General features: G+C 46.1%; 2 protein-coding genes across 4 annotated transcripts; one reads left to right on the forward strand and one right to left on the reverse strand.

The window, feature by feature from the left end:
- Window positions 1–10675: 10675 nt before the first annotated feature.
- Window positions 10676–48822, reverse strand: LOC132386629 (NACHT, LRR and PYD domains-containing protein 3-like). Of its 3 annotated transcripts, XM_059958923.1 has the most exons (11): window positions 48710–48822; window positions 34543–34824; window positions 27374–27667; window positions 24161–24257; window positions 21915–22075; window positions 18959–19130; window positions 18795–18860; window positions 13619–15356; window positions 12547–12633; window positions 12226–12393; window positions 10676–11405 (listed from the first exon to the last, which is right to left on the reverse strand). In XM_059958923.1, exons 4-11 carry the CDS (start codon window positions 24168–24170, stop codon window positions 11318–11320), a joined length of 2490 nt encoding a protein of 829 aa, XP_059814906.1. In that variant the 5' UTR covers window positions 24171–24257; window positions 27374–27667; window positions 34543–34824; window positions 48710–48822; the 3' UTR covers window positions 10676–11317. The 3 variants fall into 3 exon arrangements, with proteins under 3 accessions (XP_059814906.1, XP_059814907.1, XP_059814908.1); XM_059958924.1 differs by lacking the exon at window positions 27374–27667; XM_059958925.1 differs by lacking the exons at window positions 18959–19130; window positions 24161–24257; window positions 27374–27667; window positions 34543–34824; window positions 48710–48822 and having other exon boundaries at window positions 21915–22053.
- A 10098-nt stretch (window positions 48823–58920) lies between these two features.
- On the forward strand, window positions 58921–71531 carry LOC132386632 (gastrula zinc finger protein XlCGF26.1-like). Its single transcript, XM_059958928.1, has 2 exons — window positions 58921–58972; window positions 68410–71531. Exon 2 carries the CDS (start codon window positions 68815–68817, stop codon window positions 70708–70710), a length of 1896 nt encoding a protein of 631 aa, XP_059814911.1. The 5' UTR covers window positions 58921–58972; window positions 68410–68814; the 3' UTR covers window positions 70711–71531.
- Window positions 71532–72089: the final 558 nt, after the last annotated feature.

Genomic DNA, 72089 nt, shown 5'->3' on the forward strand with positions numbered 1-72089 from the left:
TTCCCAGTTAGTCTTTACAATGCCCCCTGAGACGGTGATGTGCCTCTCCTCTGAGATGTGGCAGACTTGGGGGATCTCCCCTCTCCCGCAGAGACAAATCTGCCAGAAATGCATACGGCTGGGTGATCTGAAAGACCGTGTGCTGAATCTGGAGCAACAGATGGATGACCTTCGACTCATAAGGGAGAATGTGGCAGTCATAGATGAGAGCTACAGGGAGGTAGTCACACCTAGGCTGCCGGAAGCAGGTCGTTGGGTGACAGTCTGAGGGGGGAAAGCGAAGGAGAGTAGACAGGTTGTGCAGAGCACCCCTGTAACCAATCCCCTGAATAATAAATTTACCGTCCTGGATACTGTTGGCGAGGACGACCTACCAGGTGTGAGCCACTGCGACAGGGCCTCTGGCAGTGAGTCTGACCCTGTGGTGCAGAAGGATGGGATGGAGAAGAGGAGAGATGTCGTTATTGGAGAGTCTATAGTCAGGGGGGCAGACAGGGGATTTTGTGGACGAGATAGGGACACCCGCGTGTTTTTTTTTTTTTTTTGCCTCCCGGGTGCCAGGGTCCTGGATGTCTCTGACCGGGTGCATGACATCCTGGTACGAGAGGGAAAGCAACCAGAAGTGGTGATACATGTTGGTACCAACGACGTAAGCAAGAAGAGGGATGAGGTTCTGAAGTGTGAGTTTCGGGAACTTGGCAGAAGGCTGAAGAGCAGGACCTCAAGGGTGGCTTTCACAGGATTGCTGCCAGTACTACGTGATAGTGATGGTAAGAATTGGAGGAGATAGCAGTTGAATGCGTGGCTGAGGAGTTGGTGCAGGGGGCAGGGTTTTAGATTTTTGGACCATTGGGATCTCTTCTGGGGAAGGTGGGACTTGTACAGATTGGATGGGTTGCAGCTGAACTCGAGGGGGAGCAATATCCTTACTGGTAGGTTTGCTAGCATGGTTTGGAAGGGTTTAAAATAATGTGCAAGGGGGATGGGTCCCGGAGCTCTAGAGCAGTGACAGATTTACATGGAGTAAAGCCAGATCTGACATATAGAGAGGTTTTGAGGAAAGAGAAGCAGAATAAAGGGTGTAAAGGTAGTAAGGTACAAGGGCTAAAGTGTGTGTACTTCAATGCAAGAAGCATCAGGAACAATGGTGATGAACTAAGAGGTTGGATGCATATATGGAATTATGATATACTGGCCATTACGAAGACTTGGCTGGCAGCAGGGCAGGAATAGATTCTCAATATTCCTGGATTTCAGTGCTTTAAAAGGGATAGAAATGGGTAGAAAGGGGAGGAGGTGTGGCATTACTGGTCAGGGATACCATTACAGCTACAGAAAGGGTGGGTAATGTAGCAGGATCCTCTTTTGAGTCAGTATGGGTGTACGTCAGGAACAGGAAGGGAGCAGTTACTCTTCTGCGGGTATTCTATAGGCCCCTTGGTAGCAGCAGAGATATCTAGGAGCTGATTGGGAGGCAGATTTTAGAAAGGTGAAAAATAACAGGGTTGTTATCATGGGTGACTTTAAATTCCATAACATTGCTTGGCACTTGATTAGTTCCAAGGGTTTAGATGGGGCAGAGTTTATGAATTGCGTCCAGGACGGATTCCTGTCACAGGAAGTTGACAGGCCGACTAGAGGGAATGCCATACTAGATCTAGTATTGTGTAACGAACCGGGTCAGGTCACAGATCTCTCAGTGGGTGAGAATCTGGGGGACAGTGAGAATCGCTTCCTGGCCTTTAGCATTATCATGGAAAAGGATAGAATCAGAGAGGACATGATTTTTTTTAATTGGGGAAGGACAACTTATGACGCTATAAGGGTAGAACTTGCGGGTGTGAATTGGGAAGATGTTTCTGCAGGGAAATGTACTATGGACATGTGGTCGATGTTCAAGGATCTCTTGCAGGATGTTAGGGATAAATTTGTCCCGGTGAGGAAGATAAAGAAAGGTAAGGTGAAGGAACTATGGGTGACATGTGTGGTGGAAAATCTTGTCAGGTGGAAGAAGGAGGCATGCATGAGGTTTAGAAAGCAAGGATCAGATGGGTCTATTGAGGAATATAGGGTAGCATGAAAGGAGCTTAAGAAGGGGCTGAGAATAGCAAGAACGGGGCATGAGAAAGCCTTGGCGAGCAGGGTAAAGGAAAACCCCAAGGCATTCTTCAATTATGTAAAAAACAAAATGATGACAGGAATCTTAGGTAGGGCCGATTATAAATAAATGTGGGAAGATGTGCCTGGAGGCTGTGGAAGTGTGCGAGGTCCTCAAGGAATACTTCTCTTCGGTATTCACCAATGAAATGGAACTTGATGACGGTGAGGACAATATGAGTGAGGCTGATGTTCTGGAGCAGATTGATATTAAGAGAAAGGAGTGTTGGAGTTGTTAAAATACATTAGGACAGATAAATCCCTGGGGCCTGACGGGATATTCCCCAGGCTGCTCCATGCGACGAGGGAAGAGATTGCTAAACCTCTGGTTAGGATTTTTATGCCCTTGTTGTCCACGGGAATGGTAACAGAGGATTGGAGGGAGTCAAATGTCCCCTTATTCAAATAAGGTATTAGGGATACTCCGGGTAATTATAGGCCTGTGACTCTTACGTCTGGGGTGGGAAAGCTGCTGGAAGAGATTCTTAGAGATAGGATCTATGGGCAATTAGAGAATCATAGTCTGATCAGGGACAGCCAAAATAGCTTTGTGAAGGGTAGGTCGTGATTAACAAGCTTGATAGACTTATTTGAGAAACTGACCAGCCATATGGATGAGGGTAGTGCAGTGGATGTAATCTACGTGGATTTTAGTAAGGCATTTGAGAAGGTTCCACACTGTAGACTTATTCAGAAAGTCTGAAGGCATGTTGCCCAGGGACGTATAGCCAGGTGGATTCAGATTTGGATTGCCTGCAGAAGGCAGAGGGTCATGGTGGAGGTAGTACATTCGGATTGTGGGGTTGTGACTAGCGGTGTCCCACAAGGATTTGTTCTGGGACCTCTATTTTTCGTGATTTTTATCAATTACCTGGATGTGGGAGTAGAAGAGTGGTTTGGCAGGTTTGAAGACGACACAAAGGTTGGTGGTGTTGTAGATAGTGTGGAGGATTGCCGAAAATTGCAGAGAGATATTGATAGGATGCAGAAGTGGGCTGAGCAGTGGCAGATGGAGTTCAACCCGGAAAAGTGTGAGGTGGTTCACTTTGGAAGTACAAACTCCAAGGCAGAGTACAAAGTAAATGGCAGGATACTTGGTAGTGTGGAGGAGCAGAGGGATCTGGGGGTACATGTCCATAGATCCCTGAGAGTTGCCTCACAGGCAGATCGGGTAGTTAAGAAAGCTTATGGGGTGTTAGGTTTATTAAGTCGAGGGATAGTGTTTAAGAGTCGCGATTTAATGATGCAGTTCTATAAAACTCTGGTTAGGCCACACTGGCAGTATTGTGTCCAGTTCTGGTCGCCTCACAATAGGAAGAATGTGGAAGCATTGGAAAGGGTACAGAGGAGATTTACCAGGATGCTGCCTGGTTTAGAGAGTATGGATTATGATCAGAGATTAAGGGAGCTAGGGCTTTACTCTTTGGAGAGGAGGATGAGAGGAGACATGATAGAGGTGTACAAGATATTAAGAGGAAAAGATAGAGTGTATAGCCAGCGATTTTCCCCCAGGGCACCACTGCACAGTACAAGAGGACATGGCTTTAAGGAAAGAGGAGGGAAGTTTAAGGGAGATATTAGAGGAAGAGCTTTTGCTCAGCGAGTGGTTGGCGCGTGGAATGCACTGCCTGAGTCAGTGGTGGAGACAGATACAATAGTGAAGTTAAGAGAGTACTAGACAGGTATATGGAGGAAGTTAAGGTGAGGGGTATATGGGTGGCAGGTTTTGCGGGTCGGCACAACATTGTGGGCCGAAGGGCCTATAATGTGCTGTACTATTCTATGTTTTATATGTTCTATGTTCTATGGAATTCTGTGAGCAGCTGAGGTTTCCTAACTAAGTATATTTATGATACAGTTAGATAGGTTTTTACACAGAAAGAAAATTAATGGTTCTGTGGAAAAGGCAGGTAGATGGAGCTGAGTTTACGGACAGATCAGCCATGATCTTATTGAATGGCGGGAAAGTCACGATGGGCCGGATGGCCTACTCCTGCTCCTATTTTTTATGTATTTTTATGTTAGGTTTGCCCCTGCCTCCTGTCATATGAATCTCAAGTTCCATTACTCAGTAGTATAAACGCATTATAAACGTGTTTATTTCTAATGACCATATCATGTGTGTCTCTCTTCTCTGAACTGCCTTGGTGATTTCCGTTGTGAGTGGACTGCTCTCCCGAGAAACACGGGCAACATTCGCAGCCTTTGGTCTCAATCGGCCACTGTGTATTCTGACAGGATCTTTTTTGTTCAGGTTTCCCAGCGCCTGCCGCCTATTCAGCATCGCATCACTAGTGGTTCGCTGTCTGTCATGACCAGCCAGAGCTCCAGACATCCCCTGGCGATCCCCAGTCAGCGGCCGCGTCAGTCTGATCCATTGACACCCCTCAATTTCTCAAGTTTTCTGAATAGAGGTTCCGCGCCGCTGGGAAGGACGGGCTCTGGTCACCCCTACAATAGATGGAGGGTCAACCACCGGGTACAAGGGATGGTTGCTCGTACCTAATGGGATGAATGGCTGGAGGGCCGCCACCATCAGCTATTATAGACATCAGCCAGTCGCTGTAATTTGTAAACTTGACCAAGTTGGACTAGGAAAACATAAAGTTACTTGCTGAGAATATCAACTCACCATCTGTGAATCTAACTGGTTACCCTATTTACACGTGATCAGTGAACAGTGCTGCAGGTGACCTGAGAACTGGCACACGAGAAATTTCCAATATAATATGCAAATCGCTATTTTGGAAGCACTTCGTTTTTAATTTTCCCCAAACAATACATTTACCCACGTTATATTTTAATTGCCATGAATTTTCGCACACATCGAGATTCACGAAATTGCACTGGATGATCCCAGTACCCTCATAATTCCCCACATCGCCCAATTTCACCTCGCCGGGAACGCCAGAAAAGAATAAAACGCCCGATCCCGACCTAATCGACAGAATCGATACTGACAGACGGGGTTCCATTCTGTGATTGCCTGCTACCCTAAAAAAGGAATAAATTATTCCCAACATCTGTATTTCTCGTCTGACTACAAATGCAAACTCGCACATCACTGTCTTTTCCAGGGGGGAATTTATCTGAGATAATATTTGTAATTTCATACTTTATAGGGAATTAGAGAATCGTTCCTGTTTTTGCTGATGGACTTGACAGTTCACAGAGATGGGGCAGAAAAGGAATAAAAGGGTGTGGGGAGGGGTGGAGAGAGGAGCATAGGGTGGGGAGAGGGGTCGAGAGAGGATAGGGTGGGGAGAGAGGTGAGAAGAGGAGAATAGGGTGGGGAGTGGGGTGGAGAGGAGGATAGGTTGGGGAGAGAGAGGTGGGGGAAGAGATGGAGAGAGAAGAGAGTACAGGGAGGGAGAGAGGGAACTGAGGGAGCGAGAGGGTGAGGGAGTGGGCAGTGGGACTCATCTCCTCACCTCTTTCTCCCCTCCCCTCCTCAATCTGTCCCCTCCTTCTCCCCCACCCTGCAGAAAATGGTGGTGATCCACGCCAACCAGCCTGTATCGCCAGACCTCGCCTCCGTCTTCTCCGGCAAAACTGCGCCCACTCCTACCTTTGACGGGCCCCAGTGACGACACGTCCCCCTACTCCACGGGTCAGCCTGACGGATTCGGGCCCTGCAACCAGAGGCTCGCCCCGAAAGAAGAATCAAGGCGGGGAAGGAGGGCAACGGTGCTCCTGCCCGTGGGAACCCACCAGTTCCAGCTCACTTATTACGAACCGCCCTCTCCTGACCTGTGCTCCAGTCACTCCCGAAACACTCCACTCTCCGTTCCCTCGCTCACCCCTCTGTCACCGCCCTGGCTGGCGGCCATTTTGTGATGGTTACCATTGACAATTACACTCCCAGCATCATAGAATGGGACACACCCTTTTCCTCATCTTCCACTCACTTCCCTCCCTGTTTATTCAATCTCAACTCCTCACCCCTCCTCTCCTTTCCCTCCCTACTCGCACTCTCCACTCTCCATTTAATCTTCTGCCGATAGCCATTTTCTGACAGCGTGTGACCCGCCTTCCTACATCCTGCACCACGAAGCGTGTCACTCCCTCACACTCAGCGTCTTGTCAACATCCCACCACCCGCAAAACCCTCCCCTCCCCCACTCGCTCTCCTCATCCCACCACACTCAGCGTCTTGTCACCATCCCACCACCCGCAAAACCCTCCCCTCCCCCACTCGGTCTCCTCATCCCACCACACAGCGTCTTGTCACCATCCCACCACCAGCAAAACCCTCCCCTCCCCCACTCGCTCTCCTCATCCCACCACACTCAGTCTTGTCACCATCCCACCACCCGCTAAACCCTCCCCTCCCCAACTCGCTCTCCTCATCCCACCACACTCAGTCTTGTCACCATCCCACCACCCGCAAAACCCTCCCCTCCCCCACTCGCTCTCCTCATCCCACCACACAGCGTCTTGTCACCATCCCACCGCCCGTAAAACCCTCCCCTCCCCCACTCGCTCTCCTCATCCCACCACACTCAGTCTTGTCACCATCCCACCACCCGCTAAACCCTCCCCTCCCCAACTCGCTCTCCTCATCCCACCACACTCAGTCTTGTCACCATCCCACCACCCGCAAAACCCTCCCCTCCCCCACTCGCTCTCCTCATCCCACCACACTCAGCGTCTTGTCACCATCCCACCACCCGCAAAACCCTCCCCTCCCCCACTCGCTCTCCTCATCCCTCCACACTCAGCGTCTTGTCACCATCCCACCACCCGCAAAACCCTCCCCTCCCCCACTCGCTCTCCTCATCCCACCACACAGCGTCTTGTCACCATCCCACCACCCGCTAAACCCTCCCCTCCCCAACTCGCTCTCCTCATCCCACCACACTCAGTCTTGTCACCATCCCACCACCCGCAAAACCCTCCCCTCCCCCACTCGCTCTCCTCATCCCACCACACTCAGCGTCTTGTCACCATCCCACCACCCGCAAAACCCTCCCCTCCCCCACTCGCTCTCCTCATCCCACCACACTCAGCGTCTTGTCACCATCCCACCACCCGCAAAACCCTCCCCTCCCCCACTCGCTCTCCTCATCCCACCACACTCAGCGTCTTGTCACCATCCCACCACCCGCAAAACCCTCCCCTCCCCCACTCGCTCTCCTCATCCCACCACACTCAGCGTCTTGTCACCATCCCACCACCCGCAAAACCCTCCCCTCCCCCACTCGCTCTCCTCATCCCACCACACAGCGTCTTCACACCATCCCACCACCCGCAAAACCCTCCCCTCCCCCACTCGCTCTCCTCATCCCACCACACTCAGCGTCTTGTCACCATCCCACCACCCGCTAAACCCTCCCCTCCCCAACTCGCTCTCCTCATCCCACCACACTCAGTCTTGTCACCATCCCACCACCCGCAAAACCCTCCCCTCCCCCACTCGCTCTCCTCATCCCACCACACTCAGCGTCTTGTCACCATCCCACCGCCCGCAAAACCCTCCCCTCCCCCACTCGCTCTCCTCATCCCACCACACTCAGCGTCTTGTCACCATCCCACCACCCGCAAAACCCTCCCCTCCCCCACTCGCTCTCCTCATCCCACCACAGCGTCTTGTCACCATCCCACCACCAGCAAAACCCTCCGCTCCCCCACTCGGTCTCCTCATCCCACCACACTCAGTCTTGTCACCATCCCACCACCCGCAAAACCCTCCCCTCCCCCACTCGCTCTCCTCATCCCACCACACTCAGCGTCTTGTCACCATCCCACCACCCGCAAAACCCTCCCCTCCCCCACTCGCTCTCCTCATCCCACCACACTCAGCGTCTTGTCACCATCCCACCGCCCGCAAAACCCTCCCCTCCCCCACTCGCTCTCCTCATCCCACCACACAGCGTCTTGTCACCATCCCACCACCCGCTAAACCCTCCCCTCCCCAACTCGCTCTCCTCATCCCACCACACTCAGTCTTGTCACCATCCCACCACCCGCAAAACCCTCCCCTCCCCCACTCGCTCTCCTCATCCCACCACACTCAGCGTCTTGTCACCATCCCACCGCCCGCAAAACCCTCCCCTCCCCCACTCGCTCTCCTCATCCCACCACACTCAGCGTCTTGTCACCATCCCACCACCCGCAAAACCCTCCCCTCCCCCACTCGCTCTCCTCATCCCACCACACTGCGTCTTCACACCATCCCACCACCCGCAAAACCCTCCCCTCCCCCACTCGCTCTCCTCATCCCACCACACTCAGCGTCTTGTCACCATCCCACCACCAGCAAAACCCTCCCCTCCCCCACTCGGTCTCCTCATCCCACCACACAGCGTCTTGTCACCATCCCACCGCCCGCAAAACCCTCCCCTCCCCCACTCGCTCTCCTCATCCCACCACACTCAGCGTCTTGTCACCATCCCACCACCAGCAAAACCCTCCCCTCCCACACTCGCTCTCCTCATCCCACCACACAGCGTCTTCACACCATCCCACCACCAGCAAAACCCTCCCCTCCCCCACTCGCTCTCCTCATCCCACCACACAGCGTCTTGTCACCATCCCACCGCCCGCAAAACCCTCCCCTCCCCCACTCGCTCTCCTCATCCCACCACACTCAGCGTCTTGTCACCATCCCACCACCAGCAAAACCCTCCCCTCCCACACTCGCTCTCCTCATCCCACCACACAGCGTCTTCACACCATCCCACCACCAGCAAAACCCTCCCCTCCCCCACTCGCTCTCCTCATCCCACCACACTCAGCGTCTTGTCACCATCCCACCACCAGCAAAACCCTCCCCTCCCCCACTCGCTCTCCTCATCCCTCCACCTGGATCCACACTCGACTTTCCATGTAACTAATAAACCCATCAGCGTTTTCGTCAATTCCGTAAACACAGCCCTGAGTTCCGTCAAACACGGAATTCAGGAATCCCCAGCAATTTCCAGGGTCACAGTCCCGTTGAGAATGAACTGGAAGGGGCCCCATTGGGAGTGCATAAGATGGTAAGAAAGGGGAAGGAGTAGGGTCCATTGGGATTTCGGGCGATGGGAAAGGGTGGAGACAGATTAGTAGCGCGGCCTGTGTGAGCAGACTGGGAGGGCCAACGTCCTCTTAGGAGTGCGGACGTTGAAAGAGGACGAGAAGAGATGAGGTCCCTTTTATGCGAAATTACCCTCATCTTAGGTTTCATCCTCGGCTACTTTCCGACCCTAGAAATCAAATGTGATTGTTAACCGCTAGGGTTCTAATATCCACCATTGCTCCCCAGCTCATGTTTGTCCCTTTGCACCCTCTCTCACTGCATGCATCACTGTATCCTTCCCAGTCGCTCAACTCCATCTCTCCCTGTCTCTCTGACCTCCTCTACAGAGGCTGGAGGGGTGGATCCCATGCTGCTGTTCCAAGCTGAGATTGTCCTTTCTCATCCATTTCAAATGGAGAACTTAATTGATATATCTCACACCACAGAGACCTTTTCTCCATGTCTGGGCATGAGAGGGCGGGATTGGACTGCGCCGCGGGTGCTTCATCCTGTTACTGGCCCCAGGAGGGTGTAATGGTACCATGTGGAGGGAGAATCTGTGTCTGACCCCGGGAGTGTGAGGTAGAATGGTGTGGAGGGAGCTTCACTCTGTGACTGACCCCAGGGTTGTGTGATGGTACCATCTGGAGGGAGATTCACTCTGTGTCTGACCCCGGGAGTGTGAGATGGGACTGTGTGGAGGGAGATTCACTCTGTGTCTGACCCCGGGAGTGTGTGATGGGACGGTGTGGAGGGAGATTCACTCTGTGTCTGACCCTGGGAGTATGTGATGGTACCATCTGGAGGGAGATTCGCTCTGTGTCTGACCCCGGGATTGTGTGATGGGACGGTGTGGAGGGAGATTCACTCTGTGTCTGACCACAGGGGTGTGTGATGGTAATCTATGGAGGGAGATTCACTATGTGTCTGACCCCAGGGTTGTGTGATGGGACGGTGTGGAGGGAGATTCACTCTGTGTCTGACCCCGGGAGTGTGTGATGGGTCGGTGTGGAGGGAGATTCACTCTGTGTCTGACCCCGGGATTGTGTGATGGGACGGTGTGGAGGGAGTTTCACTCTGTGTCTGACCCCAGGGTTGTGTGATGGGACGGTGTGGAGGGAGATTCACTCTGTGTCTGACCCTGGGAGTGTGTGATGGGCCGGTGTGGAGGGAGTTTCACTCTGTGTCTGACCACAGGGGTATGTGATGGGATGGTATGGAGGAAGCTTCACCCCGTGCTCAATGCCGGTATACCATCCCCCATCACAAATTTGGGACCTAATTGAAATCAGGTCTGACGTTAGTCGATGTTTTTAACTCTCTTTGGGGGCAGTTAGCCACGGTGGGGGTAGCATGGAGATTAGATCCTGGGCACCAGACTCTTCCAGTCCGACCTCCCTCAGCCTGGAGCTGAGACGCTACTGTGTCAGTGTGAGTTGCTCCGAACCACTGTTGCAGTGCACAGGGTGCGGGGGGCAGCAGAAACCTCAAATAAAACTCGAGTCCGGCACCAGGACAGGAAGTTACAGCGGTTTATTGATTTCATCATGACAAATGTAAATTAAAGAATGTGTGAACTGCTGACGTGCGGGAATAAATAACCTGCTCCCGACTCACTCAGTCACACAAAATTAACTGACCGGCGACAAGGAGTGACCGGTTGAATAATCAGTCGCGTTTCTCACCGTCACTCTGCATCGGGGAACCGATGATTATAAAATCACACTTCAGGGACGTGTCCGGGATCGCTGCAGATCCAGGGTCACTGCCGAGGGATTTGTCCATTTAACATCATTATATCGGCCAGGCTGCCGAATGCACCGTCCTCAGCAAAGGGAGATATAGGATCCTCTCCCGGGATAATTCCACCCCGGGACACCGGTGTCCCAGACTGAGCCCCGGAACCCAGACTCTTACTGTCTGTGTAATTCCACAGAGTCTCATGTGGGGAGTCCCTAACCAGCACATCCGGTGGAAACTGCGCCGCCGGACAATAGGCGGAAATACGTCACTGCGGGAGAATGGAAAGTTCCGTTAATACCGTTGGGAATTACACCTGGCGTGTGGCAATTGAAGGTAAGAGTGGCAGTTAAAGGGTAGTGTGCGAATTGGCCAAAATGTCCCCATCCCGCGGGCGGGGATGTTCACACATTCAGATGTTCACAGGATCACTGTCAGTCCGGGTCTGGGTACCTGCAGAGATCTCAGTTCCTTCCCCCCGGTCTCACTGAACTGATTCCACCCCAGCCTGCAACAGATGGGAGAATAAAGATGAAATAAACAGATTACACAACAGTGTCAGTAACAGGGGACTGGGGTTAATGTTTCAACAACACACACAGACAAATATCACCAAAAAACCCGCGGATCCGCTGATATTTTGTCACAGTGAACATTAACACAGAACATAGAATAGTACAGCATATTACAGGTCCTTCAGCCCACAATGTTGTGCCGACCTTCAAACCCTGCCTCCCATATAACACCCCACCTTAAATTCCTCCATATACCTGTCTAGTAGTCTCTTAAACTTCACTAGTCTATCTGTCTCCACCACTGACTCAGGCAGTGAATTTTAGGCACCAACCACTCTCTGAGTGAAAAACCTTCCTCTAATATCCTCCTTGAAGTTTCCTCACCTTACCTTAAAGCCAAGTCCTCTTGTACTGAGCAGTGGTGCCCTGGGGAAGAGGCGCTGTCTGTCCACTATGTCTATTCCTCTTAATATCTTGTACACCTCTATCATGTCTCCTCTCATCCACCTTCTCTCCAAAGAGTAAAGCCCTAGCTCCCTTAATCTCTCATAATCCATTCTCTCTAAACCAGGCAGCATCCTGGAAAATCTCCACTGTACCCTTTCCAATGCTTCCACATCCTTCCTATTGTGAAGCGACCAGAACTGGACACAGTACTCCAAGTGTAGCCTAATCAGAGTTTTATAGAGCTGCATCATTACATCGCGACTCTTAAACTCGATCCCAAGACTTATGAAAGCTAACACCCCATAAGCTTTCTTAACGGCCCTATATACTTGTGAGGCAACTTTCAGAATTAGCACAAACACTCACTCGATCCGCTCCAGACACGGGAGGGTCAGTATGAGGCGTCGGAGAGCGGGGACAGATCCATCTGTCAGCGAGTTTAATCCCAGGTCCAGCTCCGTCAGTGATGGTTTTTTACTGAGAGCGGAGACGAGATCCTCGACACCAGAATCTGTGAGACCGACGCCCTTCAGCCTGGAGATGAGAGAGAGAGTGAGGGTGAAGCACACAGAGACAGGAGATGGTACAAATCCCCAGTTTATCAGTAACACAATTACTGATCACATTAATGTTCAATGTCAGACACTCAGTGACTGTAAACACAATCTCCCACAGTCTGATACTTACCACAGTTTCTGTATTTTACACTCCGGGTTCCTCAGAGCCGCAGACACCAGTTTCACTCCTGAATCTCCCAGGACATTCTGCCCAACTCTAAACACAAACAGACAGATTGATGAACAAAGTGATTCAAACCGTTGGTCTGAGGGAATTTCTCTCACTCGGATATTTCAGCATACATTAAACTCTTCAGTATATCACTGAATGGAGTTCCTATCACTGTCAATGTCCCTCACTGACCAGCTCCAGGTTATTGCCCCAATGTCAGAAATGCAGTCTGTCTTATTCCTCGATGGATAGTAAAGGGTTACTGACAGGGTCAGAAGGGGCAGGGCCGCGGGATGGGAGAAAGTCCCACAGTGAGAACGATTTGTGAATGTGGAAATGTCAATGGGAGTTTGTGGAAGAGACCCCACCTGAGGAAAAGGGACAGAATCACAAAAGCTACAGGAGGAAGGGGAATGGGAAAGAGACCCTAAAGGAGGAAGTGGAGTTGGGAAGATATCTCACACAGGAAGAAGGGAGATGGGGAAGAAAAATCACACAGGAGGGAGGGGGTGGGGCAGAGAGATCCCACAGGAGGAAGGGGAATGCGGAAAAGAGATCCCACAGGATGGCATTTGTCACAATTCTTCACAATCGGGGAAGGGCCGTGGGAGGACAATCTCACAATGGTATTTCTTTCCTTCTCGCCGGGACAGTCTGCTGACGGTCTCTTGTCCCTCACCGGGAAGGGGGTGTGAATCTCTGACCCTCCTGCTGCAGCCTGTGCCGATGTGGGTGCCAGTAACAGTGAGAAGGAACATTGTCAATGGACGTGTCACAGGCAGCGAGAAACACGGCCATTCCTGTGATTTACTACCATTAATCCAATGGCCGTTGTTCACTGATCTGATGAAGTCTCCAACACCCCTTCACAAGGAGCGACAGAACCCTCCCGTCCTTGGGGAATTACTGACTGATCCCCTGGGCATTTGACACAGTTCTTCACTATCTTATTTACTACAGTTTTAAACAAATCCCTTTTCCTTGAAACAACACAGTGGACTGTTTCACAGTTAGAGATAAATCAGGTTACTTCAACTCCTGGCACTTCTGCAGCCCAGGTCCCAGCCGCTGGATTCCTTCATACTGAACGTGGCAGTATTCAAGGTCGAGGTGTTTTATTTCATCACAGAGTCCGATGACATGAGACAGGACCGCGCAGTCAATCGGGGTCAATGTCATTCCATTGAATGAAAGAGTTTTCACAGATCCCAGTGTGGCCTGAGCCAGTCCACGATTCTGAGACTCAAACAGGTAGTGCAATGTGTTCAGGAGGCTCCTTTTACCAGCTTCACTCCTCGTGTTTCCAATCTGGCGTTTAATCTCCCCCTTCACCCAGTCAATCACCCGGCAGGTTGTTTGATGAGGAAATGGACCCAGAAACTCCTCCAGGCCCCGAGCTGTCATTGGGGAGGAGAGACCAGCAACGAAACGGAGAAATACCTCAAATCGCCCATCTGTCGTGCTGTGGGCTTCAGTGAGGAATATCAGGATATCCCCGGGATGTGGATTCAGGAATTGTGCGACTGCAGCTACAAACTCTTGGATGGTGAGGTGTGGGAATGTGTACACCACACTCCGGGCAGAATTCTCTCTCTCCAAAAGCTCCATCAGGAACCCTGACAGGAACTGGGAAGGCTGCAGATTGTACTTGATCAAATCTCCATCTGTAAACACAATCTTCCTCTCGGACACTCCTCTGAAGGCCATCTGACCAACCCTGAGTAATACATCACGGGGGTTCTCAATCTCACGGCCGTGGTTTTTCAGGATGTTGTAAATATAGTAGGAGTAGAGTTGGGTGATGGTCTTGGGAACTCGCTGCGGGTCCCTGACTCTTTGTGTGAAGAAGGGGCCCAGTGTCAGAGCGAGGATCCAGCAGTAGGAGGGGTTGTAGCTCATGGTGTACAGGATCTCATTCTCCTTCACGTGGTTGAAAACAGCTTCCGCTACCGTCTGATCTTCAAAATGTCTGATGAAATATTCCTTCCGTTCCTCACCAACAAATCCAAGGATTTCAGCCCAGACAATGATCTTGGCCTTTTCCAATAAATGTAACGCAGTGGGACGGGTGGTCACCAGCACTGAACACCCTGGGAGCAGCTTGTGCTGGATTAAACTGTACACAATGTCCGACACCTTGCACTTGAATTCAGGATCTGTACATGTGGACTGAGGTTCTCTGTCTCTCCGACTATCAGAAAAATCAATTTTGTCATTGAATTCATCTAAACCATCGAATATAAACAACAATCCCTCTGGGTTCTTCCAGACCTCTCTCAGGATATTCCCAAAGTAAGGATACTGATCCAGAATCAGTTCCCTCAGGTTTATTCGACAGTTAATGGAGTTTAAATCCCGGAATTTGAAACTGAAGACAAACTGGAATTGTTGGTATATTTTCTCCATGGCCCAGTCATATTCAATCTTTTGTACCATTGTTGTTTTCCCAATCCCCGGGACTCCGGCCACTGCTGCCGAACTCCCAGATTTGGATTTACTCTGGGAAAAACTGCTCTGGATCAACTGATCAGTCGGAATTTTTTCTAGCTCTCTGCGGAGATGTTTCTGTCTCCACTCCTCGTGGTCTCTGCCTCTTGCCAGCAGCTCATGTTCCACCAGTCTCCGATCTCGAACAGTAGAAATGACCGTGAGCTCAGCGTATCGATCAACCAGCTGGAAAACCTTCACCTTCTCCCTCATCAGGATCGTGTTCACTCTCAGTGTTTCAGTTTGTGCCCGCAGAGTCTCCTTGTGTTTCTGTTGAACATCTTCCATGGGGACAGAGAACATAGTAAAAATGTTAAATAGCTCAACTGACAAAGAATATTATAACCTCATTTCAACATTCAGTGTTTGAGATTACATGAATTAGATTCATACTTCCATGGATATTAGGACAAAGTAAAATTCTTTTCACAGACACCGGAATTGACAGAGATGAAAGTCCCAGAAAATGTGTAATCCTCATATTCTGACTTGTGAAGGTGAACATTCCCCTGATATCCTATTGCAATCCTGACTGCACTTCCGTTGCAACAACATGCCACTATATTTAAACCATTGTTTGCCTCATTAACAGACGATGTTAATGTTGATCTAGTGTGGACATATGGAGAGCAGGACACTGTGCACTTTGGCAAAGCTGCACACTGGGGAGTCACAGGTGTCTACTGCTCTTGCATCAAAACAGGAGCAGAATATGTGGGAATATGAGGTTTCGGATCGATAACCCATCGGAACAACAAGATTGAAAATGTGTGGTTTTCAGTCTCAGTGATGGAGGAGCGGAGGAAAGCTGGAAAGGAATCTCCGTGACTGGCAGAGACCATAAGCATCTCAGTGGTACACACCGTGTGTGTGGAGAGGGTGGGGAAGTTTTGGCAACTGCTACTGATCAGTCTGGCAGGTGGAGTGTGGGGAACTGTATTATGATACCTCCGCCTATCAGAGTCGACCATGGACGTTGCATCCCAGCTGACTAGATACGCAAGCCAGGACATTCTTCCATTGGTTAACTTGCTTCTCTTATGAAAGTTTCTTCATTTCTATGTGTTATGCTTTCAATTCCATTCAGTGATGTGTACCCTTTATCAGAATTGCATATGCTTGTATGGAGTGCTGAATCCTCCTTGCGTTGATGAAAATATATCCTTAGAACTAATTGTGGATTTCAGAAATGGCAAGATGAGGGAGCACAACACACCAATCCTCACAGAGGGATTTGACGTGGACAGAGTAAGCAATTTCAAGTTCCTGGCTGTCAAATTCTCCGAGTATCTAACCTGGACCCAATATATCTATGCAGCTACAAAGAAGGCAGAACAAGTGGCTATACTTCATCAGGAGTTTTCAACATCACTCGAATATAACTGTAACTGGCTGAATCACCGTCTGCTGCATGAGGACTACTGCACAGGATTGGAGTAAGGCGCACACTCAACGATTCAGGAACAACTTCTCCTCTGCCATCCAGTTTCCGAATGGACATTGAACCCATCGATCATGTCTCGCTAATCTCTTTTTTTATTTCTATTTCTACACTACTTATTTAACTTAATATTTTATATAAACACACATATGCGTAGTTATATATGCTATATATGGTTTCTTTGGAACTTAGTTCCATTATTTGAATAAATTATTTTAGCTTTACTGATGCAAGAACAACTAATATCCAATCATTCCTGTATAGCTGTGTCAAAGTATAAGTCGTTTTTTTTTCCTGATACCTGATTCTTGTCTGTTTCAGTAAATAAGAACGCGGGTTTAAAACTAGACAAAACTATAGTGGGCTTTGTAAGTCGCTCTGAAACATGCCTCCATTTATTTTGATAACAGTGGTTGTTCCTTTGCAGATGTTAATAGAGGGTTTCAGAAATCTCACAAAGATTGCGTGTATCTTAAATATATTAGAAACTTCTCTTAAACACGCGAGGACAGAATCAAATGGTTTTCGATAGGCAATATAATATTGAAAATGTTCTGCTTTCCCCAGGGTTTGCTATTAAATTTACATAATCCATTATCAGTTGTTCTTTAAATCCATTCATACCCGAACTGTATTCTTACTACTCTTCTGTATGTCTATTGTGGTTATCTAAGTCAGTGGTAATTATTTACGAGATGCACGATGGTACAATATTATAAATAAATTTGTCTTATTGTTAAGCCAATAATAACATAGTAAATGATAATTCAGTAAACTTATACATGCAGAATTAAAGTTGTTTTTGAGGCTGGTGTTACAGACCTTCAGCCTTTTATCTCTTCTGCACCATGGGAGTATGAAAGAGAGAATACTTGCGGTAGGTTATGGTTCAGTGCCAAGGGTTTGGGTGGGGAAAGTAGATTCTTGCTATCTTAATTGTATTCTTCCAGGAGGTGACAAAGGATAAAGTTACACATGGATATCAACTGTTTGGATATTAGTCGGGCATTTGACAAGATCCCACATGGGAGGCTCATACAGAAAATTGACATGCTTGAGAACCGCTTGAATTGTCCTGGCTGCCGGGGACCCACATTGGCAGAAATTGCTTTCGCTGGCGGGTGGTGGATCTGTGAAATTATTGTCAAAGACAGCTGAGGAAGACAAATCATTGGGTTTATTTAAAATACAAGTCGATATGATCCTGATTACTGAGATAATGGGGTATAGAGGAATTGAATTGAAGAGCAAATTCACTGAGCCGAATGGCTTAGTTCTGCTCCTAGATCTTATGGTTTTAGGGAGCATCTGGAGTATTGTGTTCACTTCTGATTGTCCAGCTCTTGGAAGGATTGGAGAGGGTGCAGAACAGATTCATCAGGATATTGCCTGGATTTGGTAACATCTGCTACAAGTAGAGTAACTTGATAGGCTTGGTTTGTTCCCTCTGGAGTTAGAACAGAGATCTGACAGGTGTACAAGTTTGAGAGATAAAAGTTTAAGTAAACAACCTGTATTTTGTTGTTTTTTTTTTTAATTTCACTTATGACTAGTTTCTCGTACCAGAGTGCATTTGGTTAAGATGAGATGGGGTAAATTTACAGCATGTGGGTAGTTTTTTCACATGGTAGTGGCTGCCTGGAATTTATTGCCTGTGTCATGTGAGATAGAGCTGTGATATAGATTTTCCTAGATATATACACGAAATGTGCATAAATGCAAGGGTATGGTCAATAATATAAAAGAGGATACCAAAGTTTTGCTTTTCTTTCCCAGATATATAAAGACTTAAAAAAAAATAAGTGAGAGGGTCGATATTGTACTGCTGAAGAATGACGTTGTAGATGTAGCAACGGGTGAAAAGGAAATGCTAGACAAACTCTGTGGAAGTCACTTGTGGTATTACAAAATGTAAAGAGCATCCGCGGACAAAGTTGAGTGCAGCTGCTACTACAAAGGAGAAGGTGCTTTGGAATCTGAAAGGTCTGAAGATAGAAAAGTCACCTGGACTGGGTCATACAGTGTATCAGGAGCCTGTCTGGGGTGTGTGGGCATTCCCAGATCAGTAGGACCTGGAGTGAAAGCTTTACTTTTACCAACAGCTGGATTAGTAGAAAAAATACAATGTAGAATATTCAGGCTGCAACGAGAGATTCTCTGAATTGTAACCTGAACCAGAGATCAGCGAGTGATTAATGGTGAATTTTAATTACCAGGTTCTACCAAGTCACAGTCAAACATTTGAGATCTGGTTTGAACTGAGCATGTCATCACTCACCTATCAGATGAGAGGGTAACTCAGATAACCCTTCGGCGAAGTTCATGTATTCAAGTGGAGCAGGACCTGTTTAAGTTAAAACAATGTCCATGAAAACAGAACTGAAGTAAATAAACCTGTTTATTTCAATGTGCCTTTGTGTTCAGTGTGCATTTGTAACGTACCGAGCTCCTGTATTTCTCTCAGTATTCTATCCAACTTCGGTAACTCAGTCCTCCATGTCACAAAGGCTTCCCACATCGCCCTCCGGGCCCGGGAGCCTTTGCCATTCACCAAACTGAGGAAGAGTCTGGAACTCTCTGCCCGGTTTCCCTTCTCTGTCAGCTCAGTAACTTTCTATAAAAGTGAAATAATTACATGAGTTGAGAGTTAGGGGGCAAAAGTTTAAGAGTAACACGAGGGTGGTAGCTGCGTGGAGCAAGCTTCCAGTAGAAGTGGTAGAGGCAGGTTCTGTATTGTCATTTAAAGTAAAATTGGATAGGCCTATGGACAGGAAAGGAATGAAGGGTTATGGGCTGAATGCGGGCCAGTGGGACTAGGTATGAGTAAGCGTTCGGCACGGACTAGGAGTGCCGAGATGGCCTGTTTCCGTGTTGTAGTTGTTATATGGTTATAATGTATTGTGGAGTAGACAGACAGACATGGAGAATGTGCAGGAAAATATCTGTTAATGGCCCCAGTAGCTTCAGAATTGATGCAGTCACAGGGCTGCTGTCTCATCCTCCCTGGGTTCAGTCATTAACAGAGAAACAGTAACTGAAGGAAGTTCTAAATCAATATTGTGTAACAATAAGGATTTACCGATGCCCTGCAGTAGATGCAATGTGATTAATGTCCTCGATCTGTCAATGTGCAACGTTACATCAAAAAGATGCGACAACAAAAACGGAAGAGAGAGGAGAGCGAGAGATCACAACAATCGATGGTCAGCATCACTGAATCGTGGATGAATGATCATATTTGGGTGCTTACATCCAAGGATACATATTTAGTCGAAAGGACAGGCATATGGGTTAGAGGGTTGGGTTGACTTCATTGTCATGAAAAAATGAAATGTCTTTATAATGAGGTGATATCGGACTGGACAATGTAGATGTTAAGAAACGGCATAGGAAAAATGACCCTGATGGGACAGTAACCATAATGTGGGCTACAAATTTGAATGGAGAGAAAAGAGGCATGTAAACAGTTCAATGTTAAAATAAGCATGGGGAATTTCAAAATGCAGGTAGCTTTGGAAAATCAAGTCAATGCTGAATCCCAAGTGATAAAATCTATAGAATGCCTATGAGATGGCTTTTGAGAGAATCCTATGTTTGAGCCCACTATCGGAAAGGCGTATCTGGATTTGCGATTGTGCATTGTACCAGATTTAATTGGGGAGCTTAAGGCAAATAAACCCTTAAGAGGCAGTGATCATAAAATAGCAGAACTCACACTGCGGTTTGAGAGGGAGAAAGTAAAAGTTAGATTTATCTGTATTATAGTTCAATAAAGGGATTACATAGGCATGAGAGAGGAGCTAGGCAAAAATAAATTGGCAGAGGACACTAGCAGGGGCGACAGAAAAGCAGGGATAGATGAAGATTTTGGGAGCGATTCGAAAGGCGCAGGTAGCGGAAGATAATCCCAAAGATGAAAAATTATATCAGAGGGAGGATGAGCAACCGTGGCTAACGAGGAGGTCAATGCAGCACAAAAGCAAAAGACTGTGCATAGACTACAGCAAAGTAAAGAGGAAAGCTGGAGGACTGGGAAGCTTTTATTAACCAGCAGAAAGCAACTAAAAAGCCGTAAGTAGAGAGAATATGAAATGTGAAGCTCGCTAATAATGTAAAATGGCTCACCAAAAGTTTCTGTTGATATATACACACACAATCACACACACACACACACACACATATGTATATATATATATACATACAATATATACAAACTGTTGATTAGAAAGGGTGTGGAAGAGATTTAAAAGGATGTCCCAGTTAGGGAGTATGCCTTATGAGAATAGTTTGAATGAACTCGGCCTTTTCTCCTTGGAGTGTCGGAGGAGGAGAGGGGACTTGATAGATGTGTATAAGATGATGAGAGGCAATAATCGTATGGATAGTCAGAGGCTTTTTTCCAGGGCTGAAATGGTTGCCACAAGAGGACACAGGTTTAAGTTGCTGAAGAGTAGGTACAGAGGAGTTGTCAGGTGTAAGTTTTTTACTCAGAGTGTGGTGAGTGCGTGGAATGGGCTGCCGGCAACGGTGGTGGAGGCAGATACGATAGGATCATTTAAGGGACTTTTGGATAGGTGCATGGAGCTTAGAAAAGTAGAGGGTTATGGGTAAGTCTACTAATTTCTAAGGTAGGGATAGGTTCAGCACAACTTTGTGGCCCGAAGTGCCTGTATTGTGTTGTAGGTTTTCTATGTTTCCTTCCCTCAACATCTTCATTCAGAAGAGAAACATTTTCACTCAGAGCGTGGTGAGAGCATGGAACGAAATAGCAGCACGTGGTACAAGCGGATAAAAGAAGTCCGGATAGATACATGAATGATAAGGGTATAGAGGACATGGCCTGGTGCAGTTCAATGGGAATTGGCAGTTTCCGTAGTCCAGCATAGAATAGATGGGCCAAATAGCCTGTTTCTGTACTGTACTGTTCTATGACTCCGACAAGTCAGCCACCCATTGTTTGGGAACTCAGATGGAGAGCAGACGAGCTGTGGTTAGCAGGTTTTGCTCCCTCAAGCACGGCAGTGAAGCTGGTTGGCCCAATTTACAATCTGACAGTTTAATATTCCTCCTGGATTAATGAGCTTAGGTGAATTTGACCGACAGTCTTGTAAGATGCAAAATTAGTTCGGGTTGAATGCTTGCTCAACAGTCCAAATATGCAGTCACTGCTGTTATATCACAACCTATATACAGCAGGTGTGAGAGGAAATGGTGACGCTGAACATGCAGTTCCCAGTGCTCCCCATCTTAACAGCTGAAACCACATCTGCTGGAGACTAGTCAGAAATCAAAGTCTCCCTTGCCACGTTGAACTATGCTAGAATGTGCCGGAGATGAATATTGATCACTATTCCCTCTAATACCAGCTGTTCAGTGATAATACACTAAATACACTCACCTCATTTTCTTCTCTACTGAAATGTCCCTCTTTTGTCAACATCCAACCGAGTCTTTCAACCTTTTCTTCAATCGCTTGTTTGAGTCTGTCTCTATAGAACTTTGTCAGTTGGTACAGTCGGTATTCCTCCCCCGGTGCCAGGAGGTCAGAGATTGTAAATTCTGCAAATATGAAAAGTGTATGTAGACAAGAATTCAAATCTCCCTCGTCTCCAGCGCTCTCACCCAAATCAACAAAAAAGTAAATTCTTGAAACTCAGTGATCACTTGCCTTCAGCTGGAAACATGGATTTTATCCTGAACTCCAAAACTGGCCTTACAACTGACCCAGCAATGTTCTGGGTATTACGTTACCAGAAGGACCTCATTCAATTCAAACTATTCTGGCAAAAACATTCTCCTTAATTCACATCCTGTAAATACTCTCTTCATCTGGAAAGTTGCATTTCCTCCAATGCACAGACTGGAAATCATGTACATTTCCTGTAGTGGGGTAACAGGTGCCCCACTACACCACACGTACCACACCCACACATTGCCCTCTCCTCTGACCAACCCTCCAACAAGGCCTCATTTTTACCCTCTTCCCTACCACATTCTACGAACACATCACCCCCATATTGCATCCACCCTCTCCATTGTTGGTGACTTTGCAATTCCATGTTTAGTGAGCTTCCGAGCTGACAGGCAGTCGCCTCACTTGTGCCGGTTTCAGGCTCCTGATCAGTGACTCTGATGTCACTGTCTCTGGGCTGAATTTGATCCTCCTCCTCTGCGGTGGCCGGACCGATTTCTATTGGGACATTGCTCTCAATCTGGCCCTGCTTTAGTGCATTGTTTTCGGTGTCCCGACCATCATCCCCTGCATGTAACAACTGTGCAGATAATTGTCAAAGTCTCGCTTAGAGAGCTTTGTGTGTAATTGCGGTTGCAAATCTATAGGATGGATGTGTTTAAGATGGAAAGAGTGTAGTGGAGAATGGCCAGTATGATGCCGGACTACGGTGTTGGGTTTTCTGTTATATGGCTCGGTTTTGGAACAGTTTGCCCTGGAGCATGGGAGCTTGAAGGGTGACCTTACACATGTATATAAAATAATCAGGGGCATAGGTATGGTAGAAATATCACAGTCTTTTCCCCAGGGTAGGGGATTCTAAAACTTGAGTGCAGAAATTTAAAAGTGACAGAAATGGCATTCTTTCACCTGGCGGGTGATGGGTAAAAATTACATGCAGCCAGAGGAGACTGTAAACACAAATTAAATTACGAAGTTGAGAGGATGTGGGCGGGGAAAAGGATAGAGGACTATAAGGGAACTTTGGGAAAAGCTGTCGGAAAATGGAGCAAGCACAAGAGACATTTAGATCAGATTGAATTAGTTGGATCAAAGGACCTGTGCCCAGGCTGTAATCTCTGTTTTATTCCACCTGGACTCACAGAGTTGAGCACAATCACAATGCCTATTGGGGACTGAGATATTTGGTCATTGGCTATACCAGGTTTCTCACAAGAGATCATGGGAATTTAAAATCCAGGTAGCAGATAATCTCAATAGAGAAATATTGAGAACTCACATTCACCACTTGTCCACAGCCCAGACATGGATTCAGGTATTAAAACACAGAGGCAGACTGCAAATTTATCTAGAGTGAACTGTCGTCTGGTCATCAACCATTCTCAACGCTGGCAATGTCCTCAGCTCGGCTACAGAAAACAGAATTCGGAAACTCCTCTCATCTCCTTTCTGCAGCAAGCAAGAAAACCAGGAAGGAGTGATAGATGTCCTTCCAAGACCTGAGATGTTCAGTTATCACACAATCTTTGAATTCCTGGAAATGCTCCTACCATCTGGTTCTGAATTTTATAAATGGAAGTTGGAGATATGGTACGCATCTGGTCTTGTCTAAAGGTGAAGCAGAAACCGACCCTGGTCTTTTACACAACCCCCAAGCCCGCTATTGCATTTCTGTGTTTCACTCACAGCCACCTGATTCAGGACTCTTTGTTCCTTTCACTCAGGTGAAGCTTTGCATGGTGAGTGAAGTGATTCGACCATTACCCCTCACAGGTCCCTGCGCAGGAACTGTTAGATTGATCAATTACTCAAGGTTGCTTCACCAGTGGGATCAATAACACTGCTTGATGAAAGTTTTCTGTGCCCAGTTAACATCTGTGTAAGTTTCTTCATCTTTACTAGTGTGCGCCAACAGAACAGAAGTTTAGTTATAAAGATCGCAGTGATCATACCCGTGTCCATTCTGAGTCTGACTGACGATTGTTGATTGTCGTCGTTTTGTTCACACTTTGGTCCCGGCGCAGGAAAGCTCCACCTGCTGGTGATGCCCTGAATTACACAAGAAGCAGACACCAAGTTTGAGCCAGTACGATTACTTTGTAAATATAACAGTATCTCCATCCCCTGTATCAGAGTAGCAGTTGGCTTAGAGCCAAAACATTCCCTGTTAACATGAACTCCCACGCCATCACAGTATGTCTGTCCAGTGATATCTGGTGCATCCTACTGATGGAGTCACAGAGCAACAGAGCACAGATACAGACCTTTCAGCCCAACGGGACAATGCTGATAACAGTTTTCACCGAGATGGTCCCAATTTCCTGTGATGGACCCATCTCTCCCCCACCCCCCGGCCTCTTCACTCCATCTACACATTCCAACTGCTTCTGGAAGTGTACAATTGTGCCTGCCTCATCCACTTCCTCTGGCACTTCCCCCCACATAATCAACCTTTGCATGGTAACGTAGATGATCGTGTTGGTTTTGCAATCTATTTACCACTCCTCTACCCATTTAGATCCCCTATAAGCTACGATAGTGTTCACCGTGAACACCATCTATTTATTTTGTGTCATCTGCGAACTTACTGGTCAAGCCTTGTACAATCACATCCAAATGTTTGTACGATAGTAACTGGTCTGGAACCTGGTGGTGCCCGTCCAGAGGCACCTGTACCTTCTACCTGATGACAACAGCGAGAGAAATACATGGCCTGGACGGTGAGGATCTTTGATGATGGATGCTGCCTTTCTAGAGCAATGTTTCATGTAGATGTCCTGAATGGTTGAGAGAGTGACATACCTGTGACATACCGGGCCAAACCCACTACCTTTTGTAGGATTTTCTGCTCAAAAGCATTGGTGTTCCCCGACCAATCCATAATGCAGACAGTCAGCTGACTTTCCATCACACATCTACAGAGGTTTGCCAACGTTTTTGCTGACCTCCCTTCGCATGTAGTCATTTTAATAATTTACAGTAATTAAATTGTCAGAGCTTTTCTAGTCAACATACCAAGATGCACAGCTGGACCATACGGCCCCTCGAAACTGCTGCTGCAAATAATGAAATCATGGCTGATCGAATGTGAAATTTAATTACGGACTCCCCCATGTCCATCCCTGTGTTTGCTGTACAGATCCCGCACCCTTGCATTGAAACAGGTGGTGATTGTTCTGGAGCTGATATTAATCTGATGGATATTAATCTGAACAGACCTGATGGACAATGGGGTGCAGAGTTAACCATTCCCAACCCCCCACCTGAGAACTATGAACTATTGCTGTTGTTATGCTGCTCATAAGAGAGAGAGGGAGAGATAAAGCCCAGGCAAGAACATTTGCTACAGATAAGATGGGGAGAGAGACTGTTGATTAACTGTATTATGACTTCGATAAGGATTATTTATTTACTGCTACTTTGCTCGTTAACATCCCTCAGTGGACAGCAGCAGTGGCCTGATTAGATGGACACAGTCATTCAGAAATGATGGATAGCTGAGACCCCGTGAGTAGCGATAAAAGACAGGTCTGGAGAGACACCCTTCAGATATGGCAGTGGGCACTGACTGAGGGTTGTGAACCCACAGAAAGGTGGGGGCTTCGGAAACCAAACCAGGAGATCGGTCAGTACAACTCACAGTGTTACAGCAAGGCTGGTGTGGACTTGTGTGTGTGTCCACTCATGCCAGAGTGATGAGTCCACCACAGAAGAATGGTCCAGCAGAAGGACGGAGAGGTTATAGCTGAATGACCACGACGGTACGACGGAATAAGAAAAAAATTATTCAAGGTTTGCCTGACTGCAGCTGTTACATCTCTCTCTCTCTCTCTCTAACGATTACAATACAAGAACCATAACTACATCAACACTCATGAACTGAACTTTATACTTTTCTATGACAATTCATTTACCCCTAGACATCGATAGAGCTTGTTTATTATTGCTTATTATTATTATTCCTACACTTTTAGGTTTATGACTGCTACGTTGTGTTATATGTATATTTGCATTATTGATATGGTTTTACTTATTTTTATTAACAAACACCTTTACATATCGTACCACCAGACTCCAACGGATACTTCTGTCTTTGCTGGTTAGACACCCAGTTACGGGGTACATAACAATCTTTACTTAAACTGTGGATAATATAAGTCATGTCAGCAGGAAACAGTCAAAACACAAAAGGCACCACAGCCAGAAGTGGCAAAAAAAACAATTATCTGCTTGATCGCTGATCCAATGCAGAGACAACTGATTGTTTGGAAATAAAGATCTGAAATAAATATCAGAAGTTGAATTATTCTCTCTTTAGTTCCGCAGAATATTCTGACAGTGTGTATGCGGTGTATCGTTTCTTTCAGATAAACCCATCCCCTGCCCCACACGGATCTCTCAAAACCATGACAAAACCATGACAATACTGGAGGAACTCAACAGGTCAGGCAGTATCTATGAATGGGTGTAAACAGTCGATGTTGCGGACCGAGTCCCTTCATCCGGACTGGACTGGAAAGGGGAAGAGGGCAGATGATTGACTGATTATGGAAGGTGCGGCTTGTTGTTCTGTGAGACTTGGTGCTCAGGGTCTGCGTGTAAGCAGCTGCCTGTCCATCACATTCCTCAGAACAGGGAGCGGCCATTCCACTGAAATCAAATCCAACCGGTTCAGCAAAACACTGTCATTCAAGCGCGAACAAAGTTTAACTCTTTGTGGTACAGGGAAGAGTGATAGAACCAATAACACGATGTAAAGTACATTAGCTGGGGTCTCGAAGGTCGACTGTTCTTTTCTCCATAGACGCTGCCTGGCCTGCAGAGTTCCTCCAACATTTTGTGTGTGTTGCTCGGATTTCCAGCATCTGCAGATTTTCTATTGTTTGAGAGAGATCGGTGACGGGTCACTGGCCTGTGGGATGTTTCACATGTCACTATCGGGGTGAAAGATGCCTTCTGCTCGCACTCACGAGAAACCACCCAGGAGAGTATTTCTGGTTGATGGCAAATACGTCGTTTCTCTTAATCCATTTGGACAGTAACTGTCTCATTAACATGAACATGTCAGGACACCCTTCTCCCACTAAATTCACTCCCGATCCCGACCAAAGCCGAGTCTCACTGTAAACGCTGAATAATTGTGCAGAATCATCGACAACACTTACTTCTGATGTTGTAATCGGACAGTGTTCAGTGTGGTCCCGGGAAATCACGGTCTGACTACCCGAGTGACCGACAATGGTCCTGCACCGATGTTCTCACCCTGTACGGAGAGTTGAGTCTGAGCTGCTGCTCCCGAGGCCACTCGGCTGTGATGTGTCCGCCGCTCATTACAGATGGACAGGGCCGGGTGACCCGGGGTAGAGCGGGACTGCCACAGTCCGGGTCACACTAACTCTCACCGGCTCAGGACGGGTCTGACAGCTGGACGAGGCGGGAGTGGGGTCAATGTAGCAACCCTAAAGAGGAAAACAAACAGACTGCGTTAACCTTTCTGTCCGAATTTCCGTGTAGATCTCTCCTTTTTCTTTCATCGCAACCAGTGGGGCGGAGTTTCTCTGTTTAACTCAGCGAGTCCCAGGCTGAGAATGTGATCCAGTCCGGGTTCTGGGAGGATCTGAGCTCCGCTCCGTGTGTAAACTGGACTGCCCAGCGTAGGTACAGTTTCAGTTCCAGGGTCCCTCACCTGTTCAGGTACATGGAGCCGCATTTCTGCTGAAATTAAACCAAACACATTCGACTGTATATTTTCACCAAATGGGAAAAAACTGGTAAAGATTATTGTATTTCTATCCTGACAGCTGTTGTCACAAGAATACCCCTCGCCCCCGGTTTACAGCGGGTTTCATTTCACAAGCAATGGATGTTGATCCACATCCCGCCGGAAATACTTGATGAATTTGTTTCTCTTAAAAGTCATTTATTTCAAATGGCCTGAAGTTTTTCTGAGGTGGGAGTGATGCTCTCACTGAAAATTGTCACATTGTTTAAAATGGCCGATAGGGAAGGAATGGCACACTGATTGAAATGAGCACGGGAGGAGAGGGGAGATGTGTGTTGATTAAAAATGGGAGTCTCACTCCCCTCTATCCCTGAGCTAACCCTCACTATCCTCATCCCTCTACCCCATCTACCCTATCTATACCCCTCATGATTTTGTAGATCTCCATCAAATTTCGCCCAAATCTTCTGCGTTCCAAGGAACAAAGTCGTAACATATTCGAACTTCCCTTATAACTCAGGTCCACAAATCGCAGCAACATCCTTTTAAATTTTCGTTGTTCTCTGTCAACCTTATTTACATCTTTCTTGTGTGTTGGTGACTTAAACTGGTCACAATATTCCAAATTAGACTTCATAACCATCTTATATCATGCAGTCTCCTATACTGAATATTTTAATTTATGAAGGCCAATGCGCCAAAAATTTATTTATACCTTATCTAGGTATGCCACAACTTTCAATGAATTGTGGACCTGTATTCCCGGACGCCTTTGCTCGACCTCGCTCCTCAGTGCCGTACTCTTCACTGTGTAAGACCCATGCGGATGGATCCTACAGAAGTGCAACAGCTCACAAGGCTGCATTAAATTCCATCTGCCATTATCAGCCACTTTTACACCTGGTGCAGATCCCGCCATATCCTCCAACAGTCTTTCTCGCTGTCAAATACATCCGAAACCTTGGTGTCATCTGCAAATTTGCTGATTTCCACACTCATCTCCAACGGGTTCTGAGGGATCAACTTGTCAGTCGCTGGGGATTTATACATTGAAATCTGCCCAATATGCCAAATACTTACCTATCTATAATCTGTATACCATCCATGTCCTCACTTCTACAAATTCTGTGGCTTTTCCCGAGTGGAAAATTCCAATTAAAAATTCCTCTATCCTCCACACATACATTACCATCCAGACAATCAATTTTGTCCACTGCAATCCTATTGTCTTCCTGGTTTCTTTCTCCAGTGTTAACTTGCATTTCCGCGACTCCATAAGTACCTCATTTAGTTCCGCCCTGCTTACACCTGTTATGCACCCCGTATTTTTTTCCGCTTTACCGGGGCCTCAATATCTCCTGAAAACCAAGGTTCTCAAAAACAGGTACATTTAACCCTTTATACTGATTTGCATATAAATGCCGTGAAGTCTATAAATTTTATATTTCAATGTCTCCACTTACAAGTATGTATTTGCCAAAATATATAACCTGTCCCTATCCACACAAGTCAGATCCTTTCTGATATATTCAAAATTGACATTTCTCCAATTGAGAATGACAACCCACGGAGTAGAGCTAGCTTTGTCCACACTTACTTTGAAACTGATGACATTGTGATCACCAGACGCAAATAGTCTCCACACACAGACTTCTGTTACGTGTGTCCTGTCTCATTCCCTACTCAGACAGTAAGTATCACACGCTCTATATTTGGGTCTTCAACTTACTCATTAAGGAAACTTTCCTGAAGACATTTGTCAAATACTTCAGTGCCTCTACTCAATTTACAGTACGAGAGAGCCAGACTATTTGTGTAAGTTTAAAATCAAACTATAACAAGTTATGTTTCTTGCAATATTCTGTGACGTCTACTAATTTGTTCTCCTAAATCCCGCGATGCCAGTAACCTGAGAGTACAATTGTAGTGCGGACAGTGCTGCCGCAGCCTTGGGGATATCAGGTCATGGACTCAGACACTAGAATTTCCCTCATTTCATACCTTTCATGATTATTTCCCCCCAGAGCAGTGAAAGTAAAATCGCTGTTCAGTGGTCTTTTTTTTTTCTCAAATGTACTTGCAGTTATCTTAAGATGTTAATAAACTACCGAGAGCCTAATGTTGTGATAGAAGGAAGTGACCAGGACTGCAACTTCTGAGAGTAACTGAGACGTGAACAAGGATGAACTCGTTGAACCACTTCCCATATCACGCCTTCCCTCCTGGGAATTCCTCAACCACCGGCCGCTGGCCAGTGCCCCAGTGCGACAATCCCCATACTGAGCGGATATCAGGTGTGGGGCTTGATAATGGCCTCTTTCCCTTTTGTGTCCATGGACTGGAAGTATCTAACTGAGCTGACGATCCTACCGCCTTTCCTAATGCCCGAGGAAGCCCGGCGTCAATGGGAATGAGAGGTAAACCCAGCTCGGTGGCCTCCCCCTGTGCACGGAGAATGCGGCTGGCATACAGGGGGTTTGCACCCAGGCACGGTTGAGTCATTCTGCTCCCTCGCATATAGAGAATGGCAGGGGCAGTGGTTGGGAATGGTAATGTAACAGGAGGAGTGGGGATAAGGCGTTATTGAGGAAGAGATAGATGCAGATAGCCTTGAAGCACAGTAAGTTATTTGAAATATTACAGGAAACTCTAGATCTAGATTCAAAAGACCTGCGCCTAATCTGAAATCAGAAATCTGTGCTGAGAGCAAACTGCCGCTGTAAGAATAGACCGAAAGGTGAGTCTGTTTACGTAAATCACGACAGGCATTAGACAAGGATGTGTCTTTTCCCCTGATTTATTTAATGTGCACAGTGAAACAATATTATAAAAAAATATGAGACATCTTGGGAATCAAAGTTGGCGGTGAAAACATCAATAATTTCAGATATTCGGATGACACTGTGTTAACTGCAAGTACGGAGGAAGAACCACAAAACCGAATTGATATAGTTGTTGAAGAATGTGCAAAAATGGGTCTATCTATCAATTGCAAAAAGACAGAATGTATGGTGATATCCAAAAAGCAGAGTTCTATTTGCAGGCAGAGAATAAATGGGGAAGGCATAAAACAAGTACAGAACTTTGCTACTTAGGAAACTGGGTGACATCAGATGGCAGGAGTGACATGGACATCAAAAGAAGAATAGGGATGGCCAAAGACACATTTACAAGAATGAAGAGTATACTGTGTTGACCAATACTAAACTAGGCATGCCAACCCACCTCACAGCACTGAAACTTTACGTTTATCAAGTTTACCAGATGGCTCAGAATGTTGGACAATATCTACTATCATGTGGAAAAGAACTAAAGCAACAGAGATGTAGTTTTTGAGGATGCAAAAAAATATCATGGATGAAACGAATATCTAACGAGGATGTCATGATCAGAGCAAGCCCGAGAGAGATCATGTCTGAGCGTGAAAAGGCAACGTGACTTCATTGGGCATGCGAGTAGGAAAGAAGAGTTAGAATGCAGGGTAATTATGGGAAAGATTGAAGGGAAGAAAGCAAGAGGAAGACAAATGATGGAGACAGCAGCCAGAGAACTGGAAATTATACCAATGAATTGATCCACTTGACCCGAAGCAGGAGTGTGTGGGCCATGGCAGTCAAAGCTCAGACATGGCTGAGCACATCACCTGATGATGACGATGATCTAAATACTCTGTTGAGAGCACCAGTGGGGGCGAGGTGACATGATTAGTACTTCAGCCGTTGAGCCATCTCAGCGCGAGCCGGGCAACACGTGTATGACGTAAAGGACCACGCTTACTGCTTTAGTGGGCAGTGTGCTGTTTGTCTTCTAAATGTTTTGGGGAGGATTCTGTTTCCTAAAGCTTTAATCGGTGCAGTGTCTCTCTATTCAGTATTTTGAAAAACAACTGATTTGCTAATGTAAACCAGAATTGCCAGTCGGCTCTGCACACAGTGCATTAATCAGAAGACCTCTCGTTCCTGCAATGTATAACTCCTGGTATACTAAACACCCTGACAGTGTGGACCATAGATACCCCTTCCTCTAAGAGCCAGGGAATCATTCAGACAACTGGTCGCTGAGAGGAATTATGTTTGTAAATTGTTAAAGTTCGCCCAGAGTCAGATTGATGGAGTTGATGTAGAGATCGGGAGTGCCGGACAGCCGAGCCCACGTCTTGACCCTCCGACTTCCGAACAATGGCAGTGATGTGGGGACCTGTGGCCACCGGGGGGCCCCGCGGGGATCTCCTCTCAATTCCACAGGAATATTCTGTCAGTGTGGGTATGATTTCAATATCCACCGTTCCTTTTAACTAATTTCAACTGATTCCGCACTCTGCTCCACACGCGTTCCCTCGCTGATCTTTCGTAGCCATGGAAATGCATAAATTGCAAGAACTCAGCAGGCCTTGCATCATGCCTGGATGGAAATAAACTGTCGATATATCGGGCCGAAACACTTCATCAGTACAGGAAATGAAAGGGGAAGGGCCAGATGATTGAATGATTAGAGATACGTGGGTTGTGGTTCTGACGGACTCGGTTCAGTGTGTCAGCAGCTGCCTGTCCGTGGTCATTCCTCACATAGGAATGGCCTTTCTGATGAAATTAAATCCAATTTATACGACAATTCACTCTCATTAGGGAATGAGCAAAGTCACTTTAACTCTTTCTCCTTCTGGGAAATCGATAAAACCTATACCCTGATATGGGAGACACCACTTACACCTGATGCTGTAACTCGACGGCGTTCGGTGGGGTCCCGGGTAACCGCAGTCTGACTTCCCGGTGAGCTGCAATGGAGCTGAAACCTGTGCGGTCAGTTCAGTCTGATATGAGGCATAAATTGACATTTTCTGGCACCAATGGGAGCTAAATAACCTGCATGTCTTCTGGCGGCCGCGCAAGGTTTCCCAAATGGTCTCAGCTTGAGCCCGGAAGCGCAAGAGTAAGGAGATCCGCAAGAGCGCGCGTGTCGGGCAGTGGGCGGGGCCATGAGCTGGTGTGCGAGAGCCCCAGGGAATATGCAGCGGAATTAACAGGGAACGGGAAGCGTTCCAATACCACACTGTCCAGCTCACCGAGTTCAGCATAAATCCGACTCCCGAACACAGCTGGGGCACATATCTAACACACAAAGCTGGACGTAAATAATCAATGTTTGTTTTCAGTTCAAATACATAAATGAAATCCTATCTCCCTTCGCATGCAGTCATTATACCAGTTTACATTAATTAAGTTATCAGAGTTGTCAACATACCAACACACATAACTGGACCACACGGCCCCTCGAAACTGTTGCTGCAGATAATGAAATCGTGGCTGATCAGATCTAAATTTTCATTACATATTCCCACATATCCATCCCTGTAACACTTCAAACCCACTGTTTGTCAAGAATCCAGTGCTTAAACAGAACTACGGTCTTTGCTTCCACTGGCCATTGAGAGGAAGAGTTCAAATTGCTCACATTCAACACAGGAACAATCAAGGTATTCGGCTGAAATAAGGAAATCTGAAAAGGTGTTTACTGTACAGCTCCCGCACCTTTGCTCTGAAACAGGTGCCATTGTTCTAGAGCTGATCTTAATCTTTACCTAACCAGTGGAAAATGTAAATCATGACAGCAGGAAACAGTTGGATCACAAAAGGCACTAGAGACAGAACTGGCTTAAAAAAAAACAAATATCTCCTTGATCACTGATCCACTGCAGAGACAACTTGTTGTTTGGAAAGAAAGATCCGAAATAAATATCAGACGCTGAATTATTCTCACCTTAATTCCCCAAGATTACAGTATTCTGACAGTGTGGATACTGTGCATTGTTTCTTACAAATAGCGCCGCCCACTGCCCCACACGGATCTCTCGTAACCACGGCAACATACACGGTGCTGGTGGAACTCAGCAGGTCAGGCAGTATCTATGGATGGGTGTAAACAGTTGACGTTCCGGACCGAGTCCCTCCATCAGGACTGGACTGGAAAGGGGAGGAGGGCAGATGATTGACTGATTTGGAAGGTGCGGCTTGTTGTTCTGTGAGACTCGGTGCTCAGGGACTGCGAGCAAGCAGCTGCCTGTCCATCACATTCCTCAGGACAGGGAGCGGCCGTTCCGCTGAAATCAAATCCAAACCGGTTCAGCAAAACATTGTCATTCAAGCATGAAGGAAGTTTAGCTCTTTGTGGTACAGGGAAGAGCGATAGAATCAATGACGCGATGTAAAATACATTAGCCGGGGTCTCAAGGGTCGACTGTTCCTTTTCTCCATACGCACTGCCCGGACTGCAGAGTTCCTCCAGCATTTTGTGTCTGTTGCTCGGATTTCCAGCATCTGGTAATTTTCTCTTGTTTGAGAGAGATCAGTGACGGGTCACTGCCCAGTGAGATATCACAAGTCACTACCGGGGTGAAAGATGATTTCTGCTCGCACTCAGTAGAAACCACCCAGGAGAGTATTTCTGGATGACGGCAAAGGCGTCATTTCTCTTAATCCGTTTGGACAGTAACTGACTCGCTAACATGAACATGTCAGAACTCCCTCTTTCCACTAAATTATCTCCCGATCCCGACCAAAGCCGAGTCTCGCTGTAAACGCTGAATAGTTGTGCACAATCATCGACAACACTTACCTCTGATGTTGTAACCGGACGGCGTTCAGTGTGGTCCCGGGAAATCAGTCTGTCTTCCCGGGTGATCAACAATGGTCCTGCACCGATGTTCTCACTCTGTACAGAGAGTTGGGTCTGAGCTGCTGCTCCCGAGGCCACTCGGCTGTGATGTGTCCGCCGCTCATTACAGATGGACAGGGCCGGGTGAGCCGGGGTAGAGCGGGACTGCCGCAGTCCGGGTCACACTAACTCTCACCGGCTCAGGACGGGTCTTTCAGCGGGAGTGGGGTCAACGTAGCAACCCTAAAGAGGAAAACAAACAGGCTGCGTTAACCTTTCTGTCCGGATTTCCGTGTGGATCTCTCCTTTTTCTTTCATCGTAACCAGTGGGGCGGAGTTTCTCTGTTTAACTCAGCCAGTCCCAGGCTGAGAATGTGATCCACTCTGGGTTCAGGGAGGGTCTGAGCTCCGCCCTGTGTGTAAGAAAGACTGCCTGGCATGGATAGAGTTTCAGCTCAAACGTCCCTCACCTGTTCAGGTCCAGGGAGCAGCATTTCTGCTGAAATTAAACCAACACGTTCGACTATATATTTCCACTAACTGGGAAAAAAAACTGGAAGAGATTTTTGCATTTCCATCCGGACAACTATTGTCACAAGAACCTCTCTCGCCCACGGTTAACAGCGGGTTTTGTTTTACAAGCAGGGGTTGTTGATAGACTCCTCGCCAGAAATACTTGTTGAATTTATCTCTCTTAAATGTCATTTATTCAAAATGGACAGAGGTTTTACCAAGGGAGAGAGTGACGCACTCACTGAAAATTGTCACATAAGTTAAAACGGAGGGAATGACGCACTGATTGAAATGAACACGGGGGGAGGAGGGAGTTGTTTGCTGATTGAAAATGGGAGCCTCACTTCCCTCTATACCCGATTCCCTCTATACCTCTATTCCCTCTATTCCCTCACTATCCTCATCCCTGTACCCCATCGACCCTATCTGTACACCTCATGATTTTGTAGACCTCCATTACATCTTCCCCAAATCTTCTGCATTCCAAGGAACAAAGTTGTAACCTATTTAATCTTCCATTGTAACTCAGGTCCACCAATCGCAGCAACATTCTTGTAAATTTTCGTTGTAATCTGTCAACCTTATGTACATCTTTCCTGTGGGTAGGTGACGTAAACTGCACACAATACTCCAAAAATAGGCCTCATAACCATCTCAAATCACGCAATCTCCTATACTGAATTCTTTAATTTATGAAGGCCAATGTGCCAAAGATTTCTTTACTACCTTATCTAGGTGGGCTGCAATTTTCAATGAATCATGGACACGTATTCCCAGACGCCTTTGTCCTACCGCATCGTGCCATCTGGTTCACCGTGTAAGACCCATCCTGACGGGTCATACCAAAGTGTAACAGCTGGCAGGCCTACATTAAACTCCGTTTGCCATTATCAGCCATTTTTATACCTGATGCAGATCCCGCTGCAAGCTCTGAATGTCTTCCTCGCTGTCAAATACATCCCAAACCCTGGTGTCATCTGCAAATTTGCTGATCCGGATAATCTAATTATCATCGAGATCATTGATAAAGTTGACAAACAACGGATATCAGCACCGATCCCTGTGGAAATCCACAAGTCACGGGTCTCCAGTCAGAGAGGCAACCATCTGCTACCACTATCTGCCTTCCTCCTCTATGCTAATGTCTACTCCCATTTAATTCCTCACCTTGAATGCCAAGAGAATTAAATTTATTGGTCAACATCCTATGCAGGACCTCGCCAAATGTCCATGTAGGAAATATCTAGTGCCTTGCCTTCAAAACTGTCCTGGTAACATTCCTTGTAACTTCTTCAAAAAGATTGTCTAGAATACACAAAGTCACATTGGATGTCCCTAATCAGTCCTGTTTATTTAAATACTCCTATATCCGGTCCTTCCAGTGTCTTCCCACGACTGATGTCAGCCGCACCGACCTATCATTTCCTGGTTTAATTTTGGATCCTTTGTTTATACAGTGGAACGAAATGAGCTATCCTTCAATCCTCTGGTAGCTTTCCTGTCTTTGAGCATAATTTAAACATAATGGTTAAATCCCTGCAATTTCTGCATCCGCCTACATCAGGGTCCAAGGACTGAACTTCTCAGTCACTGGGGATTTATGCACTCGAAGCTGCCCAATTTGCCCAAAACACTTACTCCTCTGTAATTTGTATAACTTCTCCTTTGCCTCACTTCTATAGATTATTTTCCCGAGTGAACACAGAAGCAAAGATCCAATTCAGAACTCCTCTATCTTTTTTGCCTCCATGTGTACATTGCCATTCTGATAATCCAGACGATTAATTGTGTCTCCTGAAATCCTTTTGCTTTTAAAACATCTGTATAATCCCTCACCTTGTGTGTTAGGACAACCTTATGCCTCCCTATAGCCTTCCTGGTTTCTTTACTCAATGTTATCTTGCATTTCCTTGACTCCATAAGTACCTCAATTTTTTCCTACCTGCCTACACCTGCTATGCATCAATTTTTTTCTAAACACAAAGTATACTGCAGATGCTGTGGTCAAATCGAGATGTACAAAAAAGTTGAATGAACTCAGCAGGTCGAGCAGCATCTGTTGAAAGGAGCAGTCAACGTTTTGGGTCAAGAAACTTCGTCAGGACTAAAGAAGGAGGGGGGGGCAGAGGCCCTTTAAAGAAGGTGGGGGAGGAGAAGCAGGGAGGGAATAGGCAGGAGAGGTGAAGAAGGAATCTAAGGGGAAAGCACTATGAGTAGTAGAAGAAGGCAGAGTCATGAGAGGTGATAGGCAGCTAGAAGAGGAGACAGAGTGAAGGTGGGATGGGGGAAGGGAGAGGGAGGGGGGAATTTCTAGAAGTTGGAGAATTCGATGTTCGATTTTTCCTCTGATTGGTTTTACACCCTCCCCCCACCTTCTTTATAGGGCCACTGCCCCCTCCTTCTTCAGTCCTGACGAAGGGTCTCAACCTGAAACGTTGACTGCTCCTTTCAACCGATGCTGCCCGACCTGCTGAGTTCATCCAGCTTTTTGTACGTAATTTTTTTCTATACCAGGGCCTCAATACCACGGAGCAGAGCTATCGTTCGCCATAATTCCTTTGAATCTGATGGCATTGTGATCACCAGATGCAGACAGTCTCCACACACAGACTTCTGTTACGTTTGTCCGGTCTTAGTCCCTAATGAGAGATCAAGTATCACCTACCCCTTTAATCCCTCACACTCTATCGTGTCCAAAAGAACAGAACCCCAGAATATTGAGCTGCCAGTTCTCTGCAAGCCAGTCTCAATAATGGTGACAATATCATAATGCCATCTGTTGATCCATGACTGCTCATCTGCCTTTCCTTCAATACAATACATGGTGGGAATTTTCTATGTATTTCTATCAATTTACAGAGAGTGAGGAAGTGGTGGGTGCTGTTATCACACAGATTTACAAGGATTTCAGCCACCCCGGAAAAACAGGAGTTGTATTCTGTGACTGCTTCGGAGATGGGGTCATTTTTGTTGCAGTTGGAAGTTTGAACATCCCTTAGAAGGCTAACAATTATACCAGTGCCCAGGAAGAGCAGTGTGAGTTGCATTAATGACTATCGTCCATAGCAATAACAGTTACTGTGATGAAATGATTGAGGGGTTTGCGATGGCTAGAATTAGCTCTTCTCTCAGCAAGGACCTGGGCCCACTGTAATTTACCTGTATCCACAATAGGTCACAATGCAATCTCATCGGCTCCTCACGCGGCTTTGGATTACCTTGACAATACGAATACTTACATCAGATTGCAGTTTCTCAACCAGAGCTCAGTGTGTAATGCAATTATTCCTACAGCTCTGATCGAAAGGCTCGAACTGCTGGCCTTTCTACCTCCCTCTGCAACCGGATCCTCAATTTCCTCAACAGAAAACCACAATCTGTGCGGTTTAGATATAACGCCTGCACATTGCCATCGATACTGGTTCACTTCAAGGATATGTGCTCTGCCCACTGCCCTACTCTCTCTGCACCCATGACTGTGCAGCTTGGCACAGCTCAAACGCCTGTGACAAATTTGCTAATGACACCACTATTGTTGGCAGATTTACAGATGGTGAGTAGAAGGCAAACAGGAGCGAGATACATCACCTGGATGAGTGGTGTTGCAGCAACAAACTTACACTCAACATCGGTCAGATCAATGTTCTAATTGTGGACTTCTGAGTGGGTAAGACGAGGGCACAGGGACACACCAATCGTCATTGATCAGTCAGCAGTAGAAAGAGTGAGCAACTTCATGTCCCTGTGTGTCAGCATCTCTGAGGATCTCCAGGGCCCAGCATACCGATGCAGTTACAAAGAATGCACGGCAGCCATTATATTTCATTAGAAGTTTGACGAGATTTGAGATGTGACCAAAGACTCACAGATTGCTACAGTTGTACCGTAAAAACTATTCTAACTGGCTGCACATCGCTTGATATGGTGGGATGGGGGAAGTGGTGAAGCTACTGCACAGGATAGAAATACTCTCAGCAATGTTGTCAATTCAGTCAGCTCCATCATGGGCAGTAGCCTCCGTAGCATCCAGGACATCGTCTTGGAGCGATGCCTCAAAACGGCGGCATCAGTCATTAGGGATCTGCTTCACCAAGGAGATGCCCCCTTCTCATTGGTATCACCAGGAAGGTGGTACAGGAGATTGAGGACACACACTCAACTAGTCAGCAACCGCTTCCTTCCCTCTGCCATCTGATTTCTGAATTGACATGGAACCCACGAACCTACTTCACTGAATTCATTGTTGCAATACTTATTTAACTTTCAGTAACAGATACTTATTGTAATAGTTTTTTCTCTACTATTATATATTGCATTGTATTGCTGCCACAAAGCCAACAACGTTCACGATGTATGCCTGTGATATGACACATCCTCCTGATGACTCTACGGGGATTAATCCCGATTGGGCCTATCAGGCTGAAGATCCACTTCCCGTGTACTTCTCTGTTTCCCAATAACAAACTGTGCAGACAGACGGACAAAGATCACATCCTCATCCCTGGGACTCAATCACAGCCGTCGTGGGGCAGTAATGCCACTGCTCCACTTGTCAGTGATGGGAAACCATCTTTCTCATTTCACTTTCCAGAGAGCCAGAATCTGAGCATTGCCGATTTGAGGCTGTGTTCACAGGGATACCAGAGGCTTTTTGAAACAGACTCGCTCCACTGCCCTGAGAGGACACTTGCAGTGTGGACGGTCCTGCAGCAGCCCCTGGGTCATCAGCTCCTGGACTCAGACACTGGGCATTGGGCAACAGCAGAGCTCTGCAGAGTCTCCCCCATAACTTTCATGGTTAGTTTCTCCCCAGTGCAGTGAAAGTATGCTGTGCAAGAATGTTGTTGGTCAGTTATCAAACTGGAACAATGTGACACTTACAGCTCTAGGAGAGAGAACAGTTAATTTACTGAATTAAATATATATATAGTTCAGTACAATGTAGCAAGACATTTGGCAGAGTCCCACCTGGGAGATTAGTCAAGAAGGTTTGGCATTCAGAATGAGGTGGTAAATTGATTTGGACATTGGTTTTGCGGGAGAAGCCAGAAAGTGGTGGAAGATGGTTTGACTCTCTGACTGGAGACCAGTGACTCGTGGGGTGCAGTGGGGGTCAGTGCTAGGTTCATTGTTGCTTATCATCTCGCTCAATGTTCTGGATGATTTAATTACTGCAAGAGTTGTTTTTTGTTCAACAGTAGGTTATTTGCCGTGGTCTGTACTTATTAACTTAGTTTACAGTAACTCTGTAGTCAGAGCTTTTCTTGTGCACAGACCAGGCAGAAATTGGCCACTCAGCCCATCCAGCCTGCTGCCCCACCCAGTGAAATCATGGCGGTCACTTTCTGTAACTGGTCACCACCCCACCCACAATGTTTGTTATGTATCGAGACCTTGAACAGAATCAATGTCTTTTCTTTAAAAGGATGTTGAGGAAATCAGCTCGAAACACCAACAATAAACAGTCATGAGAAAAAAAGACATGCATTCATCTGAAGTCACAAGTTTTGGAAACAGAAGCCGTGTTGACTAAACAGCTTTTCTCGCTCTTGCTTTGGAATCATAACCCCTGATGCAGGAACTGTTTTTAACCTTGACATGAACTGAGGAGAATCTCAACCGTGCAGACAGGATAATGCAAGAACACAAATACCACGACCGACAGAAGAGACAAAGTAGGGCGAATAACTTCTTCCAATACACACAAAATGCCGGAAGAGCTCAGCAGGCCAGGCAGCATCTGGGAAAGGAGTCTTGCCAAAGGGTTTCGGCCCAAAACGTCATCTGTTCACTCTCTTCCTAGATGCTGTCTGGCCTGCTGAGTTACTTCAACATTTTGTGTGTGTTGCTCTAGCATCTGCAAATGTTCTCTTGTTTGCAAGCAACTTCTTGGTCACTGATCCAAAACACGGGTAACGTGTCAACTGGAAGTAAAGATCAGAAATAAAGAACAGAAGCTGAATTCACCTTAATTCATTAAGAATGTTCAGTCTCCCTGTGGGTATATTTTCAAGTTGTTTCCTTCTAACTTTACACCAGACCATCAGAGGAGGGTCATTTTGTAACTATGGGGGAGGGGCCGGTGTTGCTGCTCTGTGAGACTCACAGTGCAATTTTCTGTGTGCAAGCTGCTGCCTGTCTGCAGGGCTAATTCTGACACGCAGGCATTCCTCGGAGCAGGGAGCGGCTTTTCTGTTTAAAACAAATAAACTACTTCAACATTTCGCGCTCACGTTCAACTGTGAACAAAGTTAATTTAACACTGAATTTAAATATTTCTGTAACAGGAAAAAACATTAAAACACCGACGATATAGAAAAGAAAGTTCACCAGTGTCTGCAATCTGAATGTTTACTTATTACAATTGCTATTAGATGTTGAGAGTTTCCAGTAGTTTATTTTACTTCAAACACCCAATATCTGTAGTTTTAATATATATATATATTTGCGATTTAATTAAATGAATCGATCTGTGGCATAGTCCACGACGATGTTCCAAATGCCAATATCTTACAGTAGTTCTGTATTCTCAATAGTTTTTCCTGTGTATGTGAGTGAGTGTGTGTCAGGGAGTGCGATGAGGGAGAGAGACTCTTTCGCTGCCCTGTGGGGACATTTCGCATATCACTGCAGAAAGGTTTTTCTGCAGAGTCTCAGTAGAAACCAACTAGAGAATGTTTGTAGTTGAAGGTAATTGTTTCTTTTAATCCATTTGGTCAATAATTAATTTGTTAATTTAAAGATTTCAGAGTTCCCTTCTCCCACTGACTTCCCTCCTGAGCCCGACAAAAGCCAAACCCGATTGTAAATGCTCCCTGGTTCTGAAGAATCGGAGACAACACTTACTGTGATGTTGAAACCGGGCGGAGTTCAGTGAGGTGCCGGGTGAACGGTGTGCTCACCATACATAGAGATGTCAGTCTGAGCCGCTACACCCGAGGTTATTCGGTTATATAGTGTCAGTCGCTCATTTCAAAACACTCGCTTTCCTTACCGCGCTGTCCTCCCACTTGCCCCCTACCTGCTGCGCTCTTCTCCCACCCCCCATCCACTTTTCCTCCCACCCTCCTTCCCCAAGCTCTCTCCTTCCCCCTCCCGTGCTCTACTCATCCCATGCTCAACTACCCTTCCTCTTTCCCCACACCCTTCCCCGCTCTCTCATGCCTTCATCCCTCTCCATCTCGCCTTCTTTTTCCTGCCCAGCTGCCGCCTGTCAATCCCTGTCTAACAATGTAGACTGTCATCTAAACGGGAGAATGTTCAAACATCAGAGTGCAGAGGGAATCAGCTGTACTCGGGTCTGACTCCTGGAAGTTTAATTTATAGGTTGAGTCTGTGATAAAGAAGGCAAGTGCAATGTTGTCATTTATTGCAAGGGGAATAGAATATAAAAGCAAGGAGAAAATTCTCAGTCTTTATGAGACATTAATCAGGACATATTTCAAGTGTCATCAACAGTTTTGGGCCCAGTATCTCAGAAAGCATGTGTTGTCGTTGTTGAATGACCGCAGGAGATTCATGGGGATGATTCCAGCAATGAAGGGGTTCACATATGAGGAGAATTTGGCAGCTCTGGGTCTGTTCTCACAGGAATTTAGAAAAATGCTGGGGAATTTCATTGACACCTACTGACTGTTAAAAGGACTGGCTGGGGTGAATGTGGAGAGCATGCTCCTGTGGTGAAGGTATCCAAATCTAGGGGTTGCAGCCTTAAAATTGAGGGGCAACCATTTAGAAAAGATTAAAGAAGGATTTGTTTTAGCCAGAGAGTAGTGAATCTGTCACAGACTGTAGTGGAGGACAATCCGTGGGTGTTTAAGGCAAAAGCTGATTGTCTCCTGATCATTCAGAACATCAAAGGATATGGTGAGAATGGTATAGGGTTGAGTGGGATCGGGGATCAGCCATGATGGAATGGTGGAGTTGAATCGATAGGCTGAATTCTGCTCCTGTGTCTCATGGTCCGGTGACTGTCACAAACTGATTTTTTAAGGAATCATGAAAAGAATGTTTTAGAAACAAATATAGACAACGTGAGTCTGAAGGCAGAAATTATAAAATTCCAGAATCTCACAGCAAGCAGAGCATCAACTGTAATTGGTAGCGTGGTTTTGGAATCATCGGTGGTGTTCTTTATATCAGCTTTCACATTCATTGACCCTCCCTGCAGCAGAAATAGTTAAGCAGACTAATAATGTGAATGTTTTCAAACCCAAATGAGAGGGAAACTTCAAACCAGTTGGATATGGTTTTAGCAGAATGGCCTAAAGTTCTGCTTTACGAAGAGCTGCCTACGGTTCTGTGGAATGTGCAGGGCCAAACAGCTGCTTACACCAGACCCTGAGCTTTGAATCTCCCAGAAAAACAACCCGCACCTTTTCCCAGTACTCTTTCAACCTTATTTATTTCTCTTCTATAGATAGATGACCAAAACTGCAGTCAATACTCCAAATTCAAAGTCAGCAATGTCTTATTCCTTTTATTCCACCGCACTCTTTAGTGCGCTATCGTTTACTGTGGAAGACCTACATAGTGCAACACTTTGCACTTGCTTACATTAAATTCCATCTGCCATTTTCAGCTCAGTATTTGCAGCTGCGCCAGATCCCACTGTAACCTGCCTCTCTGCCGACTACACCCCTGATATTGCTGTCATATGCAAATGTGCTTATCAAGTTAAACACGTTATCATAGATGACAAACAGCAACGGCCCAACTACCATTTCTGTGGCTCTCCGCCGGTCATAAACCCCCAATCAGGGAGACAATCATCTACTATCATTGTCAGCCTTCGCCCAAAGCTCCACTGTCTATGCCAATTTACTTCCTTACGTTGAACGTGGAGCAAATAAATTTTCTTTACCAAACTCCCTTTCTGTCCCTTTCTCTCTAATCATATTCCCTTCCGCTGTCTCCCCATTGTGTCCCAACATCTACCCCCCGTCTACCTACTCCACTGACTCTACTTCATCTTAGTTGCTCCCTGTCCACCTCATAGACATGTTATGAGTGATGAATAGACCTGATGGACAATGGGGTAGAGTTAACCATTCCCCTCCTGAGAAACACAAACTATTACTGTTGCTATGCTGACCATGAGAAAGAGAGATGGAAAAACAAGCAGGAACATCAGCGACAGATCAGAGAGAGGGGGAAATTACTGATTAACCATATTGTGACTCCTTTTTGAATTATTTACTGTTTCACTGCAAGGACAATAGTTTGCTCATAAACATTCCTCAGTGGATTGAAGGAGTGGCCTGATTTGATGGACACAGTCATTCAGGAGTGATGGATAGCTGAGTCCCAGTGAGTAGGGATAAAAGACAGGTCTGGAGAGACACCCTCCAGACACGCCAGTGGACACTGACTGAGTGTTGGAACCCACAAGAAAGGTGGGGGCTTCGGAGACCGAACCAGGAAGTCGGTCAGTAAGGCTATCAGTGTAAAAGCAGGGCTGGTGGGGACTTGTGTGTGTGTCCACTCATGCCAGAGTGACGAGTCCACCACAGAAGAATGGAGAGGTCATAACTGAATGACCACACCGATATGACGGATTAAGAAAGCAAAGAAAGGTTTGCCTGACTGTAGCTGTTACATCTTGCTCGCTCTCTCTCTCTCTCCAACCATTACAATACAACAACTATAACTACATCAGCACTCATGAACTGAACTTTATCCTTTTCTATGACAATTTATTTACCCCTAGACATCAATAGAGCTTGTTTATTATTGATTATTATTATTATTATTCCAACACTTTTATGTTTATTACTGCTAACTGGTTTTATATGTATATTTGCATTAGTGATATTATTTTGCTTATTTTTATTAATAAACACCTTCAGTATAGTACCATCAGACTCCAATGAATTCTTCTTTCTCTGCTGATTAGACACCCAGTTACGGGGTACATAACAGACCCTCGCCCTGACTTTTTCCCCTCTCCCTGCTCAACCTTTCTCTCTCTCCACCTCATTCTGCCCCTCACCTTTACCCTTACATCAACAATATTTTAAGGGTTATTGGCAAATTTGGGAAAGATGCATTTTTCATACACTGTGTTGTGTCTTTGTATTAAGGAATGTCACAGTTGGGAATGGCATGAATCTTTTTTTTAAGGTATCATAAAAAAAGTTTTAAAACAACTGCAGATAATGAGAGTTTTAAGTAAAAATAATTAAATTCTGCAAACTCACAGCAAACAGGACAGCAACTGTAACTGGTAATGTAGCTCGTTCAAGCCCGTTGGCAGTGTCGTTTATGACATGTTACAGGTTCCTTGCAAACTATTAACAGTTTAGCATATTTGCATATGCAGAAATAGTTAAACAGAACACTGATGTGACTTTGTTTATGTGATAGAGAGTGAAATGTCAAACCAGTTTGAATTGGTTTCAGCAGAAAGGCTGCTCCCTGTTCTGAGGAATATGCAGGCAGCTGTTTAAACACAAACCCTGAGCTCCGAGTCTCACACAAAAGCAACCTGCACCTTCCAAATCAATCAATGGTATTGCCTCTTCCCTCTTCCTTTCCAGTTCCACTGAAGGGTCTCGGTCCAATACGTTCCCGTTGTATTCAGTTCCATACATACTGCCCGGACCTGCTGAGTTACTCCAGCATTTTGTCTTTCCCTGGTTACGAAATATCCATGACAGGGAGCAGTTTAAAACCATGTCAAAACACATCCAGGCTGTTGAGTATTCTTGGGGAATTAAGGTGTGAATTATTCAAGTCTGATATTAATTTCGGATCTTTACTCAATCAAACTTCTGTCTGTGATCAAGGAGTCATGGTTAGAGAGTCATATCGAAACAGAACACAGTACAGGTGCATTGTCTGAGCCATTTAAACCACCTGTTCCCACCCACCTGCACAGTAGCCATATTCCCCCATCCATATTTTCAAAGGTGAAATCGTGCTCGCATGTACCACTCCTGTTGGCAGCTCGTTCCACATTCTCTCGACCCTCTGATTGAAGACTTATCCACTCATGTCCCACTAAAACTTCTCATCTGTCACCCATGATGCATGATCTCTGGTTGTCGTTCCACCTGACTTCAGTGGAAAAGGCCTGCTTGCATTTACCAATCTATACCCATCTTCATGTTGCACTGCTCTGTCAAATCTCCTCTCAATTTTTAGCATTTCAAGGATTAAAGTCCAAAACTATTCAACCTTTCCTTATCACTCAGGGCCTCCAGAAACCTCCTTGAAGTTTTTCCCAGTACACTTTCAAACTTACACCTCTCCTGTAGGTAGGTGACCAGAACTACACACAATACTCTAAATTTGGACTCACCGATGTCATATACAACTTCAAACTAACATCCCTTCTCCTGCAGTCAATAATTTAATTGATGAAGGTCACTATGCCAAAAGCATTTATTAACCACCCTATCTACCTGTGGCGCTGCTTTCAATGAATTATGGACCTTTATTCCCAGATCCTTTTGTTCCACCGCAACGTTAGTGCTCCACTGTTTACTGTGCAAGACCTAACATAGCACAACACTTCGCACTTGCCTGCATTAAATTCCATCTCCCATTTTCAGGTCAGTATTTCCAGCTGTTCCAGATCCCTGTAACCTATGATAGATAATTTCCCTCACTGTGAACGACACCCCTAATCTTGGCGTCACATGTAAATGTGCTTATCAAGTTAAAAACATTACCATCCCAATCATTGATATAGATGACAAACAGCAACGGACCCAACGATTAATGTAGACAATCATCAACCATCATAGTCCACTTTCTCCCAAAATGCCATTATTTACTCCAATTTACTTCCTTACATTGAACGTGATGCAAATGAATTTCCCTGACCAACCTCCCATGCAGGATTGCTAAATGCTTGCAAAAGACCATGTAAACAACATTCGCTTCATTGCCTTTATCTACTTTCCTGGTAATATTCCCAATAACCTCATCAAAAAAAAATTGTGTGTGTTGCCAGGAGTAAACAAAGTCATGCTGACTGTTCCAAGTCAGTCTTGTCTTTTCAAATACTCATATATGCAGTGCTTCTAATACTGATGTCAGAAGCACTGGTCTATAGTTTGCTGGGTTTTTTTTTTAAGCCTTTCTTCAACAGCAGGTCGGTATAACCCATGGAGAGCGGGATTTTACATCATATCCCAGGTACAATCTCAACAAAACGCGAGTAATTGTTAATGTCATTTCACTCTTACACCCAATAACTCTTACAATAAATACAATGTACCTTTCACCTCCCTCTCTACCCTCTGCACTTAAACTCTCCATTTTAACACTCAGGATTTCAGTTTCTCCTACAGAAGTGGGTGATCTCACATTTCCCACACTGGACTCCAGCGACCTGTTGTTCCCACTCAGCCTTTTTGCCTCCATTACCCCAAAACCTCTCCACAAGAGACCCAGAACATTGAACAGTACAGCACAGTGCTCAGTGTATTCAATTAAGGAATATATATCGTTTCAACAACGAACGGGGAGATAAACCACCATCCATCCGGGTGGGGGGGGGGGGCGGCTGTGAGCATGCGCAGGGTGATTACTACGTCTGAGAGGAGGGTCTCCCTCCCCAGGGAGCAAATTTCAGTGAACGACCCAGCAGACTCGGTGAGGAACAACATACACGCCCCTCATATCTCCATTAACCTATCCCCTTTCACCTCAAATGAATGGCCTCTTATCTTAGAAATTTCAACCCTGGGAAAAATATATCGTCTATCCCTCTCGTAATCGTCTAATCGTCCATCCAGTCTCACCCCAGCCTGCGCCGCTCTGGAGAAAACAACACAAGTTTATCCAGCCTCTCGTTATAGCTCATGCCCTCTAATCCAGGCAGTGTCCTGGTAAACCTCTTCTGCGCCCTGTCCAAAGCCCCGACATCCTTCCGAGAATGGGGGCGACCAGAACTGTATGAAACACTCCAGATTTAACTAGCTTTATAAAGCTACAGCACAACTTCCCGACTTTTGAACTCAGTGCTTCAACTAATAAAGACAACCATGTCATTTGCCTTCTTAACCACCCGATCAATCTGTGCAGTCTCTTTCAGGGAGCGATGAACTTGGAGTCTAAGATCCCTCTGATCATCAACACTGTTCAGAGTTTTGCATTTAACAGTGTATTGTCGCATACATTCGACCTACCGAGCTGCCAAGATGATCATCACTAATCAAATCTCACTGAGATTTCTCAGGTCCTGTTGAATTTATTGCCAAGTGCACAAGTACGGGAAGGTACAGGTACAGAGAAACACTGACGTGGCAGCATCACAGGCAAGTACATTCAGATAACACACAGAACAGCAATTATACAATTCTCTGTCAGTAACAATATAGAAACATGTTTACGTTATCCTGCTAATAGGACCAGAACAACACGGGCTGGGCGGCGGCTCATCTCAGACGGTTCGGTGTGAAGGTCTCACAACCCGAATCTGACCCCGGCAGATTCTGTGAAGGAAGCAGGGCGAGGCCGCCAGTTCTGGAAAGTTCACCCCCTCCCCCTTCAGGTTTCACCGATCACCTTGTGGTTCTCTCCCTTCCCCACCCCCACCTTTTATTCTCCAGTCCTGCCGTTTGAATTCGGGACCTCCCCGCTCCGGACCTGCTTCAATACTCACCGAAAGGAAACTGTTGTCGTCGCCCCGCAGAGAATAATCCGTCCCTGGCTCCCCAGGGGGCGAGGGTGAGGACCCCCTCCCGATCCCGATCCCACCGCCGACCCGCTTCAACAAAAAACGAAAAACAACACCGCCCTTCCCGGACTGAGCATGCGCGATGTCGCCAGCGCGTCACCAGGTAAGTGGGCGGGGCCTCTGAACCTGCCTGTCCAGGTAGACCCATTGTCTCAGATTGCTCCTGCCCCACCGAACTCATTTCTGCAAACCTTGACCCTGTCTTATCTCCCCTTGTTCAATCCCTTCCCATGTATTTTCGTGACACTTCTCACGCTTTGAATTTTTTCAATGAAAAATTTTTCGCTCTCACCGCCTTATTTTCACCATGGACGTTCAGCCCTCATATTCCTCCATCCCCCACCTGGAAGGTCTCAAAGTTCTCAGCTTCTTTTTGGATTCCAGACCTAACCAATTCCCCTCTACCACCACTCTCCTCTGCCCAGCTGAATTAGTTCTTACTCTCAATCATTTATCCTTTGGCTCCTCGCACTTCTTCCGAACCAAGGGTGTAGCCATGGGCACCCGCACGGGTCCCAGTTATGCCTGCCTTTCTGTTGGCTTTGTGGAACAGCCCATGTTCCAAGCCTATACGAGTATCCATCTCCCTCTTTTCCTTCGCTACATCGACGACTGCATTGGCGCTGCCTCCTGCACCCATGCTGAGCTCGTTGACTTCATTAACTTTGCCTCCAACTTTCACCCTGTCCTCAAATTTACCTGATCCATTTTCGAAACCTCCCTCCCCTTTTTTAATCTTTCAGTCACCATCTGTGGAGACGGCCTATCTACTGATGTCTACTATAAGCCTACAGACTCTCACAGCTACCTGGACTATTCCTCTTCCCACCCTGTCTCTTGCAAAAATGCAATCCCTTTATCGCAATTCCTCCGTCTCCGTCGCATCTGCTCTCAGGATGAGGTTTTTCATTCCAGGACGAAGGAGGTGTCTTCCTTTTTTAAACAAAGGGGCTTCCCTTCCTCCACTATTAACTCTGCTTTCAAACACATCTCTCCCATTTCCAACTCCCATGCCCTCACCCCATCCACCCGCCACCCCACTCGGGATAGGGTTCCCCTTGTCCTCAACTACCACCCCACCAGCCTCCAGGTCGAACGTATAATTCTCCGTAACTTCCGCCACCTCCAATGGGATCCCACTACCAAACACATCTCCCCCCCCCCTTTCTGCTTTCCGCAGAGATCGCTCCCGACGTGACTCCCTTGTCCCCCCATCCCTTCCCACCGATCTCCCTCCTGGCACTTATCCTTGCAAGCGGAACAACTTGGAAGGATCCAAGATGGTGACGCAGCTTGCAGCGGCCACTCCGGAGCCGATTATCTGTTATTTGTGAAGTGGGGTGCCGTGCGCAATCATAATCGATTGAAAACGGACGTGGACGTGCAGAGAAACACCGGGAAATCCCAGGAAGACCTTCTTCGTTGCTGCTGCTGTGAGGTCCGGGACTCTGTTGGGGAGAACAGGCCCCCAGTCCTCGGGGTCGCATTGGCGGGGCCGTCTTGATACACTCGGCAGAGGATGGTGCTCGGAGAAGCTGTGCCGGAGGGGATGGTCTTTGGCTCGGAGGTTCGACGGACTCGGCGCATTTGGTGTGTGCTGCGTCTGCGAGGCTGAGTCGGGCGGCGCCGTGGAAGCCAATAGCGGGGGTATTCCCTTCTGCCGCCGGCGTGGGATGGCGAGTCTGTCGGGACCCTGGGGACTCGTGGAAACTGTGGTAATTTATTTTGAATTTACAGTCCTTTAACATCTTGGACTATTTTTACTGTGCCTATAGTCTTTTTTTTAATCAATTGTGCTATTGTTTGCACTGTTGTAACTATGTGGTTTTGTTCAGGTCTTGTAGCTTTAGTTTTTGGTCTTGTTTTGTCTGGTGGATTTGGGGCACCTTTCCGGGGAACGCGCTAAGATGGTAGCGCGATATTAACACGCAGCAGCCTCTCCGGACTCTGGATTGGGGATTGCCAAACGTTATGTGGATTTTCTGGTGTACTCTGTTTTGTCCTGAGCTTTTGTGATATAATTCTGGAGAACATTGTCTCATTTTTTTAACTCATTGCATTTGTGGTTTCTAAATGACAATAAACAATCTGAATCTGAAGTGTGTTATGAAGGTGAAGCAACTCTGAGGGGCCGAAGGGTACAAAGTCGCCCCCTCCTTTTTGAGAATCGCAAGATCGCTATTAATTCGAGTCTGGGACCCAGGAAATGAGAGAGGGACACGCAGAATCCTCAAGGTTTTGGAATGTGTCCTGGCCTCAGCGAAACGGAGCCACTGATAACGGCCATTGTCTCTTGGAGACGGAATTGTGTATTGAGTGCTGTACTACTCATTGAAGCCCTCAGGGAATGACCAGAGTGGGCTGGTTGAGGGATTGCATCATCCCAACCTGATTGACATCTGAGACCCCGTGAGTGGGGATAAAAGAGGGTCTGGGGAACAACCCCTTTAGACGCACCAGGAGAAACGCTAGGAATCCGGTGACAGCCTTTAATAGCGACAGTCGGTGGGGTTCGTGTGTGTCCTTTCCCTTGCCTGGGGTTGGCGGCCTCACCACGGAAGAATGGCTTTAGCTAAAGGAGAGGCCACAAGTGAACGGCCACACCAACGGGACTCCTGACGAATCAAAATCATAAAGGTAGTGTTACGTACTCGTGACACATGACGGTGGTGCCCTTGTCATGTGACTGGGGTTGAAGCTGTACTGGACTTGAGGTGATGGTCTTGTGATGGTGGAATGACATCATTTTCCCGCCAGTAGAGATCATGTGACGGGTTTTTTTTTACAGGTTATAAAAGGTAGACCCCACCCTGTGAGGAGGGGCAGTTCGTGGCTGGATTTGCCAAGTTGACTTCATGCCACTGCGTGTTTGAAGTGATGACGCAGTTTAGTTGAAGGATGAAGTTTTTATTTAATGCCTAAAGTTTAAAAAGGTTAATGCCAACAGGTTCTTTATGATTCTGTTAGTTTGAGAATTAGAGGAGAGTGAAGATTCAAGGTTGGAAGTTAAAGATCGAGGAGAATCGCTTTCTACGGTGAAACGGGGGCGACCTTTGATCCTTATTTGGAAGGATTTCGTTGACTATCTTCGTGCTAATCCCTAGGTTTACCTAGAAAGGATTGAAGGTAGTGGAGAAGGAAAGGTCAGTGCCTTTAAGCCGTTCTGTTTCGTAAATTCTTCGTGGGAATTTCGACGTCGGGAATCGAAGCAAACGACGTGAAAGAGAACTTAAATCGTCCTGTAAAGTCTCTCCTTTTAAATGGACTGTGAGCATATCGAACTTTTGGCAATATCACTTTAAAGAACTGTTTTGGAATATCACTTTACGAACTGTTTGAACAGCCGCTCAGCAGCTGTTTCCGGTTACGGTAGTGTTTGTTTACTTTTGGGGGGTTTGTTTTCTGTGTTTAATAAACGTGTTGTTTTATTATAAGAAACCCTTGCCGAACTCATATATTTATTGTTGCCTGAATACGTAACAGTAGGAAACCCGTAGCGGTAACTATTCCATTCTATTCGTATTTCTCTCTCTCTCCAACAAAGTGCACCACAGCGACAACCAAAAGACAGCAGCTTGTGGAACTGCAGTGAACTGTATATTTCCATTGGACAATTCGTTATCCCCGGGACAACGATAGAGCTTATTTCTTATTGATTATTAATATACCCGCACTTTTAGATTTAGTATTGACGACGTATATTATCTGTATATTTGCATTGATATTATTTTTGTGTATTTTTACTAATAAATACTGTTAAAATAGTATCATCAGACTTCAACAGACATCTCTATCTTTGCTGGTAAGTGACCCAGTTACGGGGTTCGTAACAAGTGCTACACCTGCCCTTACACTTCCTCCCTCACCACCACTCAGGGCCCCAGACAGTCCTTCCAGGTGAGGCGACACTTCACCTGTGAGTCGGCCGGTGTGATATACTGCGTCCGGTGCTCCCGGTGTGGCCTTTTATATATTGGTGAGACCCGACGCAGACTGGGAGACCGTTTCGCTGAACACCAACGCTCGGTCCGCCAGAAAAAGCAGCATCTCCCAGTGGCAGCACATTTTAATTCCACGTCCCATTCCCATTCTGATATGTCTATCCATGGCCTCTACTGTCAAGATGAAGCCACACTCAGGTTGGAGGAACAACACCTTATATCAGTCTGGGTAGCCCCCAACCTGATGGCATGAACATTGACTTCTCTAACTTCTGTTAATGCCCCTCCTCCCCTTCTTACCCCATCCCTGACATATTTAGTTTTTTTGCCACCCTCCTTTTTTTCTCTCTTTCTGCCCGTCACTCTGCCTGTTCTCCATCTCCCTCTGGTGCCCCCCTCCCTCTTTCTTTCTCCCGAGGCCTCCCGTCCCCTGATCCTTTCCCTTCTCCAGCTCTGTATCACTTTCGCCAATCACCTTTCCAGCTCTTGGCTTCTCCCCACACCCTCCGGTCTTCTTCTATCATTTCGCACTTTCCCCTCCCCTCGTACTTTCAAATTTCCTACTATCTTTCCTTTCCGTTAGTCCTGACGAAGGGTCTCGGCCCGAAACGTCGACAGAGCTTCTCCCTGGAGATGCTGCCTGGCCTGCTGCTTTCCACCAGTGTTGTGTGTGTGTGTTGTCTGGAGAAGGGAAGATCTGATTGGGGAAAGAGGTAAAAAGCTGGAGAACAACACACACAAAATGCTGGACATCCTGACGAAGGGTCGCGGCCCGAAACGTCGGCAGAGCTTCTCCCTGTAGATGCTGCCTGGACTGCTGTGTTCCGCCAGCATTTTGTGTGTGTGCTGCAGATGCTGCGGATCCGCGGTAAAACGGGATCACGTGACGGGTGGAGGGTCTCCCACGTGACCCGGTGACTCCGCTCCTCGCCCCTCACACGCTGCCCGACCTCCCCACCGCATTTCCCTCATTATTCCCTATTTACACCGGGTACATGTTTAACATTTTCCCTCCGTATATTCCCGTCCCATCCCTCCACCTCCCTGGGTTAGGGGCTACGGGTTCGAATCCCATTCCGATCCGACTAACATTTTAGATCCAAAACAGGATTGTGCAGGTTTCATGTAAATCAGTCGATGTTTATAAACACTAATTTGTATTCACATTCCTCCGGCCTCACTGGACAGGAACACTGAAACATCAAGTGAGAAACAGCAGTAGGTGGCCATTTAGCCCCTCTAACTATCAACAAGATGGCGGCTGCTCTCCCATCTCAGACACATGTTTCTGTCCGATCCTAATTTCCTCGATCCCTTCGGTCTCCACACATGAGTCAGCCTCTGTTTTACGTGGGGACGATCACCGAGTCTTCACCACCCTCTGAGGTGGGGTTTACAGACATTCACCACCCTCGGAGTGGAGACATTTCCCCTCATCTCAGTCCCGGACAGACCACTCCTTTTTTCAGAGACTGTGATCCCTGGTTCAGCCGGTAATGATGTTGTACATTTCAATGTGTCTCAATCCTCGATTCTCTAAATGAAAGGGTAATCACATTTGATCTTTATTCATATAATGAGCCCAGCACCCCAGGGATCAGTCTGGTGAATCTTCATTGCACTCTCTATAACAAATACTCTCTAACTTCTTTGTTAATCTTCTGTGGAATTAATTTCCATCTTCTGCAGCCCGGTGTTGCCCCAACCCCTCACCTCCCACCCCTGTCACTATTTCCACCTTCCCACCTCCCCCTCACCTGGATCCACCTCTCACTCCCCAGCTCTTACCCCATCCACACCCCTCACCTCTTTTCTCTGACTATTTCCCGTCCACTCTCAGTCCAGAGGGAGGGTCTCAACCCGAAATGTTGACGGTCCATTTCCCTCCACAAATGCTGCCCGACCCATTGAGTTCCTCCGGCAGTTTGTTCTTTGGTCTGTATAACCCGTGTTAGTTTGGGGAGCGGGATTTTACACCATATTCCAGGCACAATCTCAACAAAACACAAATAATTGTCACTTTGCCCGGACCATTGGCCCCGCTTGCAGGGCAACAGTCTGCCGGTGTTTGCCCCCCATGTGGTGAATCCCTCTGCTCGACACCACCGTGGGCTCAGACATTTCCACAGATGAGCCCCTCCTGTCCCCATCGGGACAAACATCCTGTCCGCCCCCTCTCTCAGCATCTTCATCCTGTCAATAAAATCCCTCCCTCCCCGGGGAACCGGCATCGAACCGACGGGCCGAGCGGTCTCCTCCTACCTCTCAGCGATACATCAGACTCCGGCCGCGGGAGACGCTTCACAAACGCCCCAACTTCCCTCGGAGGGAAATGGAAATAAATCAGAAAGCGGACATTTACTTTGAGGTTTTCTCCGCTCTGAGGAGGCGGTCGGCGCTTGAGCGGGAGACGAACTCAGTGGGGTAACGCCCACTCGGCTTGTCCGCCTCCGTGACTGGTTGTAACCAGTGATTGACATCGCTTCGCACCAATGGGAATAACGTAGCTCCTGACTCCTCTGTTGACAGCGATGGGGGAATGGGCTGGTCACGTGATTATTAGCCCAGCCGTTGTACCGATGAAGCTCGTGGGTGACGTAAGACACCGCGCACGTGAGGGCAGATCCCGGTGTGGGGAGCCCATGTGTGACGTCAGGCGCGTGGGAACTGTGTCTGACGTCACCTGTGGGCGAGCGCTGGCATTTAAAAGCACCTTAATGGACTTTTCAGTGGGACAACAACATCAATGACGGGTTTCATCACTGAATCCAGCGTTGTGGGATGTAAAGTCCCCTGTTATGTGTCCGGCTGTGCCGTGTTGTAGGTGGAGTGGGCAGCGTGGTGTTTGTCTCGATTCGGGTCACAACACCAGAATTGCCAGCGGGGTCCACACACGGTGTATTAGTCAACAGAATACACTGTGTGTATTCTCAAGTGAGGAGTCTGTGTGGTGATGCAGCTTCCCTGGAGGTGGACGAAAGAGGACACACCAACAGGTGGAACCAGCTGCGGGAAGACATGATTTTTCAGGTCTGATGACGAGCTGAATGTACCAAAACCTTCAGACTGAATCAGAAAACCATTCTGAGGGTATTTGAAACGTCAGAAGCAGAGGAGATGTGATCCTATGTCTCCATCAGACCTCAGTGAGATGGTTCCAGTTATAACGTGCAGGGATGAAAGCACAGTGTTTGGGGTCTGATTTAATCACTGATTCTGACACAGTGAGAGGGTTAGTTTTGCTGTAAGGAATTGATTTCAAAACTCCACACCCCTCTCCAACCTGAAATAACCCTTTTGTCCAGAGGGGTGGGGTTTGTAGATTGATGATCGGGATGCCGTTTTTTTTTAAGCTGGGGTTGGAGTGGGAGTTTGATTTTTCTCTCTGAACGACTTTTATGCTGGGACTCACAAACACAACAGCTCGTTAGTTCCGCTGTATCTGTCAGTTCACCAGCGCTTGAATGTCGCCGATCCTTGAATGTGGAGGCGGAGATGCTGGAGAAGACAGCGCCCCACTCGCGACAAGGAGAACCCGAACACGTGCCCATGTCCGTGATCTGATTGGATAAATCGCCATGACGTTCCGAGCAGTGAGATATCATTCCCTGGATCTCATTTTGGAAGGGATTCAGTCGGCCATCGCAGATTCACCAACAGCTTCGCTCTGGGAAGCGGCCGTTCACCTGCTCCGTGTGTGCGAAGAGACTCATTCAGTTAACCCACCTTGTGATGCTCCGGTGAGTTCACAATAAATAGAGGCCACATTTCTGTCCGGAGTGAGCAAAGAGTTTTACTCAATCATCCCAGCTGCTGCAACACCAGCAACGTCACATCAGGGAGGAAGTTCAAATCAGCTCCGTGTTAAATGTTTCACCATCTCGGTGACTGAAGGCTGCTGCAGGTTCATGAGGGACTGTTACTGTCAGATTCTGCAGTTCTTGCGGCTGCTCATTGCACCCAGGACTGAACCCTGGTCACTGAGCATTGGAGGAGTCTGTTCTGCTGATGTTAGACTTAAACTAGACTGATGTTTAATATTGTGGATCTGTGAAAGATAAATCAGCTCTGTATCAAATCCCGTGTCTCAGGTTCTTATCGTCTCTAACACACTCACAATGTACACTAGAGTGGCCACTCTGTCCATCTGGTCCCTGCCCATGTTTCTGTTCCATATCAGTATATTAAAATCTACCCCTGCCGTTCCCCTCTCACTCTCCCTGTGATGACAGGTTACAACTAGTCACCGCTCCGTGGGATAGGAGATTTCTCTTGAATTTCAGAGAATCATAGAAATCTACAACACATTACAGACGCTTTGGCCCACAATGTTGCGCCGACCATGTAACTTACACTAGAAACTGCTTTAAAATTACCCTACCGCATAGCCACCTATTTTCCTAAGCTCCGTGTACCTATCTAAGAGACTCTTAAAATTATTGTATTCGCTTCTGCCACCATCGCTGGCAATGCATTCCACACAAACACCACTCTTTGCTTTAAAACCTTAACTCTGACATCTCCTCTGTACCTACTTCCAAGCAGCTTAAACCTATTCCCCCTCGTGTTAGCCGTTTCTGCCCTGGGAAAAAGCCTCTGGCTATCCACACGACCAATGCCTCTCATCATCTTAGACACCTGCATGAATTTCCTGCATGATTTTCTCCAGGCTGAACAAGACGATGAGCTCACAGTGGTTGTGACGTTGTTCAGGGCTCTGGACGAAGTTGGTTAAACTCCTTCTTCCCCGCTCTTTTCAATGTTTTGTGTCATTTTCACCTATTTTAAAGGACTGTGCCTCAGACAGCTGGGTTGTTGCAATTTTTACGTACCAGCAGCAATAGATCACTAACGGAGTCAGGTTTCGATGTTAAAACCACTCTCTTCATTAGTATCTACTCCAAATCTAAAAGATTGAACGAAATAAACAGCAATTAACGGTGTTGTACGTATTCCAAACTATCAAACTTGGGAAACAATGCTTAAAGTCTTAAGATGGTAAAGTGGGAAAGTTCAGTAATCTACGGAACAAGTGAGTGAGAGGAGAGATTTGTAAATCCACACGAAGATGTAGAGAGAAGGCAACTACGAAGAATTCCACACACATTCCACGCTGGGTGAACGGAATAACAGTCGCCGAAGATCTTATCCGTCGATTAGTTCCGAAATACACTTAGAAATATCACCAGGTGACAGTCACAAGAATATCGTCTTCGGGTGGTTACCACAAAACACCCCGATTCCGGGTAAGGGAAATCCACACATATGGATGATACGAAGTGACAGTCACACATCCGTTGTGCACTGCGTGCCGATGATCAACCCAATCTTTTGGGCATAGCAGTGACAAGCTGAAGTCTCTCTCACTCTTCCTCTCCCTCTATCTCTCTCTCTCCCCTCCCTCTCCTCCCCCCTCTGTCTCTCTGTCTCTGCTGCAACGCCTGTGTGACGTCACAGACCCGCCTCACTCAGGCACTCAAAGCGACACTCACAGTAAACGAATCTGCGGTCTTGTAACACAATGCACCTCTAAAGTCTGACAGCAGACTAGCGAGTGAATCTTCGATGGAGCAGAGTCAGAAACCAAAGAGTTGCCAGCCTGAGTCAGGCTTTGGGGCTCCAGACAGAGATGGGGTCTGGAGTTTACGAGGAGGAGGAGGAATCAGACCAGCAGGATATGGCTACAAAGGGAAGATCAGAAAAATTTGGAAACTGGTTGACCGAAAAAAAAGATGGTTAGTTTCTGCAAAATACTAGTGGGAATCAAAAGATCAGGCAGCAATTGTGGAAAGGAATAAATAAACAACTTTTAGACCGAGCCTCTTCAGCATGCCTAGACTGTGGACTCCGCTGCTTAGTTGCTACCTGAACTGCAGAGCTCCTCCAGCATTTTGTGTGTGTGCGCGTCTCTGTATGTCCAGCCACTGCAGAATCTCTTGTGATTTATATCCACATTTTACTTTGGCATTAAATACACGTTGATATTGAGTATATTGTTCATGTGAGCCGCTTCCTGCGTTAAAAAAGCTGCAGACTTTTTCTATATACCCGAAAAAAAATGAGATATGGACATTGAACCGGTACTTCAAGAACTGTTTAATGGCACCGGTATTACCCAAAAGGCCCTGCGCGAATAAATCTTATCAGGCGCTGAAGCACTGATCAACTGCGCAAGCGTCAGGCTGATGACATCCCCGAGTATCACGCATGCGCGCAGCACACGAGGCCTTGAAAATGTCGGTTGCAGGTAAGAGCGATTCTCCGTGTTTTTATCTTAAACACCGACTTCGGGATAATTCCTCTGAATTTCGGAGACCGTGACCAGCAACCCCGGGACAGTCCTGCCCTCTTCCCTCTCTCTCAGCCCCACGATCCGTACACGGACCCCGGGGAGCTTCCGGCTGATGAGGGAATGGGAACCGATGGATCTCTCAGACAGAGCTGAGCTCCAGCTATCGAAATGCAAGGATTAGGAACTCGGAGAAAGGGAACAAAATCTTTTACATCACCCATCTGTGGACACTCTCTGGAGGTCTAAGATTCGTATGTTACACGACCGCTGGACTAAGTGCGTAAATGTAGGAGTGGACTATGTTGAAAAATAGATATGCTGGATTTTCTAAAATTGTCTCCTTCTACCTTAGGCCACAAACTTATCTATCACCCCTTTTATTTATATATAGCAGTATAACATTAGATGATCATCACCATAAGATAAAAGTTTAAATCTTAGCCTTTGTTTTAAATTAGTACTTAGTCTTTCCTGTGATTAGAAAATAGGGATAAAGTATGGTGAGGTTCAGTGCTAGTATTGTAGATTAGGAAAGATTTTACTTTGGATTGGACTTCCAGAGCACAGTTACTGGATATCCACAGGACAGTACTGTCGAAGACTAAGACAGTACTTTCAAATAGAATTGGAAAGGAAATGAGAGTGAATTTTTGAGTGATGCAGAGCAAGAGAAAAGGATTGGAATTGAGAGGATAGTTCTGGTTGATGATCTCCTTTCATGCCAACAATAATTTTATAATAATTATTCTGTGATTCTGTGTGAAGCTTTCCCTGGTCATTTGCCACCTCTTCTTGTGATTCTGCTCCTAAATGTGAAAACTTGGAGAAGTGAGTTTAAAATTATGCCATTGAACTGGTAAGAATGGATCACACCTATTGGTCCTCATTTGCTTTATTCAGAGCCTTGTCAATAGCATAAATAACTGAATAAACATTTCATTAGAACGGGGTGGATTAAACTGAATATATAGGATCTTTAAATTATACCCCTTCCCACTTATTATTTTCACTGGAAGAGAGATGTTGAAATTCTAAGTAATCCTGACTAAAGTGTAATATGGTTTTTAAAAAAAAGCTCAAGGTCAAATAAGTGTGAACCATCTGTTGAGCATTTTATAGGAAGGGACATTAAAGACATTCATCATTCATGCTGATTTTTCCTCCCAGCACTGCTGCAAATACACAAACCACTCCAGCTCCCTTCAGATCTACTCCATGCTGTGCCTGATGAACCAGCCAAGATTAGCAGTTCACCATCTGTGGGAAAAATTGAGTACAAATACCTAATAAGTTTGGGATGTGTACATTTGTCTCCCAATTTATGATGTAGGAGCATTGATATTATGCTGCTTTGTGCGTAAAATATACAATCCTCTTTGTTCAATTCTTTATTAGCTAGTGAACTTGCAAGTTTGCTTCATGGAGTTAAGCAATTTAATTTTAAACAACAGCATGAATTGATAAATGTTACCAATTTTAAATAGCAAAAAGTTTATAGTATTTTTTTCCTGGGAAAAAATAGAAGGGGGAAAAAGAAGACTTTTGGTCTGAAGTTTGAATAGTGTTATGATGTGACTGCATTTTTCGAAAGAAAAGAACAAAAATTGTAGTTATCCAAATGCAGAAAGGTTAATCCTACATTAAATGTGAATTACGATTAAGAGATCCAAGATAATGTTAATTTAATAAAATAATTTAAATCCAATTATTGCTTTAAATCTACATTATACGTTCAAGAATGCATTTTAGGTAGCTCAACACCTCATGCAGGTCAGTCAGGTATCTCTGCTCCCTTTAAACTTGCACGTTTCTGTTTCCCAGATGCCTTTGAAACTTACTTTGACCTTATTTTCTGAGCTTCTTTTAAACTTGCAGGTTATGTGGAACATATCATTCTATAATGTGATGTCTAAAAACAGTGATTTGGAAGTGAGGTATGATGTATTAATATGAGAACATCTAATAATACAGAAAATCTGCTGGTCCGACACCCAAGACCCAACCATGGCAGGTTCACTAAGTTTTACTGTGGTTCGTCACATGTTTGGAGGGCTGTCGCCTGAAAGTAATGATCATTAATCACCATCAATGTTACATAGTTCACACTAAAAATAAAAGCACAGGGGAGAAATCGGCCTCTGCCGCACCTTTTTTTCAGAGTGCTCAGTGGTTCATTTGAAATCAGGTACAGAATTTTCCTGCACTTCTGATGGAAAATCTGTTGGATGTGTTTCTGACAAACATAAACCCAAAAAATGTAATGAGTCAATGCACCAAGTGGATTGAACGCCAGCACTTTTGAACAGTGTGTTTCAGCCTATTCTGTTTCAATCTTTATGAAATGTGAAATAATATGAAAGGTCTAGAACAGGGGTGGGCAAACTTTTTGACTTGTGGGCCACAAAGGGTTCTAAAATTTGACAGGGGGGCCAGACCAGGAGCAGATGGACGGAGTGTTTTGGTAATACACCTCATAAGAGAAAATAAAATATCATGGGATATGTAGAAGACATGTGCTTTAATTTCAATTGAAAATGAACAAATGCATTACAACAAAATATCTGTCTTTGAAGTCCCATGGTATTTAGCTATTTATTGAAATGACTTTTAAAACACTGAAAATTAAATTAATAAAATACAGCTTTTTTAAATAGTAACAGTTATTATTTTAAAGCACTGAAAATTCTGTTATCCTTCAAGATATTATCATCATCACTCTCCTCCTGACTGTCTTTATTTCAAAACCGGTAGGAGATGCAGGTCTACTTGTCCTGCTCCTTCTTATTCAATTGTCCACTGTGCCAAAACTCAACAACGACCAGCACAAAGACAGAACAATGACAGCGTGCCAGTATGCGGAGCGCGTTATTTGATCTGGAGCGCATTTTTTATTTTGAGAACGTACGTGCACCTGCGTACTACTCGTGTCCATCACTTAACAGGAATGACATGTAACATGTAAGGCTTATTGAAAAAAATATTTTCAAATGCATTTTTTACATAACACAACGAAGAAACTTATTTTTAATTTCAGTGGGAACAGTGTTGTTGGTCTCCCTTTTTAGTTAGCGCATCAAAGTCTGGATTTAGTTTTGTTGTGGCGATTCTCAGGATGGATCTGAGGGGTTGGTCAGTTAACTTGGATCTGTGGCTGGCTTTGTTGATGTTCATGACGCTGAACGCCTGTTCACACAAATAGGTCGAGCCGAACAAAGAGTAAAGCGCAAATGTGGAGTAATACGCTGCACCTCAACAAAGGTCAATGTATATAGAGTGCGTCATCTATTGGGAAAACGCCAGAATTGTGGGGAAAAGACGTTAACAAGGTTTATTAATATAATTTCATCAAGTTCTGCGGGCCGGAGTAAAAAGCTTAACGGGCCGCATATGGCCCGCGGGCCGTAGTTTGCCCATGCCTGGTCTAGAACTTGATAGAGGGCTAAAAGATTACGAGAGGCATAGACAGGGTGGATAGTCAGTACCCGTTTCCCAGGGCACCAACAGCAAACACCAGAGGGCATATGTATAAAATTAAGGGAGGAAAGTTTAGGGGAGACATCAGGGGTAAGTTTTTTTTACACAGAGGGTTGTGAGTGACTGGAATGACTTGCCAGGGATGGTGGTGGAGGCTAAAACATTAGGGGTATTTAACATCCTCTTGGACAGGCACATGGATGAAAGAAAAATGGAGGGTTACGGGGTAGTGTGGGTTTAGTTCTTTTTTTTAAGGTTTATATGGGTTGGCACAACATGGAGGGCTGAAGGGCTTGTACTGTGCTGTAGTGTTCTATTCTGTGGCTCTAAAATCTTTTACATCACCAGTTGAGAAAATCATCTTTGTTCTACCTCCAATCACAAAGAGGAAATCTGCAGATGCTGGAAATCCAAGCTACACACACAAATTGCTGGAGGAATTCAGCATTAGTACTCTTTTCCATAGATACTGCCTGACCTGCTGAGTTCCTCCAGCATTTTGTGTGTGTTGCTTGTTCTACCTCCTCTCGGTCTGCATTTTTCTACCAGTGAGAACATGCTTCCACCAATTCTGTCTGGCTACGTAATGATATCAAACACCTTTGCCCTGGCCAACAAGTAGCTTTCACATCAGAAATGTGCCAGACTCCAGGGAGACAGACTACTGTCCTTAAAGGCAGTATTCCTTGGCATTACCATCACTGAGTTCACCTCTGTCAGTCACCTGGGTGAGACTTCAGGGGAAATACTTATGTACAATACTGTGTGTATTGTGGTGATGCAAGAGTTGCTGGGGAATTTTCAAGTGGGAAGAAGTGGAGTGATATTTGGAAATCTGAAATTGAAAGCATCATTTAGCAAGAAAATCACAAATAGGTGGTTTGCAAAAGCTGTGGCGAGTAAATCCTTCATTAACCTGTTACATAGGTTGTGTGAGAGTGCAGATGAACTCAATCAAGACTCAACCAGAGGAGATTAAAGTTCTTACTGACAGTGATTTGCTCGCTGTTGAAATGAATACCTCTCTATGTAAAATTCAGTTTGCACATGTTGTTGTCACTGGGTAAAAATTGTACAGTACAAAGTTTTTGCACACACTGGTCACTACAAATTAGAGGGGATATTGGTGGGAAGGCGGGGAGACCTCCAGTGTCCCTGACGCCCTCACGTAGAAGGTGTATATCCAGCTGCACATTAAGGAGTTGGAGTAGGTAATGGATGAATTCCGCATCATCCAAGCATCGGAGGGTGTGATAGGTATGACGTGCAGAGAGGTGAGTTGCACCCAAGGTGCAGGACACAGGAAACTGGGTGAGAGTCAGGAAGGGGAATGAGGTTAAATAGCCATCGCCGAGTACTCTTGTTGCCATCCCACACAACAACAGGTGGACACTTTAGAAACTGTTGGGGGGAATTACCTGGCAGAGGAAAGTCAAAGGGGTGATAGGGGATTTGTTAGTTAGTGGAACAGAACTAGAAAGGGATGAGTATCCTAGTGGCAAGGCTTGCTGGTGCTCCCCTGTGGGGTGGGTGGTTAAACTAAAGTTGCAGGGAGGATCGGAGCCAGAATGACAGAACAGATAGTGGAGAGGGTGAATTGAATCGAATTGACTTTATTACTTACATTCTTCATACATGAGTTGTAGAAATCTTTATGTTACGTCTCTGTCTAAATGTGCAATGTGAAATTTATAATAGTTTATAATAAATAGTATATACAACAGGACAGTCAGGATAAATAAAAGTACAATTGTATCAGCATGAATTAATCAATCAGAGGGCCTGGTGGAAGAAGCTGTCCCTGGGCCTGTTGGTCCGGGCTTTCTGGCTGTGGTACCGTTTCCCAGATGGTAGCAGCTGTAACAGTTTGTGGTTGGGGTGACTCTGGTCCCCAATGATCCTTTTTACACAGTGGCCCTTTTTACACACCTGTTTTTGTCAATGTCCTAAATAGTGAGAAGTTCACATCTACATATGCGCTGGGCTGTCCGCACCACTCTCTGCAGAGTCCTGCAACTGAGTGAAGTACAGCACCCATACCAGGCAGTGATGCAGCCAGTCAGGATGCTCTCAATTGTGCCCCTGTAGAAAGTTGTTAGTATTTGGGGCCCCGTCCCACACTTCCTGAACCGCCTGCGGTGAAAGTGGTGCTGTTGTGCCTTTTTCACCACACAGCCAGTATGTACAGACCAGGTGAGATCCTCGGTGTTGTGTGTGCCAGGGAACTTAAAGCTGTTCACCCTCTCAACCCCAGATCCTGGGTCAGCCTGTCTCCATTTCTCCTGTATTCTGCAGCCAGCTCCTTTGTTTCAGTGACATTGAGGGCAAGGTTTATTTTTGACACCAAACAGATGTCATTCAGACCTCAGGACATGAAATTATGATATTATAGCCATTACTTGGACTTGCTTGCGCCCAACAGTCTGAGGGATTTCAAGGAACAAATCTGTAGAGAGATTGCGGACTATGCCAAGAAACAAAGGTTGATAAAGTGAGTGATTTTAACTTTCCATTTATTGACTGGAATCCTAGGCTGTAAAAAGACTAGATGGGGTAGAGCTTATCAAATCTACCTTAATCAGTATGTAAAATTCCTGATGTAGAAGTGTGCAATAAGCTATTGGGAAGTGATCTAGGGCGAGTGACAGAAATTAGTGTATGGGAACACTTTGTATCTACTGATCATGAGATTCCAAGTAAATACAGAAAAGCAGAGGCCTGGACCTCTCTTGAGATTCTAAATTGGAGAAAGGCCAATTTTTATGATATTTACAAGGATTTGACAAGTGTGGATTGGGACAGGATGTTTTTTAGCAAAGGAGAACTTGGTAAGTGGGAGTTCTTCAGAAGTGAAATTTTAAGGGTGTAGAGTTTGTATGTGTCTGACAAAATAAAAGTTGAATGGTAACTAGTGCAGGGAATCTTGGTTTTCAAGAGATATTAAGGCCCTGGATATCTCGTTCCTCTAAATGCCGCGGACTGTTGGGTGCAACCAAAACTCAGTAATGACAGCCATTTCATAATTCCACTCCTGAACTCATCTGACTTTCCTTTAGTTGTCTTCTGTTGGATTCTAAAAGCTTCCTAATGGTCTTTTGCTCTTTTGTTTGCTCTCTCCTCTGCTTTTATGTTGGTTTTGGATTCTCATTTAACCCACGTTGTGCCCTGCTGCCATTCCAATGCTTCCACGTCTTTGGGATGTATCGATTACTCAGCTCTCGAATTGCTCCCAGAAACTCCAGCCATTGCTGCTCCATTGTCACTCCAACCTTTTCTCTTCCAAACAAGTTTGGCCAGCTTCTCTGTCGCAGAAACATGGAGAAGTTCAGTGGAGAAACAGGCTATTTGGCCCATTTAGTCAATGCCACAAAAACATTTAAGCTACCTGCAACTACCTGCACTGGGATCATCACCCTCCATACCCCTACCATCCAGGTACCTGTCAAACTTCTCTTAATGGTGAAATCGAGCTCATATTCACCACTAGTGCTGACATCTCATTCTGCACTCTCACGACCATTTCAGCAAAGAACTTTTCCAAATGTTCCCATTAAATTTTCACCTTCCCCACTTACCCATGACCTCTGGTTGTCGTCCCACCCAACCTCAGTGGAAAAAGCTGCTTGCATTTACCCTATCTATACCCTCATAATTTTGCTTACTTCTAACAAATCCTCAGAGCAATGTATAATTTCCTTGCTAATGTCTAGAGCCTTTTTTAGGTGTATAAGATGATGAGGGGCATTGAGTGTGTGGATAGCCAGAGGATTTTTCCCCAGCATTAAGATGGCTAACAGGATGGGGCATAGTTTTAAGGTGCTTGGAAATATATGCGGAGGGGATGTCAGGGGTAGGTTTTTTACACAGAGTGTGTTGGATGTGTCAAATGCACTGCCAGCAGTGGTTGTCGAGGCGGATACAACAGGGACTTTTAACACTCTCTTAGATAGTTACATGGAGCTCAGAAAAATAGAGTACTATGTGCTAGGGAAACCCCAGTCAGTTTCTAGAGTAAGTTACATAGTCGGCACAGCACTGTGGGCCAAAGGGTCTGTAATGTGCTATAGATTTCTATGATTCTATGAAATTCAAGGGAAATCTCCAAACCCACGGTGTGGTGACTAGTAGTGAATAGTGGGAAAGTTACTGGAACGTATGTGCAAGAACCGGAAATATAAGTATTTGGATAGATGTGGACTGATTAAGGATAGACAGCATGGCTTTGTGCATGGTAGGTCATGTCTAACCAGTCTTACAGAGTCTCTTGAGGAAGTTATCAGGAAAGTGGTTGAAAACAAGGCAGTGGATGTTGTCTACATGGACGTTAGCAAGGCACTTGACACAGTCTCATATGGGAGGTTGGTCAAGAAGGTTCAGTCACTCAGCATTCTAGATGAGACAGTAAATTGGATGAGACACTGTCTTTGGCAGAAGCCAGAGTGTGGTAGCAGATGGTTGCCTCTCTGACTGGAGGCCTGTGACTAGTGGTTGCCACAGGGATCAGTGCTAGATCTGTTGTGGTTTGTCATCTATATCAGTAATCTGGATGATAGTGTGGTTAACTGGATTAGCAGATTTATGACCACCAAGACTGGTGGTGTAGTGGACAGCGAGGAAGACTATCATGGCTTGCAGTGCAATCTGGACCCCCTGGGAAAATGGTTTGAGAAATGGAAAATGGAATTTAATTCAGACCAGTGTGAGCTGATGCACTTTGGTTTGACCTACCAAGGGAGGTCTTTCACAGTGACTGGTCGGACACGGAGGAGTGTTGTAGAAGAAAGGGACCTGGGAATACAAGTCCTTAATTCACTGAAAGTGGTATCACAGTTCGATAGTGACGGAAAGAAAGATTTTAGCCCATTGGCTTTCGTGAACCAAATACTGACAATAGATGGATATTATGTTGACTTGTAAAAGAGGCCTAATTTGGAGTATTGTGTGATGTTTTGGTCACCTACCTACAGGAAAGATTTAAAAGAGATTCAAAGATTTCAGAGAAAATTCACAAGGCTGTTGTCAAGTTTGGAGGACTTGGGTTATAAGGAAAGATTGAACAGGTCAGGACTTTATTCTCTGGAATGTAGAAGATTGAGGGGAGATTTGATTGTGGTAGAGGGGCACAGATAGTGTAAATGCAAGCTGGCTTTCTCCACTGAGATTGGGTGGGACTTCAACCAGTGGCCAGGGGTTAAGGGTGAAAGGTGAAATGTTAAGGGGAACATGAGGGGAAACTTCTTCACACAGATGGTCATCTGGGTGTGGAATGAGCAGCCAGCACAAGTGGTGCATGCGAGCTCGATTTCAACATTTAGGAGGTTCGTGTAGGTACCTGGATTGTAGGGGTGTGGGAGGGGCAATTTAAATAGTTCAGCACAAGACTAGATGGCCCAAAGGACCTGTTTCTGTGTTGTACTTTTCTACAAGAACCTGAAATATTACAAAAATTCACTCTAACCCCTTTTAACAGCTGTGCGGACCAACCAGTCATCTCAGCAGGAATTTTTTTATATGGTGTTAAAGCTGTAGCACTTTAAGTTAATAATACATAAAAGAATTCCCAGATGCACATCCACAAAGACAATTTGCGTGAGACTGTTTCAGTTACTGTGGGGCCAGGCACCCATGCAGCTCAGCAGGAACAGGGAATAATACCAATGGAGAGAGTCAAACTGAGCCAGGTCACAGATTGGAGACGGCAGAAATGCCCCATTCTTATAGAGACAGGAAGAGCTTCAGGGAATTGATGGTCATTCCAGATACCAGCACTCTGCCCAGTCAGAAGATGATTTCTCTGTCCAACTTGGGTTGAACCTCACTGTAACCGTGTGATACCAAGTCAAACCATGGCAACTCAAGTAATCTCATCTGAAATGTTATCCTAAACCCATTGATGGATTTTGTAAATCTTTTCACAGGTTAAAAACGAGAAGGAATTTGTCGCCGGGGATCTCAAACAGAAAACGCCAGTTTTGCTGTCTCTGTCTGGATATTTAAGAAGTGGAGCGAGGGATTCAATCGACTATCCTTCCTGCTCAGACTGTGGAGAGGGATTCAATTGATCATTTGACCAAATAGCAAGCCAGTCATCTTATACAGGAGAAAGGCTGTTCACCTGCTCAGACAGTGGGAATAGATTCACTCAGTTATCACAATTGAAGGTACATCAGCAAGTTCACACTGGGCAAGGCCATTTATCTGTTCTGTGTGTGAGAAAGGATTCAGTTGGACCTGTGGACACTCCAGTCAGTTCACACCACACCTGGTAGAGGCTGATGATCTGCTGAATTTCTGGGAAAGGATTCACTCAGTCATTTGACCTAATGGCTCACCAGCGAGTTCACACTGGGGAGAAGCCATTCACCTGTTCAGTCTGTGGGAAGGGATTCACTCAGTCATCCAACCTACGGAGTCCCCAGCGAGTTCACACTGGGGAGAGGCCGTTCACCTGTTCAGAATGTGAGAAGAGATTCACTCGGTCATCCAACCTACGGAGTCCCCAGCGAGTTCACACTGGAGAGAGGCGCTTCACCTGCTCAGTCTGTGGGAAGAGATTCACTCGGTCATCCAACCTACTGGTACATCAGCGAGTTCACACTGGGGAGAAGCCATTCACCTGCTCAGAATGTGGGAAAGGATTCAGTGAGTTATCCAACCTACTGGTACATCAGCGAGTTCACTCTGGGGAGAAGCCATTCACCTGCTCAGTCTGTGCGAAGGGATTCACTCGGTCATCCAGCCTACAGAGTCATCAGCGAGTTCACACTGGGGAGAAGCCATTCACATGCTCAGAATGTGGGAAAGGATTCAGTGAGTTATCCAACCTACTGGTACATCAGCGAGTTCACACTGGGGAGAAGCCATTCACCTGCTCAGAATGTGGGAAAGGATTCAGTGCTTTATCCAGCCAACTGAGACATCAGCGAGTTCACACTGGGGAGAAGCCATTCACCTGCTCAGAATGTGGGAAAGGATTCAGTGAGTTATCCACCCTACAGAGACATCAGCGACTTCACACTGGGCAGAAACTGTTCACCTGTTCAGAATGCGGGAAGAGATTCACTCAGTCATCCCACCTACAGAGTCATCTGCCAGTTCACACTGGGGAGAGGCCATTCACCTGCTCAGACTGTGGGAAAGGATTCACTCTGATATCCCGCCTACAGAGACATCAGCGAGTTCACACGGGGGAGAAGCCGTTCACCTGCTCAGTCTGTGGGAAGGGATTCACCCAGTCATCCCACCTGCGGAGTCACCAGCGTGTTCACACTGGGGAGAAGCCATTCACCTGCTCAGTCTGTGGGAAGAGATTCACTGTGTCATCCCACCTACAGAGTCATCAGCGAATTCACACTGGGGTGAAGCCATTCACCTGTTCAGAATGTGGGAAGGGATTCACTCAGTCATCCAACCTACGGAGTCATCAGCGAGTTCACACAGGGGAGAAGCCGTTCACCTGCTCAGAATGTGGGAAGAGATTCACTCATTCATCCGCCCTACAGAGTCACCAGCGAGCTCACACTGGGGAGAAGCCGTTCACCTGCTCAGAATGTGGGAAGAGATTCACTCATTCATCCGCTCTACAGAGACACCAGCGAGCTCACACTGGGGAGAAGCCGTTCACCTGCTCAGAATGTGGGAAGGGATTCACTCAGTCATCCTACCTACAGAGACATGAGAGTGCTCACACCGGTGAAAAGCCATTCAATTGCACAGAATGTGGGAAACGTTTCACTCTGTCATCCAACCTTCTGAAACACCAGCGAGTTCACACTGGGGAGAAGCCGTTCCTCTGCTCAGAATGTGGGAAGAGATTCACTCGCTCATCCGACCTGCAGACTCATCAGCGAGTTCACACTGGAGAGAAGCCATTCCCCTGCTCAGAATGTGGGAAGAGGTTCAGTCACTCACGCTCCCTGCAGAGACACCAGTCAGTTCACACTGGGGAGAAGCCGTTCATCTGCTTAGTCTGTGGGAAGAGATTCAATAACTCATCCAGATTGCTGGAACATCAGCGAGTTCACACTGGGGAGAAGCCGTTCATCTGCTTAGTCTGTGGGAAGAGATTCAATAACTCATCCAGATTGCTGGAACATCAGCGAGCTCACACTGGAGAGAGGCCATTCACCTGCTCAGAATGTGGGAAGAGATTCACTCACTCTTCCACACTACAGAGACATCAGCGAGTTCACACTGGAGAGGAGCCATTTACCTGCTGAGAATGTGGGATAGGATTCACTCAGTCATTCCAACTACTGGCACACCAGTCAGTTGTTATGAATCCCTAGGTTTTGTTTGCTGTGGACTGTCATTTTAAGAGAGAGAGATTAGGAAGGTGAATCAGTCTGACTTGCAGCTTGTTTACATCACTCACAGCTTGTTTAGTTTTAACTGAGGACACAGACTCTCAGAGTCAGACGGAGATGAAGGAGGAAAAATGGAAAGATCGATACAAGGGAAATAGGTGCCAAGGGTCACTGTTTGGAATTTTCCTATGCCCGCAAATATGGGTTAATTATCGATTCATCATACATCGAATGTGTGGTTGTCACCTCGTTTGATCCATAGGAGTGGATCTGATTTGGGGTATCATGTGAAGACCACCGATGTGTTAACCCTTGCCTGGGTGTGGTGTGGTAATTCACTTGAAGACGATACGCCTTGTGACAAGTCACTTTGGGTGATAATTAGTATGTGGATTTGGAAGGATGACAGATAATATCTACAGTGACTGTTCTCTTGTTTTACCACCATGGAACCTGTGGAATTCGACATAATTGCCTTCTCTCGACATTTACCCTGGATTACATATATCTCTCTCATCACCTATTCTGTGGTTGAACTGAACTTTCATAATTTACCATCTCAAGACTCCAAGCCTTGTCCCCCCCAAGCTCAATAGTTTTGGATTTATATTTACACACATATATACACATAACACTGTTAACTTTTGTTTATCTTGCTTAAGTTACTATATTATAAGTCGATTCTAATAAAGATAGTTTTAAGATCAAAAACAGACTCCTGGTGTAGTCTCCACGAGGAAACCTGCAGATGCTTGGAAGTCAAACATACACAAAATGCTGGTGGAGCACAGCAGGCCAGGGAGCATCTTTAAGGAGAAGCACTGTCAACGTTTCAGGCCGAGACCCTTTGTCAGGCAGTCTCAGGCAGTCCTGATGAAGGGTCTCGGCCTGAAACGTCGACTATGCTTCTCCTTATAGATGCTGCCTGGCCTGCTGTGTTCCACCAGTATTTTGTGTGTGTTGTTCCAGGTGTAGTCTATTGGTGCTGATTCGTTTCTAAAGCTTTACGATTCATAACAAAATTGGGGCCTGCATCTGGGATATGAACAGCTATGGGGGCGTAGTCATTAATTATCGATTTCATTGGGGAAGTCCCTTTTGATATATTTGTGTGTAGAAAATCAGCAGCGGATGCTGATTATTGTTTGGAAGCGGGAACCTCTGAGGCATTAGAGGATGCCAGACGGATTGAGTTGTTGAGTCTTGCCAGAAGGTTAAAACTTGCTATGTTGAAATTGACAATGAGGAGGGAACAGATGCAGAGGGTAATAGCTGAACATTATGTATCTGAG

Source organism: Hypanus sabinus, unplaced genomic scaffold (genome assembly GCF_030144855.1).
Source record: "Hypanus sabinus isolate sHypSab1 unplaced genomic scaffold, sHypSab1.hap1 scaffold_1234, whole genome shotgun sequence".
Lineage (NCBI taxonomy): Eukaryota > Metazoa > Chordata > Chondrichthyes > Myliobatiformes > Dasyatidae > Hypanus > Hypanus sabinus.

What these genes read in the sequence shown, in the direction of transcription:
- LOC132386629 (XM_059958924.1), bottom strand. An exon ending in TCAGTAGAGAAGAAAATGAG is followed by an intron (nt 19,131 to 21,914) that starts GTGAGTGTATTT and finishes TCACTTTTATAG; the next exon opens with AAAGTTACTGAGCTGACAGA. An exon ending in CCGTGTCTGGAGCGGATCGA is followed by an intron (nt 11,406 to 12,225) that starts GTGAGTGTTTGT and finishes CATCTGTTGCAG; the next exon opens with GCTGGGGTGGAATCAGTTCA.
- LOC132386632 (XM_059958928.1), top strand. Translation starts at nt 68,815, where the DNA reads ATGGCTCACCAGCGAGTTCACACTGGGGAGAAGCCATTCACCTGTTCA.